At 29.4% G+C, this 72,089-nt stretch overlaps 1 protein-coding gene and 1 long non-coding RNA gene across 5 annotated transcripts; one reads left to right on the forward strand and one right to left on the reverse strand.

Moving 5' to 3' along the window:
- Positions 1-3,452: 3,452 nt before the first annotated feature.
- On the reverse strand, positions 3,453-8,680 carry LOC148228415 (uncharacterized). Of its 4 annotated transcripts, none has more exons than XR_015811588.1 (7): positions 8,575-8,680; positions 8,257-8,503; positions 7,110-7,390; positions 6,772-6,979; positions 5,774-6,699; positions 5,617-5,691; positions 3,453-3,827 (listed from the first exon to the last, which is right to left on the reverse strand). It is a non-coding gene; the product is annotated as an uncharacterized LOC148228415 (long non-coding RNA). The 4 variants fall into 4 exon arrangements; XR_015811587.1 differs by having other exon boundaries at positions 6,772-6,987; XR_015811586.1 differs by having other exon boundaries at positions 6,772-7,051.
- A 1,308-nt stretch (positions 8,681-9,988) lies between these two features.
- Positions 9,989-12,077, forward strand: Mulk (acylglycerol kinase-like protein Mulk). The gene is made up of 3 exons (XM_088199546.1): positions 9,989-10,149; positions 10,315-10,613; positions 10,766-12,077. Exons 1-3 carry the CDS (start codon positions 10,043-10,045, stop codon positions 11,614-11,616), a joined length of 1,257 nt encoding a protein of 418 aa, XP_088055672.1. The 5' UTR covers positions 9,989-10,042; the 3' UTR covers positions 11,617-12,077.
- Positions 12,078-72,089: the final 60,012 nt, after the last annotated feature.

Raw genomic sequence — 72,089 nt, forward strand, 5'->3', positions numbered from 1 at the left:
GTTTGTGCTGAATGACCCAAATATTCTTTTATCTGTGTCCTTCTAAAAATAGTAGTGCAACCAAGAATTCCTCGTATATATATTATATGTGCGTGTTTTTGTTCTATGAATAAATAATCACTATGTAAAAATAATGTACAGCTTTAAAAACGTACTACTTAGCTATTTTTAAAATAGTAAGGTCAATCTCCTTTAATTGATTAACTGACATTTACATAGCATATTTGCTTAAAGCTCACATGATAAGTTATTAAAAAGTACATAATATTAAATATCATTTTATTCATTAAAAATTGATAAATTAAATTGGCACAAAGACAAATTTAACCTGACCTTTGAACCCGTTTGAAGTTCATTAAGCCAGACTATTTTCAATAGGGACGCCGTAAAGCATAATATCGTCTTGAAGTTGTTTCGTATTGTGATTAATCCGAGATTAAGTATTTTGACACTTGCGTATCCAAATTTAATACAGTCATTTTGTCATCATTATTAATTCCATTCCGATGAGTGTCATATTTCAGAATAATTAATGAATTAAAACGAGAGTTTTGCTATTGTCCATTTATCGATCGTAAGTTGAGACGATGACGGGACAAAAGGTTGAAAAACATTCGGGCTGTGGAATTAAGGGGGCGAGCGTGACTAGGGTGAAACGTAAAAAAATTGTCGATTGTAATTCGTCTATGTGAAAAAATTGTCGCTAAAGAATAACGTGCAACACAATACATGTACACATACATGTGAAGATATAATATAATTACAGGAATACGGGGAATTTATAATCACATAATAACACTTCACAACAAGATTTTGTTACAAAGATCAAAAAAAATCTGATTAAAAATTTGCACAATAACAAAAAAAACCTTATCTTTACAAGAATTAATAATAGGAATAAACGACACTATATACAAAATATTTCAACTATATTGGGAACTAATAGTTTTCTGTCCTATTTAAAAATTTCAGTCTTGCTTATTTTTTAAATAACTAATGGGTATAATATTCCTATCTCCATGGCTTATATATTTTTATTATAAAAAATATTAGTTTCTCGTGAATTATAATTAGTTATTTGGCGTCATGGATTTAAAATTTCTGCGTAAAAGAATAGCTCTTGATAGTAAGAATTTTTGAAAAAAATATTCCGCACCATCAAAACTATGATTTTAATACTCCACCTTTCAAATTATTAAATACGATATCCCAGTGTCAAAATTCTTAAATCCCGTAAATTTTCGCTGCATATTTCTTCCACATCATATAGTTTGTTATTTTTTCCTTGCCTAATAAGTGTTTTCTCATGTTGCGCCTTATCATCTAATCTTTTATAATGGTACACGCAAGAACCAGAATTTCATTCTATCCTCTTTTTCAATGTCTTTCGTGCCAAGTATAACAACCCACTTTGTTACTTTGCAACTGGTATATTATTAAATTTAAAGTGCTACATTTCTTAAATAATGTTAAAAGTATTCATTTCACTGTAGAACCTAAATAACAACTATGCTATGTGAATCTATTAAACTGCGTAAGATGAAGATCACATGGATCTTAACGGATACTTTTAATTAAAATAATATACTTAAATGATGATGACAAACAAATAAGTCACATTGCATTAGTTGCATATACCATGGAATATTGCATAGCCATCGTTTATTAGTTCATAATGCTCGGGAGTTTCGACTTGTGTATTAGCAACTACGACCCTTCTTAAGTCGAGCTTTGCTTAAGTATACTGCGCAGGCTGAGGCGAAGTCCAACCTCCTACCTAGGCTGTCGCTAGTGACAGCCGCAATGGGGTAAGCTGGCGCGAGACTATTGTTGTTCTCCAGCATCGTTAATCAATTCAAATGAAACATCGGGGGAGAAGTATGATCAATCGCCTTTCGCGTACTCAATAATCACTGAAAGAGAGAACGAAAAACGCGCCTGTAAAATAAGATCGTCAAACATTGTATCAACACCTTTATTTGTGATGTATGCCAATACTGTAATAATTATCTCCGTAGGAGAAAATCATTTCATAACTCAAAAAAATCACCGAATAAAAACCAAATATCACTCCCTAAAAGGGACAAATATCGTACCGCCTCTTATATGTCACACAAGCACCTTAATATGCTGTGGGGGTTCCTCTCCGACAAATGCCAACGCCAAAAAGAGCTCTTCATGTTTAATGATCTACGGGCCTTTCCACAATACGTATTCAAAATCCTGTCTTTCATGCTCCCTGATAAAATCTCAATAAAACCATTTAAAAACTGTGTGGTCAGGAAATTATAACTGAACCAGCTTCTCCATTTCAAGAAAAGCTTGTTTTCATAGTCTTAACAAGTTTACAGGGGAACTCAATAATGCATCAAAGAGCACCTTTCACAGCATCAGCTTAAGAATCAACTATTGTGGAGTCTCCTAATGATCCTCCAGACCTGCATCCATGACAACCAGGTGGTTATACACAGTTGTAAATATAATTTTTGACAAATTAGTTTATAATTCAGCCACGTATTAATAATTTTTCAAACGCGGAATCGACTGTGGCTGTTGTTCTTCTCACCGATCCAGGGCCGTTCATTGCCATCTAAGCACAACAGTTGAGCTATGTCGAAGATATAGCTCAACTGCTGTGCTATATCTTTGACATGACAAGACAAGATATAGCTCAGCTGTTAAAGTTATCAAGTACTCAGAGGACTAGTAACTCTGAGGTTGCGGATTCGGGCTCCGACAGCGGCACTCGAATTTTTATTTATAAAAAATGCGCTATTATTAAAAAAACGGCCCCAGCTACAGAGACATCTATTGATTATAAATTGTATTACACATAATAATGTACAATTAGTAATATAGATGTCACCGTTATTCAGACTTTGTCTGGTGGTTAATATAAACTTGTATGAATTCATTATATCTGGTTGACTTACCCAGTTGGTACAGATTTACCCCATTATAACGCATTAGGCTTACGCTTGTCAGGTTATAATGAAAGATTTTTAAAAAAATTATCAAAGCTTTTCAAATTATAAAGTGTATTTTTTATAAAAATTTTAATTAGTAATAATAATATAAAAAAAAAACTACTTGCTTAACTACATGAAAAATGTCCTATGTTGGCAGAACTGTAAATTAGACAGCTGCCAATAATCACGCGTGTTCTAAGTGGCAAATGTTATTTTGCAACAACACTTTTGAAATTTACGAGAAGATCGGAGCCAACAATTTGCAACGTAGTAAAAAAAATTTGAAGAGACCGCGGCGACGCTTTGGTTACCCCTGATATATGTATATGTATATGATATATATGATAAATTACTTAATGTACTTATTTATTACATACCAAACTTTGAAGCATATGGTGGTTTTTTAATATCTGATGCATATATTATGGAACACTGCTATAATTGAATATTTAATTTTTCTAATTGGAGACTAAAAGTTAAAAATTAAAATTAGTATATTTTTATTACAGAAATATAGCACATAATACATAATTTATATTTCAATAATATTATAACTCACTCTTCTATTAATAAATTTTATTACAATATGCGCTGGTATTAGAAACTTGATTAATCTAAGTTTCATCAAATAATTTTGATTAAAAAGCCACTAAATGGCAAATTCTCAAAAATAAAAGTTTGAAGTTCACATTTAGTGTATTTCTTGTTTATAGCAGCATTGTTATAATCATGAGCTCTATGAACTGTATGAAGAACGTGACGTCATTAGGTTCATTAGTCCAACGTCTTAGATGGGCAGGATATTTTTCTCGCATGGATGACGTGGCTCCAATTAAATGGCTGACACTGATGAAAAAGCTGAAGAAGAAAAAAAATATTAAAAACAAAACAGCAATAAAACAGAAATAATGAATTGAGTCATTTTAATTGAATAAATGAATTGGTATCAAATTTCAATTGTATTTATTTAATTCATTTACTTTGTACGTGGCAATTAATTACTTCATTAATAATTGCTTGTTGCAAAAATGGCATCAACAAAATTGTTAATCGATTGTACCCGAAATCTGCAACAGGGTGTTATGTGTATTCTCCATCGGCAATGTCCTCAAGAAGACACATTCAGCATACATTCGGGATGCTGTTGCTTTATTGGTGGGCATTACAAGACGGAAACAGAGACCAGAACGACTCAGCATAAATATATTTTAACGATTATTGAGTCACTTTGCGGGGGGGGAGTCAGTGAAATGAAGACACTTGATTCTTCTCCCCCTCCAAATCATAATGAGTAATACACACTGTGTATGCTGTTTTTTATACTATGTAACCCATTAAATCATGACAGTCATAATTGGAAATTTAAAATAAATACGCTTTTTCCAATTCTTCTAAAACTACAAGCCAAATGCACCAAATGTGAAAACCACAAGGATTTCTTGCACAGTAAGGATTATACACAGCTCACCTACAAGAGGCAATAGAAACCTCTTTTCGCTGTACTGGCTGTACCTAAGCTGATCTCTAAAATTATCATATGCCCTGCCCTATGCCCACACAACGCCGCTCGCTACAAAAAACTCCAATCAATAAAATATTCTGGCATGGTCACAAAGCCATCAAAAACATAACCCAGAGGGTGTAACGTCTGATCTCTGAAATATGCCGGTTATGCTCTTATATGGCTGATCTCTGAAAGATACAAACATTGCTATCACTGTTTTTACAATGAAGGCGATCTTTTACGGAAATAACGATTGTTTTTAAAATTAAATTCCACTAGCGAGCTTTTAAAATATTTCATAATTTATCATATGTGGCAGTAGACCAACAATGAATTTTTCTAATTTTCGATATGCTCCAACTACAAAAGATGAGCCGGGGAATGTAATGTACAAGCATAAGTGGTCGCTCCAGGCGCCTCTAGTTCCCAATGTACAAAGGCTGACTCGCTTACATATCTGAGCTACAAAATTATACAAGCTCGGTTCTCAATGTATTTATACAAACATGCAGCGTGGCGAATCATGCAAAATTAAGAGATGGTCTTTTCGCATATTCACATCAAACAAAAGAAAGCTGTAATAAAAGGTGAACTTACAGGGAAAGGTTCCGAGATGATATCGGTGATCATCAGAAAATCAGCGAAGGGCATTATAATTAATTAATTTAAGAATTACTTATAATTAACTAGAAACATTTAAATGTGTGATTAACTCTTACACTGTGTTTGACGGCTCTAGCCGTCATGGGAAACGAGCCTTTTCAATTTTATATTACAGTTGTTTGATATATGTTAGGGTTGAAAATTAATTAAACGGAATATTAAAGCCTTTAACTAACGACATCTCTTGATGTTTGCTTAAAAACATTTCTAGATATATTAACACTATACCGATCGGAACCTTTAATTAGCGGACTTACATTAAAGGTATACACTTATTCCAAAAGTTTAAACAAAATTTACCAGTGGAGCTCAACATATTTTTATTATTTAAAATATAAAAATCCTTTCAATAGTAAATCATTTAATTATTAATTATTTTTAAATGTATCTACATTCATTCGAGACTATTGAATATATTTGGTGGTTTAAACAATAATTTTTAATTAAAAAAATTTGAAATATCAAGGCAATAATGCTTACCCAAGTAATTTTTTTATTTACTAGTTTATATATCATATTTAATTTAACACTGCTTAAAAACTCGCTGTCAACCCACTGCAAAGAGAAAAAAATATATTTTATTTGTATAACTTCATACTGAAAATTAACACATATTTTATCTAAAAGTTGTACTTACCGAGAAAAAAATCTTCATAATTCTGAATTACTGAACATGTTATTCCGTGTTCAGAATAAATTGTTTATTGTATCACACTTGTAAATCATAGTTTTATAGACTAAATGTAATTTTAAGAATTCATCGATGTGCAATGGAACTTTGCATTATTTGCACATATAAATCGTCTCTCATAAATTTTGTGTGCTGTACAAACTTTGCACACCTTCTCAAACGTTTCTTTGTTGGACATATCCATACAATCTGATGTTGCTTTATGCTTCCTAACAGCCTTTGCAAAGTTGTAGATGCATTAGTTCCAGATTTTGATGCAGCAGAAGAAGTAGAAGGTACACCGCTCGATGTATAAGGCGTCTGAATTTCCGTTTCATCTGGTTTTAATGGTTCTTTATTTTCAATCCAAAATTTTGCAACGATTAGCAAAAAATCACAAAATTTTATTTTTCCGCTTGGATTGGCCACTTATACACTTAGGCATCGAATAGCCCACAATTTAATAGACATAATACAGTCTTTTTCGTCCATTTTCTTGTTTTTCTAAATATTGGGTAGTGTGAAAGATATTGATCTGCATGATCCACTCCTTTCATATATTTATTATAATCAATAATACATTTCGGCTTTTTTTCAAGAAGTCCTGTTTTTCGATCAGTCCTCGTAGTATTCACTATATTTTAGTTATGAATTGTAGAGATCATTCGTGTCTCTTTTCTTCACTGTTTTCCATTACTGGAGCATAATCTCCCCTCTTCGTTTAAATTTTGCTTAAAAAATGCGCAGTTTCGTACATTTTTAGGGATTCTGGTAAACCCTGGGCTTTCTTAATAGTTCCGCAAAATCAATTTTTTTTAAATAGAGATTTTTCGCAATTTCGACACTATTATAAAAATTGTCTATGTAAAGATGTTGACATTTTCTTCGAGTTGCTGCAATAAGAGAAGATATTGTATTTTGTGGTGGAGTTGCAATACCTGAATATATTTTGAAACTGGATATACCTTGAAACGGAATTGCAAACCATTCTGACCAATAGTCCATATTTTGTTAGTTTACTGGGGTTGTAAACACTGAAGCCTTATCTTACACCCTGTTGAGCGGTATACAATTCTTTAAATTTATATTTATGGCAATTCTGCGTGTAGTACCTATTTGTTTCTTTACAAATTAAAATAAACAAATCGTCCCCAATATTTTTTTTTGCAAATCCTGCAACACTAAGATTAATAATAATAACCTGTCTTTATTTCCGATGTAGGAAAAGATGACTCTTTTCTTTACCTAAAAAATAGATATTATAGAATATAACTTTTTTCGCATATAGATAAAATATCCTTACCTGAAGGATTTTTAATCCAGTAGAAAGGCTAGACAATAAAGCTTGTTTGCCAGATTTAACGGTATTATCTACCCATTCTTTTTTTCAGAACTTTTAAAATTCGGCAAATCACTTTTATATATATTTAAAATAATATTTTCTTCAAAAAATATTTACATAATTTGTTTTAGTCCGTTTTGTGGAGGACTACAGGGTTAATTTTTGTTAATAAACAACCAATCGGAAGCTCTCTTTTAAGAACACGTGATTGTCACCCATTGAGCACTGTATACATGCGGTGACTGTTGGAAAAAAAAATAGAGTGTAGGTTAATTCATTTAGGTTAGGTTTGGGTTTTGTTTAATTTATTTTAAATCTAGCAGTATGTTGTCGAATGATTTGACATCATGATCTCCGATCATGTGGAAAGACGCGTACCGGATCATCCATTCATTAACGAATACAGTTTTATCGATACTGAGCAGTAAAATTGTAAATAAATTGTTTGATACATTACAACTGGCTGAATAATTGAAATTATATTTATAATAGTAAAAATATAAATTCACTGGTTATACATATTCATTCTCTAAACATACACATAAATTTTTTTGCTAATTTGAATACAGTATTAATCTCTTATTACCTGCATTTTTGGTTTCATACATTAGAGAAACAACGAAAAATATATAATAAAAAAAATAAGGAATTGAAATGTAAGAGCTATAGTTTATAAAGAACTTGAAAAAAAGAGACGGTAATCCAGTTTTCTTCGCTTGATTATTCTACCTACCAGGCGGGGGCGGTGAGATACTTTCTCTCTCGATCACTCGCGTCTTAAGTGACGAGAGTGAGTGAGAGATAAGGGCATGCGGTCAGTATACCCTCATCTTTGATTCACTCTAATCACTTAACATGCGAACGATCGAGAATGAAAGTATTTCACCACTCGCCCCTGCAACCTACTTCGTGTATGCATACTTAATTTAATTAATGTAAGTAGGTAAACTTTTTAACTATATGTTATTAATAAATTGTAAAGTAGTTAATGTATCAAATAATATAACTCATTACAGAACATTTATTGCAATGTATAGATAAAACTTGACAATTTTTATATGTAGAATTTTGAATACGCTAATAAGGAATTTATATATATTATACATACTTGGTTGAACTCCTTTAGATATTCGTTGCGAAATTATATAGGTCCATGTCCATAATGTTTTCGATTTGGTGAAATTCGTAAGCAAACTAAAGATGAAATTAATTAGGTTTTCGACCAAACCGGACAACAAAGTAAGTCGGTTCTTGAAACAGACTTCTTATATTAACGTTTATTTATCGAATCTCCGCTTTCAGTATGTTTAATCTTGGCAATCTTATGTCTAATATGCCCTAGAAGGGTTGCATATCTAAAAATATATCCAACTTTAAATAAATAAAAAAACTTACAACACATCACGTTTTGTCGATTTTTACTTACAAGTAGTCAAATTATGTGGTCGTTACTTATATTTCAGTGTAAAATCAGTTTAATCATGACCATATAACGGCCATAAAATAAAAGGCAGCTGTCACTTGGTGATAATAAGCGCATTTTCGGCCAGGTACATAACAGAATAGTATTCAACCAGCTTCTAAAATAAATAAAAATTAATACTTATCAAACTAATATATTTTTTAAACTATTTGCTTAAAGTCTAATAAACGATTATCTTGAAATGCAAAAATAAAAAAAAAATTATATGTCTGTCTATTAACTTGTAACCAGGGCTGTGGAGTCGTTAAAAAAAAACACGACTCCGACTTCGACTCCGATTCCGATATTTACCAACAACACGACTCCACTCCGACTCCGACTCCAACTTCGACTCCGACTCAAAAAAGTTTAATTTTATCAGGTATTTTTGGTGTTTCTCTACACGTTTAATATTCATACGCTATACACAGTCATTATTACGCAATTAAAAATTCATAAATTTCATAATTTAAAAAATGCTCGGAGTCGCTCATTTTTCACGACTCCGACTCCGACTCCAACTCCGGCCAAAACACCACGACTCCACGACTCCAACTCCGACTCCGACTCCGACTCCACAGCCCTGCTTGTAACCCTTCACAAGACTACACACATCGGTCACTGTCAGGTTCCTGAATGGTGGTGTTCGTTTTATTTTTAGTTTGCCGTTGATATTTAATAAGGCTTATTACATTTTTCCATGTAGCATAATAATTAGTTATTATTAAACACAAATTAACATGTTATGCAATTAATATTTTAACTAATTTGAACTGCCGTTCAGACTAAACTAAGTTTAAGTTCATTCTATTTCTTTCACTTTTCAAATGGAATCCTACAAAAAGGTTTTAATTGACAGTTTTATAGTTATTACAAATTTTTATTGTTGATTGTTTTTTGTGCTGTTTAAAAAATATTTTAGTTGTGCATCTTTTCTTCTGACGCCTATACTTAGTTTGCTTAGTGATTAATATGGTTCTAACAATTTTCCTGACTTTCTTTACAAAATATATCATAAAAAGTGCCCAAGAAAAAACATGTTTGTGTAAGTTTACCATTTTTATTGCTGTGTAATTCGAGAAATTGAGTACGGTAAAAAGGGGAGGAAATAATTTTACAAAAAAACATACTTAATGAAACGACATTGTAATAAATACTTTTTATAGATCTATATGACGGACGCCAACGAATGGCGTTGGTGTTGCCAGCGCTTGATCTGTGCCCGCTCCAAATATTTCAACCATAATGACTCTTAAAACGCACTACTTGTTTATTAATTATTGCTATTTTTAATTTAAAAAAGTGTATTTTTATTTTTTAAATATGTATTCTTAACTTTTAACGAAACTTTAATTTTCAATGGTCATTATTATGCTTAGGGCCAAATCTTCATTTGACAGCTGAGTTGCTTGGCGTTTAAGTTTGTTTCGTCATGGCGTTCGTAAAAATTATAAAAACGCTTAGAAACAATTGGAAAAAGTCTACATTTGGATTCGTAGTGTTGTCTTATTCTTTATCAGCAGCTAAAAATAAATATGAGTAAATATTTACAATGTTTTACTTTTTAGGTTATGATTTCGATTACATATTTTATAATATTATTTATGCATCTGATTTCAGTTAAAAATACTACTTAGACACACATGTGATGATTTGTCGGAATATTTTGATGCGATAGTAACATTATATATTGTTTTATTTCAGTACAAACGTTCTGATGCAAGTATGCTGTAAGGAAGCTATGAAATATGGTGAAGAAATCTTACCAGTATCGAAGCAACCGCGATCTGTCACGGTAATTTTGAATCCAGCGGCAAATAAACGTAAAGCAAAGACGGAATATGAAAATTTTTGTGATCCTTTATTACACTTGGCTGGTATAAGTGTAAATTTGCTACAAACAAATTCAGAAGGACACGCCAAAGAATTAGCGGAAAGCGTACCAGATTCTGAACCTGTTATTATTGCTGGGGGTGATGGAACATTTTGCGAGACAATAACTGGTGAGTAATTATTTTAAAAATTACTTAATTATTTTAATAAAGACAAAATCTAATAAATATGCATATGTTTTTAAGAACTTTGTATTATCGGCACTCATATTGTATTGTTATTATTCTAAATATTATATTATAATCATTATTTAATATTTTAGGTCTTTTACGAAAAAACGAAACTAACAACAATCGAGTAATTGGAATATTGCCGTTAGGTAGACGAAACTACATAGGAAATAAATTATTTCCACACGGTGATGATATTAATCGAGTCAAACAACTCACAAATGCAACAATGGCAGTTATAAAAAACGAGACTCAAACTCAGGACGTGTTGAGAATTGATGTTTTAGAAGAATCAGAAGAACCTGCAAAGCCTATATATTCTGTCGGTCCAATCGAATGGGGAGCTTTTCGCGATGCAAAAATCAAGCGAGATAAATATTGGATATACGGAGGTCTCCGAGACTATGCAACGTATATATTCAATGGGTATAAGAGTTCTTTGAGTTGGGAGTGTAAAGGTACATTAAAATATTCGCCTCCTTGTGGAGGATGCAACAGTTGCAAAGTTATACCGATTAAAAAATCAGAATTCAGTTGGGTGAGTTTTATATTGCCTAAGGAAAAACCCCAAGAATTAGAATATAGTAACGTAATGAATGAAAATTGTAACATGGTAGAAGAAATTTGTTTTAAATCCACAGAATTAGATATAATACCCGTAGAAAGTAAAGACAATTCGCCTGCGTATTTAGATGTGATTTTGAATAAAATGACACTGAGCTACATAGATTTTGTTAGGGAAGGTTGGAGAAGAGTCAACGATGATAGTTTAAATGTTAACAATAATAGTATAAAAGCTAGGACTGTTGAACTTTTGCCGTTAAATGTTTCAACCCCTGAAAAAGAAATTTGGTATAATATTGATAATGAAGAATTTGACGTTAAACCGATTAGAATAACTTTGTTGCCAAACAGTTTGAGAATTTATTGTTGTAAATCATAAAAGTTTTACTTAATGGATAATATTAAGTTAAGTAGGTAGATTTTAATTTAAAAAAATTGTAATGCAGGGTGCATGATAGAACTGGTATTTCCAAAAAGTAATAACTTATACATCTGGTTGATCAAGCAGTAACTTAGCTCATGTATAATGTTATATGATGAATTTGAAAAGTAATCAGAAATAATAATTAATTAAAGAGTAAAAAACAATAAATTTAAGCCTAAGATCACTGAATCTGCCCCATGAAGTTTGAGTTGTTGCGATCATTGAAATTTTGCCAGTATCTGATTATTAATTATTATTATTTTTAATGTAAGCTAAAGTGCATTTCTATATTGTATTTCAAAATGAATATTTTATTTCTTAATTACATTTATTAAGCATTAAGTTTTATATAATTACTGATTTTTTATTGTTGAATATAAATATATTATGTTGAAAACATTTTATTATCATGAAAATTTTATTACTTTTTTTCCATCCTCTACTTTCTTTTAAACCTTTGGTTATGGTGAGACGATGTACCGCTTCTAAGAATTTGTGCGAAAAACACGGATGATCGACTCGTTGCCGCTGACTAGATCATTTATTTGAGAGAATTGTGTCTAATTTACTGACAAAACCTTCATTTTATCGATATTAAGCTAGTACTTAACATATCGCAAAAAAATCATTGACAATTCTTTAAAAATATGAATTCTATGTCACTTTTACAAATGGTTTAATTATAAAATAATGGTTTAGGTATCCATAAAACTTTTGGAATTATATATAATAGGATATACAATATTAGACTATTCTTATTGCTCTAATGATTTATATGATTATAAAATTACTAAAGACATATTGCAACTAAATGATAAGCAGCTTGTAACTGTTTCGTCATTCTATAGATATGTTTATATAAAGGGGTAATTTAATTAAGACTATTTTCTTCATACTAATTCAAAAGTAGTGCACTACAAAACGATTTTTTCCATGATTACTATCGCATTCAATACAAATAATTTGGTAAAGAATTGGTTGCCTGTGCAGCTAATCATGCATCAACTGGAAATATAATATTTCTTCATTGCCTCTTTAAGAATGTCTGCTATTTAACGGGGAATTATTTTGAGAAACATGTGCATTAAAATAATTACTTTGTTACATAAAACGAATTGCTTGTACAATTATGTGGGGTAAATCTTCGTATTTTATCTTCGAAAAAGGATTCATTGCTGAGAGTTATTCATAAGGTGCCCGCTGGCTACCGCTCGCTCGCACCTAATCTATCTTTTAAATTTTTTAAGTTTTTAATTTTTTCCTTAAAATATAACCAACCACAAACGTTTTGTCTTATATTGTTATTTTTTATTAAATTAAGCTATAAATTAATTGTAAACATGAAAATGGTTATTAGTATGACTGTAAAATTATTTATATTATTGAAATAAACATATTTAAAAAAAACTGTCCAACAATAATGCACAAACAATTCGTTTTATGGAACAATTATTTTATATATTGCTCGTTTGACTTCTTTAATAATTCCCAAGATGTTTTTTTTTAATTTGCCTAAGATTAATATTTAATGCAAATATACCTGTGGTTAGTTTGAAAGTCATTCCTGTTAAATTTACATACTTCTTCAGAAAGATTAAATAAATACAACACTACTCAATATTAAAGCGAATTAGTTCCATAGGGTACTAGACAGGGGTAGTTGGGACAATTAAATTTTCCGTTTTCAAGTAATTGTCAGCAAAAAACTATATTCATGATATATTTAATATAGTTTTATTAAGAAAGGTTGGAATATTAATGAGACAAATTGTAATATTTGTTACTCAAGTATTGATATTTCCCACAGAGGAAAAGCTTTAATGAGACAGCATATTCTGACACAAAAACATAAACTCTCAGCTTTGATTATAGCCGGAACAGTAAAATATATTGAACATATTTTCATGAAAAAAAATTCTATTAAAGAAGAAAACAATCATTTTTGAATGGACAGTTGTATCATATTTTAAAACATTACCAAGCATTTCGATCTGCAGATTGCAATAAGAAATTATTTCAAAAAATATTTCCAGATTCCACAATTCCAAAAAGTATTTCTCTGGTAAGATGAAAACTTCAGCCATAATAAAAAAAATTATTGCTTCATTTCGTAAAAATCAAATATTGAAATTGAAAAACCTACTCTTTTTTGATGTATCAACAGATGTCAGTAATCATAATGTTGAAAAAACGTTTCGGTTATTAGTGCAGGGCCGGGACTAGATATTTTGTCACCTGAGGCAAAAGAACAAATTTGCGCCCTATTTTTTTACTTTCAATTAGTATTATATAATTTTAAGCAAAAATAAGATAAATTTAGAAAGAAAATAAATTTATTGATAATTATAATACACATAAAAAATCATAGAAATAGAACAATAGTTGTGGACATATTAAAAATAAAATGACATATTAAAAACTTATTTTATAGTTAAAATAATGTATAACATAGTTTACAAAGTATTTTATAGTTATTTTTTTCAACTTATTTTGTTTAACAGTCTACAACAAAAAAGTTATACAAATATGTTTTAAATTGTCACATAAAATCAATTAGAATTTAATTTACAATTTTTCGACAATTCAAACTCATTTGCTTAAAAAAATAACAAATATTACAATAGTAACAAAATAATATTGTTTATTCTTTACCGTTAAGGTTTTCTGTTTCGTGCTTTTGTTGAAGCAAATTCATAAATTATCTTATTAAAATCAATCCGTTTTGTAAAATCATTTTCACAAGGCTACAGCTCTGCTGAAAGAGGCTTCAGTAAATTTAAAATTATAACTGGTAATGTTAAAATTATCCTTAACCAATAACCAAATTCGGATAATACTTATATTGTATTCATGCATTATCTTATATATAATTGTTCTTCTTAATAATTGCCTTAGTTAGAGTAGTTTATATGCCCAGGGGCGAAAATCATATTTGGTGCCACCCCTCTTATTTTTTTTAACAGTTTTCGAATACGTCATTTATGTGAAAATATTTTAAATGTTGTTCACATACATTTTCACTGCAGAAAAAATCGAATATGTTATTAAAAATTTTCATCACTATTTACAATATTTATATTAAGGCAAAAAATACGCAAAAAATAACCTATCTAATTTTTAAAAATAAATGCTTTTTAAAGAAAAAAATAATATACATTGTATTGAAGATTATTTTTTCATGATTTTGATGATGCACACTGATCAATTACATAATCGAAATATTTTATTACTAATGTTTATTTTTCAAGTTAAATTACTAAGACGATCTTGTACCATTGAAGCTCGAAAATATGTCAAAATAATCTTTAACTTTTTGAACGATCGCCCACAACTTGCAGTCGATACTGCGACAGTTAAAAGAATCTCCAGTGAAGTGGAAAGATGTAAATATATCATTTACATATGCCACAATACAAGTAAGAACATCCAAATAAGTTTCGATAATACTTCATTACGAATAGTAAGCAGAATTTGTTGATATTTCTCGTTGCAATCAGTACGTTTTTCATAACATATATGATTTAATTCTCTATTCAAAACTCTACATCAAATAATACTTCTGTTTTAAGATGGAGTGTCAAGTGAAACACATTAGTGGGGTAATTTTTTTAGAGCAGAATCCTCTCATAATATATTCTCTATTTTGCTAGCGCCACTATTATCATGTCTCTTAATTTAAAATATCCTATTAATGATTTTATCAGTTTATAGTAAAATAATTAATTATTGATTAAAGTTTCTGATTTTTACTTTAATAGCTCCCGGGAAGAGTTTTGTGTAAAGAGAAGTCAGTGGAATCATAGACATTATGATGATTCAAAGGCAATCATACTGGATATGGTGGGTAAGTACTTTAGAATTTACTTCTTTAAAAGAATAATTCATCCTAAAGCGAAGCGTTTTCTTGCACATAATAACGTATCGAATAATAAGCCTATTATGGTCGCAAAATTTGGATTATTCAATAATCAGCCGTTTCAAAGCCCAAATTACAGACTACGCGTCCGTTTACATCCATTCATCTTCGAACACAATACCCTCAGAAGAAGGGTGAAATGTAAATAGTGAAACGCTCTCAATGCATCAGACTCTCCTCCCTCTTTGGCCCAACTTAAGAGATTCCAGTCTTTACTCCCTTATACTTTAAAGTCTATTTTGGCGTACGCTATGGATGCATCCTCGAGTACCTTCGAGGCGGGATGTTGAAAAACACAGAGCACCTCCGCCGGTGACAACACACAGGTATCGTGTTACCGTTCCCTCTCTCCGCGTTTTGATAATGAGGAATTGTGTGAATAAACGCGAATTGTGTAGCTGCCAGTTTCTCATTGTGCGTGCCCAAAGTTTAAAAAAAATGGCGGCCGTCTTCAAAGCGCCTTGTCTCCGGGAATTAAATGCCATCACGTCGCCGAGGTGTATGAAATAATTCCCAATAAAAGTGTGTTGCACAATGGACGCGAATGCAATTTGGGCCGATCTCGCCTTTTGTTGGTGACTGCTCCGTCTATAAAGAGTATATGTACTCTTGTGGACTCTTTGGAGCAGCTCGTTTGAATATTTGCTTTGGAGCGGAAGCAAGCGTTTATTTGTCTTCTTCGGCGCGAAGCAGTTTTTAAATGTTTGGTTGACGAATAAAGAAGTTCCCAAGCTTGCGCGCACATCAAACGAGAGGTCTGCGTCTTTCGACTGGTTGTTCCTAAAATATTCCGAAATGAACAGCGACATTATGATTGTATAAATATACATACGCACAAATATATAGTATAAACACACATACATACCTTGGGAGATCAGAATTAGTAATTATGACATAATTTTGATGGAGATCGATCATACTAAATTAAGTTTTCCTAGACCTTCCTAATCTCACAGATGAATCGCAAATCAATTGATTTAAAACTATAGTTCAGCGTACGCCACGGCTTCCAATTGTTTATACATACATTCGCGCGTATTAGGGCCGAGTCACAAGATGAAAGTCGTATATGTCGCACGAAAATACGATTGTGTGCGGTTTTTGTTTCTACCTGTACTGCAGTCAGTGGCGTAGCTATGGGGGGGCGGAGGGGGCGGGCCGCCCCGGGCGGCACTTGCTTGGAGGCGGCATATTCGCGATGGGATCGTCTAGTGTGGTTCTTAACCCTGAATGCACTAAAACATATATAAATCCACGAATAACAAGAGCTTAATAATAACCAATTTATTATTTTAAGAAATGCAGATTTTATGACCCTACAAAAAATGTATGGGGGGGGGCGGCAATTTTAAGGATCGCCCTGGGTGTCACATACCCTAGCTACGCCACTGACTGCAGTTTTAGAATATTTTGACAGCACAGGTAACAGTCTTATCGGTCTACACAACTTTCATAGAGTCGTTTTCCTGGTTTTGGTATCATTATTACATTTGCTACTTTCCAGGACGGGGAAAGTAATCCAGCCTTAATATAGCGTAAATATTGTTGTGATAATTTTCATTCATTTTTACGATAACTCCTTTAGTAATTTTCCTGATATTAAGTCTTTTTTTGGATCTGTGTCTGTTAATATTATTTATTTTATTTTTTTGTATTAAATTTCTCAATTGTCTCGCTTAAAGGGGTGATTTTAGATAATCTGCGATTTCCTTCGCATCTATTGTAGTTGCTGTGGCAGGATCGTATGGTGAAAATGCCTTCTCCAGGTGAGCTGCAAAGGTATCGGCCTATTCCTTATCACTTCTAGCTCATTTAATGTCGGAAACTTGTATATTGTGGCATTTTATTGATCTCGTTCACCATCAGATTATTTTTACGGTTTCGGTGGGAACGTTTTTGCTATATAAACTTTCACTAAAGATCTCGGAATCAAGTGGAGATTTTCTCTACACGTAAATGCGAAAAGTATTTTAAGACGCTCGACTTTATGAGAAACGCGTTTTATTTTGACAATCTGTCAGTTATTCGTGTCTACTATGACACTTTAGTTTGCAGCATTTTTGAATCGGGATCTCTTATTTGGAATAACCAAATACTCCCTCTTAATCGAAAAAGCTTAGAAAATATTTTTGAGATACCTTTATAAGAGGATATTTGATTATTATCCGTTCTTGTATCTCAGCGTTTAGATACGATTTTCTGAGTTTTCGCAGAAAGCTGTAGATCGTATAGAACATCGTATATACATCGTATAGATTATTATTTTTTAACGACTTTTATTCAGAAATGTATGTATAAAATTACATTTAACCCTTAATTATAATTTAAAAGTAAATATCTTAAAAAATAATCTTAAATATTTTAATGAGTACGTATCTTATTACCATTCTGAATGTATTGTTTGTGTATTGTCAATGTCGTGTCTTAAAATTTCGTTTCCATTCACGAGCGCTCCCTGTGAAATAATGGCGAGGCAAGTGAATAAGGGTACCTACCTACACCTGACTCTGTGATGTTTTTATTGCCGTATTGTTGGTGGTAAAGTGTGTAATGTCAAAATAGTGGTGGAAAGTCGAAGAACAATCGGTGGGTAATGGTGCAATTATCGTAAACCTCCCGTGAGCTCCTTGCGACCTTGGTCACAGACCCCAAGCGAGACATTGTTGGTGAAATCTACGAATGCTCTTTTTGTACAATACTGTTCAGTTGACGAATGTCAAAATAAATTACATACATATTCCCGAGAATTACACTACTCGAGGGCAACAATGAAACAATGCAAATGCTCTTTGCGTTTTGAATTTTTCTCGATAACCTATTGTACTACGTCTATCTGTTATGCTTATGCAATGTATACGTGAAAGCTTAAAATTTATGTTCTTCTCATTAATACATAACTGTTTTATTTTTATTTTAATTATTGCACACCAGTTAATTAACTGTTTTAAAGGGCGTTGGTATTTGAAATTAAACTGAAATTGTGCCTATCTGAGAGTAAGAACATAACTTTATTTACTTTGAAACACTATCTGAACAGTCACGTAAACAGCAAAAATTGCTATTTTATCATATGACTTTGAAAGTAGATTTTAAAATTTCAGAAAACAGCAATTGTATTTCAGTATATTTGCTACTCTATTATCAGTTGAGATCGACCTGCGAACTTTCCGATATAATGTATAGATCTTAAATCAGAAAATCTTAGAAATATTTATTCAAGTGTCTTTATTAGACATTGAATAAATTACATACGTTAATAACTGCATAATAAAACAAACTTTAAGAGTATGCCTTCTTTATGACGTCTCTTTTGGAGGGAAAGTCTATTTTACCCGTATGAAGCATACCAAAAATAAAATTAAAACATTAAAATAAAATCTTTAAGATACCCTTTGCATTGCTACTCAAATTATTAAACCAGATAGTGATGCACTGTTCTTTTGCACTTGTTGCATATGCCTAAAAAAAGGCAATAGAAAACTTGTATGTACTGTTTTCACTGTTATCATCGTAAACATTCCCACCGAGTTTTTTTTTTATTATTTTGGGTATATTTAACATGTAATTTCTGTATGCTTTTTTTCTGGTAGGGTTAAAAGTAACAAATATCACCAAAAGACACACATGCGTGATTGATGGCCTCGAACGCAACCTACAGCATTTATTGATACTCCAAACAATAATAATGTTTATTCAAATGTATTGCATAGTTGTCTTGTGTAGCAAACGAACCCAATTGTGCGCATCGTAACAATGCAACACATCCATCTTCATTATCGTGGGGGTCCTGGCTGCTTTTTCTCTCCGTGTCCACATCCGTGCAAATCGGCGTGTAATATTTTCAGTTTGTCCTCTTTCATTGTTTGGGCTTTAGAAACAAAGAAGACTCCCGTATGGTGTATGGGACAATGGTGTCCAAACCAAACAATATTCTAGAAGAAAAAAGCACGCGCCCTCCATTATCGAGCCGTGTGTTCTACACAACGGAAACATTTTCTACACTTCACGGAATCGCAGATGAATCTCGTGAAAGGAGGACTCCATGGTAGTCAATCACCGCGGGAATTTAATGCATTTTATTATTATTATTTATACTATTTAGCCACAGATCCAAATGTGATTAAATGGTAATAAAATCAAAGTGAAAAACTCGTATGATGATGATTCTGATAATACAGTTGTTTTATTGTATATTAAAATCCTATTTCATGTAATCCGGATTATCGGATATACAGGGACTTGTATTTACTCAAAAACTATGTGACAGTAAAATTCCATTCACTTAAATAAAATATGAAACAGTTACCTATATGGTCAGCTATAACAGCTCTTCTTCAATAGTTTATACTTGCCATAAATAAGTTTTATAATTTTATTATTATCTTAGTTTGATAAACAAAGTAAAAAAAATGTGAAAAATATTGGGAAAAGTTTTTTTTTATTAAAAAAACAATAACAAATTTAATTACCCTATAACATTTCACAAATAAATAGTACGATTAAATTAACTGATGTTGGTACGATTGAATAAATTGCAACTAATTACGTGAATTTGCAAAATAATTTATTTATATGCGAGGGAAATCCCTCTATTGCTTTTTTAAAGAAATTTATTAATTACTGTATCGAATAAATTTGTTCTATTTTGTATTTTTCAAGTAAAACTATTTTTTTCGACATTGGTGAAAGCGTGAAAAGCCTGGCTTTGCACTGAGTATTACGAACCGATGTTTTTCTGCGTTTCAAATATCAGATATACGTTTGACTGTTGAAGTACTGACTGGAATAGTGTAGCAACAAAGCTTATACATTTCTAAAAACGCTTCTTCCCCAGTTCTATTTCCTTTAAGAATTTCATAATCCTCATAACCGTTCTGGCAGAAAAATACAATATAATGTATATGGCCATCAATTCACATTTCAATTTTGATGAATCAAATAAACCTCCATTCGTCGATTTCAGGGGGGAAAATTTATAGGGAAATTAAGATAAACATTAAGATATTTTCTTAGAGTCACCTAATTTTGTAAGCTGTAGTTTCTTTACATCTTACCACCATTTATTTTACTAAAGTGTCAAATATCTCATTTAACAAGTGCAGATACTTTTGGTCGATATTAGTTAAATTATATATTTTTCGGTGGCTCGATAGTTTTTCTGTCTTTTATTAAAAATCCAAATCTTTCAACATTTAGCAACCATAACCGTATTTTTTTCTAGTTTCCTAATCATTGACAACATTATCAAAAAACTCGATTAGTTGGAGTAAATGCTCATATATGGTTGGAAATCGTTTCTTAACTTCAGATGTAATTAACGCGTTAGTGCGTCTCGAATCTATCCCGAAAATATTTCAGTGAAATCATATCGGAATACATTTTCTCCGGTAAATATATAATTTTACTAGTGAAAATATAATTTTTCTGGCAAAAGCTAGTCAAATTATATGATTTCAACTTTTCCATATGTAGTAATATATAAATTTACATACTGATCATTATTTATTTATATACGATGTGTAAATGTTACGGTGAATGTGTGAAGTCCACCAGTAGATATATATTTATATTGGCGAAAATATAATTTAACTGATATGCACTAGTGAATATCTATGAAATTCAATTTGACAGTTGAGAAACGTTCATTTGCTGTTCAAACCAAAACTTAACGCAATAAGAGTTCTAAGACTAATTATCGGTTTAGAACTTTCATTAGGTCAAGTCTAAAATGCAAATTATGCCAACTCTATAGAGTGTTTATCAAAGTATATTCAAATCACTTCTGATATAAGAGCGTTGGTGAAAGTATATTAAAACCGAATTTTGGTCAATAGGAGAGCGCGAAAACAATTATCACGTCGCAGTGTGACGGCGCCGATACGATTTTATTGCTTTTGTCGTGAATTTATCACTTCTGAGAAGGGATAATTGTTTTTTGCGCTCTCCTATTGGACAAAATTCGGTTTAGATGTGCTTCATTTGATTCTCACTTATAATATGAACGCTAGTTAACCGAGCTATCCCACTGCGACAGCGTGGGCACGATTTTATTGCTTTTGACGTGGATTTTTGACTTCTGAGAAGGGATCATTTTTTTGCGCTCTCCTATTGGGCAAAATTCAATTTATTTGATTCTTATTTATTTAAAAAAATATTAATAATAATATGAACGCTAGATAACTGACGATTTTATTGCTTTTAACGTGGAACAGGGATACTAAATTTTCGTAAAATAACTTCTACTTCTACAGAACGAGGATGTGAACTAAAAAACTTAACTTAAAGTGATAAGCGATATAATTCACGATATCATTTTGTAAAATATGAAGATATTAAAAAATGCTACCAGTTGTGAATTACAAGCTAACTCGAAAATGTCACGGAAAAAATGTACTCAATGACTGATGGACCAAAAATACACCTGAACACAAGATACAAATTTCGCATTAATACCTATTATAAAATTATTGATACACTACAAACTGAGATGAGAAAAAGAGAAGATATATTTAAAGTAATAGCAGGGACATTTTTGATAGTACTAAATTATGTACAACATACATAATGTCACCTTATCACTATTATTTGAAAGTAACAGGTATTTTCTAGGTTGTGAAAAGTTGAATAATGTTTACCCAAAGGACTAAAACAATAATATTGCAGATGAGCTTTCTATGTGTGGTATAAATTAGTGCAACAAAAACTAGAGATACAAACTTTATAAAATAATAGAAGACAATATTGATTGTATCGTTATAAATATTGATATTTAATTCCACGTATTCTTATAATATTTAAGATAGGATTTTTTAGTTATTGTTTTCCAAAAGTAATATCAAAATATTAAAAAAGCAGTAAGGGATGAATACAAAAATTTGCTTACATTTATACATAATATAAAAAAGTTTTAAATTAAAAAAAATGAATGACAAACAAAGGGTAATCATCCATTTTAGGGGTCGCATAAAATGATGAGGAAAGAATGTCGTGTATGTTTTTTTGTGTTTATAAACAATTCGATTGAAACAACGGATCAACAATGCGAGGTGACTATGATCGATGGGTGCTCGTCGCTAATGCCACCTGCTGTTGCCAAAAGGCATCGCTGTTCAGGTAATTTGTTACTTGCTCAGGATAGCAGCATTGTCGACACCTTGATGAGGATATTTTTACACCTGACGCCCGTTTTCTATTGTTGTTTCTATGTAAATGTATAGGTAAATGTGCACATATCAGGCGCTGATTGACACTCAGTGTATGTCAATGATTGTGATGTATTGCAAAAATAAGCGAAAATAACCATACGAATTGTGGTAATTCAATTACTGGATTGCTCCAATGAAAACAGGTATCACGAACATTTATATAGTCAGAAAAAGTGTTATAAAAACTCGTTTTTTCTCACTATTTTTGATGTATCATATACACCATGAATTGGTATCCACTTTTCTCTAAATATGTAGATGTATTTAATTAATCTAAAATATATGTAGGTATATAGAATTAAAAAATATTTGTGTAGTGTTTATTATTTAAATCCGTTTTTTATTGCAAATTTATATACATATATGAGCAGAATGTTCTTTCAAAAATATATTTTATAAATAAAAATAATATATGTTTTAGAATCTAGAGAGATTACAAAAAGCTGCACATTGAATAGGAAGTTAAAAGATTCCACAGGGAAGAGGTCGATCTGTCTCGTTTTTGTGGAAGTCAAGAAAACCCACAAGGTTCCCGTGTGTCCCTTCCTGGAAGTACCCTGGGAGTCGAAAAGCTCAGCTTCCACTGAGTGGTAACGACTGCCTACCGAGTGGTTTCCAAGCTCGACCTCCCGAGGTGGCGAGAGCACGGCGCTTTTGTTTATTTGAATCCACGACGTCATTTTACAACAGTTTACAGCAATAAAACTTTTAATGTTATTTACGAGCCTGTCAATGTGCCTCAAAACAACCAACGCCTTGTTTGTGGAGTCATTTCACAAATGTTTAATGACAATGACGCTCTCGCGTCCAAGGTGGTCGCGCTATTAACAATGCACACTAATTGACGTTTTTATTTCGCTAACAATATATTATATTTAAAAGGTATTATAATATATAATGAAATACAATAAGTCTATTTTGTATCTTATCTGTGTACGCGGAGAGATGCTTGGAACATAAAAACGATATGTTACAAATGGTGTTATTTGCTTTCATCTTACATGTTTTGATTCGAAAGGATAATCAATATGCTCTGTGATTACTACTATTACTATCACGAGTAACTTATTCTGTTGATTATTATAACCAAAACGGAACATGGATGGGTTCTTGAAGTAAGAGATTTTTTAAAAAGTATGGATTAATAAATTTCTGGGAAAAAATTAAAATGTGGAATAGCACAATTTTGATCAAAAGTAAAGCCAGTAACACTTGTTCGATTGTAGAGATAGATTCTTCCTAACGTGGATTGTGAAGAGACTGAGGCAAATGATTATCTGGAAAATGTAGATTAATGGAGAGATAAAAATGTTTTGAATATATCGATCAATAAAGGTATCCATTAGAGTATAATCTATCATTGAGTGCAAATCTTATTTTGTTAGCTTAATAACTGTAATAATTACGTATGTTAAAAACGATGCAGGCAATCGTTATGATTTTTCTCAACTAAATATTATTGATAAATCACTGATTTAATTCAAGTATTTTTTTATTTTTAGTAACTTCTACATTGAAAATATATTATTTAAAACATAGTTAGAAGATGAGAATAATTAGAGGAAAAAATGTAGTACCTACATATATGAACAAGTGGTGAAGTAGTGAATGAAATGTAATTAAAAATGATTATAGAATGCGATTAAAATAATGTAAGGAATATTATAAAAGTTTTAGCTGTCCATTCTATCTAGTAGATCCAGTATAATAAATCACTTAATATTTTAACAAGAAGTAGTCAAACTATTAGTTAAAAAGGATGACATATGTGTTATTTATACCTACTAAAAATATTGTATGGTACAATTTAAGATTTTAATACCGATTTGATTTGAATACATTCTGTATATTATTGTACCATAAATTTTAAACTAGAATTACGTAACTTCTTCTCGGTGGTCATCTCACATCTAAAAAGTCTGTACCTTACAGTGTATTGTAAAATGTAAATTCCTTCAAAAACAATATTGCATTATAAATTTTCGTGTCATGTACATACAGGATTGACAAAATTTTATAGGCCGCCATGCCTGATTAACAATCAGGGCAATAAATTATTCGATCATTAAAAAACGTACATATTCTACACTGTGAGATTGAAAAACACGATGACCACGTCATAACCATAAATTTCGACAGATGTTTCGATGAAAATATTTTTTATATACATACGTTCTAATGAGCATTTTAGTATTGTAGACAATTATAATTGTTTTAGAATTAGCATAATAGTGCGGTACAATATAATACTAATATTTTATTATAAAGATATTTTAGCTCATATTCTGTAATTATTTAAATGCAAGCATTTCTGCAAAAATTTTACAGATCAAACTTTAGGTGACAAAATTGCACTATTCGCAATTTGAGCTATTTAGTTTCGTCCAAAAATAACGACCACCAAACAACAAAAACGAAGAATGAAAGAATAGAGAGAAAGATTTTTTCTTTGGAAAAACGCATTGAACATTTTAGGGGGGGCAATAAAGCAATAAACCTCGGTGGGGAATGTATGGTGAGAAGCGTCAATGGCGGATTGGTCCGTGTCAGAGTATAAAAACGGATATATGACCGCAATAAAAGAGTGAAATCCGTGAAAGGCGAACCGTACAAACACGTTCAAATAAAGCGATTATATTTAATAAGTAAAAATGTAAACATGTTGTAAATTGTTATTTATGATGGTGGTGCCAAACACTGCGGTTGAACGGTTTTATAATGGTAGAATGGTACGTTTATATTGAGGATGCTGGAAGAAAGAAAACCATAAATATAACAAACACCATAGAACAAATTTGTAGGTTTTAATTAATGACGTAACATTTTAAAAAATTAAATCAAAGCCCTATTGATTATTATGATTAAAATATTAATATAATTAAACACAAGTTTGAAATATAATAATATAGGGACATTTGACATTTATAATTAAATAAACTGCAAGGAATGTGCGGTGAATGTCTTTTCTCAGAAGTAAAAAATCCACGCCAAAAGCAATAAAATCATACCGTCGCCGTCTTTGCGCTCTCCTATCGACCAAAATTTGCTTTGAATATACTTTGAGCAACTCTCTTATATTATAAGTCCATAGTAGTATCTGTATTCCTATCCTTGGAATTAATATAATTTGCATTAAACTCATCATGCAATCTTCGCAAGTAGTGAGACTTATTGAGAATTTATTGGATGACACAAGTCACTCTTAAGATTTTCAAATAGCTTATTAAATCTTCTCCACTTAAAAAGAAGCAATTTTCCTAAAAAACTTTTTGCATGTTTATTTTTTGTAAATTTGTTGTTTTTCTTTGATATAATAGGGGCTTAATGAATTTTAAAATTTCTTATTTCTTCCTTCTCATTTATCCCAAAAATAAAAAGTTATACCATAATACTAAAATACTACTAAAACCAAAACTGTAATTTGCTTTCTACGAATTTATTCCACATACTTTATATTATATATTGCTGATGATTTCTGTCAATGAAGCTCGTTTTATATTTGTGATTTAATACAATAATATTTTCACCATAATAATATTAAGATTATATTTTAATTATTTTCAGAGTAATTCATCATTTATTTAGATTATGATGTAATGAAAATAATGATAGCGTTGAATCGTATTTTGTGTATAATAAATACGTTATTATTACACGTTACAAAAATGTTTATGTTTTGGTATTACACGTGGGTAATTTTCGGAGCTATATGCATAGTTAGTTTCTAAATTAACATATTCCATTACAATAATTATAGTATTTAAACATTTCACTTAAAAATTAAACGAGTATTCGTGTAGTTAATAATTAAGATCTTCACGTATACGCGACACATACATTGATATGAATAGACAATACCCTAAATATTTAAATATAAAATTTATGGAAATATTTTTAACGTACCATATGGCAATATTACTATTTTTATCTTAAAAACGTTTTATCGCATCGTAATAAAAAAATACCAAATGGTCCGTCGCTTACTAATGTCTATCAAAAAAAGTAAAATTAACGCCGGGCTTAATGATAAAAATCCACAATTTTCCTAGACTTCTCCCATTTCTGTACAATTTATTGTCATAACACGTCCGAGGGAATGTATTAAATTAAGAGGGTGCATATTTATAATTAAGACCATCAAATATGTTAATATTTGTAAATATCGGGTCGATAGAGACATTTGCCTTAATTCTGGTCATGGTGGTTGTGGGCTGTTACCATACACTAATGGCTCTATTACGAATATATGGCCCATATGGAGGGAATTAAGGAATTTTCTTCTCTATATATTTAATAACGCTTCTTTTTTACACATACAAACATATGTATACTATGTGTGTACACAACATAGATAGCAACACATTGTTTGGTAGCTAGTAATTAGGGATGGCTATAATTCAAGCGAGCACCGTCTGTCAAAACGTTGGTAGTTAATCATTTGTGGTTTTATGTGTAAAAGTTAAATTAACAAAGAAGTAATACATAAAAATATACATAAAATAACATAAATTGTTAATTCAACGAATTCGTCGACTGTTATGTAATAATTTTTAATTAATATTTTCGTTCGTTGTTTCCGGTCGCGGTTGTGAGTTTTTTTTTATTTTTGGCAAATTTATATTAATTGCTATTATGAATTAAAATGTGTATAGTCCAATTCTGGCTAAGTAAATTGCGGGGCTCTAAACATAATCTATTTTTCGAAATCCATAATTAAAATTGGAGCAAAAATATTTTTTTTGACTGAGACTAAGTAACAAACAAATTTTACAAGTAGACCCTTCTTCCCTAAATTATTTTTTCTGTAATGAAATACACATATTTGGAGCAACAAAATCCTAAATTTTTAAAAAGTCGTAAAAAATATTTTACCACGCAATGAGAGATTTTACAATTAAGTAGTTTCGGAAAAAATAAAATAAATAATTAAACAACAAACATAAAATGAGTTTGCGGTAAATGAAGATGTTTGTTTTTTCTTCATTAGTTATGCAAGTCTTAAAAAACTATTTGACCGATTCATGTTTGCATTAAATCTGTTAAGAACAGTGACCAGTTATTTATTTTTTTATTTATGGATCTATAAGCAAACGTATAAGCAAATACGCTGTCATAAAAAAAATCAATATGTTTCTACTCACTAATGCATCTTTAAAATCCATAGTAAAGTAGCCGCTTTCACTTTGATCGTCAGATCAAGTCCAACCACGCAGTCATCTTGAATTATTGAATTGCCAAGAGTTTTTAGCTTGATCTTCAAGACGACTTGAAAATTTTACGACGCAGAAACATTAAGTTTTACTGCCGAATTATTAATTTATGTTGCAATTTAAACTAAAAATAAACGAATATGCTGAACATTAATACGCACAGGCTCTGAAAAATACGCGGTATTTCTAAAATACTTTAAATGGATACGTGCGCTATATAATGGGTTAGAAAAATTTTAATTGTCTTACATCAACAGTAAGAAAACTAAAATACTGCCTGGTCTAATAAATAAAAAAAATCAAGCTGTAAAAAATAAAAATACTTTAAATATATTTTTTGGCTTCACTTAAACTGGAAACAGAAATGATTTATTACTTAATTTTTTTGTACTATCCTTTTATAAATAAGTGTCCAGATCTACACTTTTAGTGGTAGTTTATGGTCTATATTTATACATTTAAAAAATATTTTTTCTTGTAACGGTTTACATCAAACTCAATTTTTATTAAATATGGTATTTAAATACATCAAAATTTTACTTAACTAAATACAATACAATATATTTAAAAAAACGTCTGACAATATGTAACATTGTAGACAAAAATAATTCCGCAAATTTCATCGTTGTTAGGGCAATATCTTCGATTATTACTCTTGTTATTTTAAGATCTCACCAACATATTAATTATATATAAAAACTATAAAAAAGATGACAACGGCTAAAATATGTAAAACTAGCAACTATAGAACTTGGTAATTGAACTTTTATATGAGGTTTAGTAAGTTGAATACCATAAATTTCTAAGCGCAACAGAAAAGTGTAAAAGCGCATCAGTGTTATTTGATAAAAAGAGATAGCTAAAGCTTTTGTTGGTCCTTTATTACTACGTTATTTTACTAGCACATTTAAAATACGCTATTCAACTAAATAAAGCCGCAACTTTAATATGTCCTGAAAGTGTACAAACATTATGATAATTTTCGATCCCAATCGCTCCTATCGTTTTGAAAATATACCCTAAAAAGCAATAGCATTTGCATATAAAACACGACTGTTTGTTTAACAGTCGAAACGACAATAGCGAGCGACGCTCGTCCGAAAAGATCCCGGACTGTCGATAAGGAAGCGCGTTAATGAAATAATTCCCCAGTCTCTTCTACCGCTGGTACTATTGTGCTTCCGCGCAGTTTAACATGGTTTTGTGGTTTTTACATAATTACTTGATGGCTTTATTGGGAGGGTCTCATGGCCCTCTCGGATGAATTATTGTCGGGGCCCGGGCACGTCGTAAAACACATATTATATATATCAATATCGTAAAGAAACGTTGGTGTGTAATTAAAACGAGCTGTTGGGGCCCCAAGTCTTTGGCCCAAGCCAAAACTTGATTATGTGCTCGCCAACAGAGCGGTTTTATGTTGTACTTAATCACGCGAGCTTTACCTTTGAAATCGTATCGTTTTTTAATTCTTCTCTTCTTGTAGTACACACACGTGTATATTTATATCGTTTCATCAAAGCAAAACGGAAATAAATTAAAACTACGCGATTTTCAGTATTGTCTGTTTTGTAAGGCAGCGTTCTCAAAAAAGTTGATTGTCAATCAAATTTTAGGCCCCCACAAAAGATCAAAATCATTATAAAAATAAACTAATTTTCAAATGCTTATATTTTATGCAAATTATATTATTAAAAAAATGTGACATTTCACATTTTTGATTTTTAAAATAACTTCAAAATAATACACACATGTTTGTGTATAAATATAATCAAAATATACCTGTTGAAGTTTCTCCTATAACTCTATTGGTATATGACCATTAATTAAGATTTATTTTATCGAGACAACTGGAGTTTTATTATAAATTAATTATATTAAAAAATATCATGCATTTTTCTTATGATTATTTTTAATATATTAATGAAATTTAACTTTGAATCGACACATAGTTTTACATTTAAATCTAGTTATCTTATCTTTAGAGAAAAATATTAAAATTATTTTTACAATGTAATTTAAGAATGTACAAGTTACTTTTACAGATTGTTTCCTTGCATTTTCTATTATTATTTAAGAAAATATGAACTAGGAAACGTAACAATTACGTCGATTATATTGCCCCCTATTTACGGGTTATATAAATTTATTTACACGCGTATACGTTTGCATGTAAATAGTTATGTAATTATAACAAACGTGGTTATTGTATAATGACGGTTATAATTTTTATTAATATATTGGGATATGTTACATTAAATGCTCAAGTAAAATATCATACAAATTTATTTCCGCTGTTATCTGTTATGCGTTGGTTATGCAGCGTTTGCAAGAATAGGGTTGTGAATATTTTTAATAATATAATATAGTGGGGCTTATGCTCTTAATAGGAAGTGAATATTTTTTTTTGTGAATATTAGATACACTACAGTATCCATAAGATACAATACATATTAAATACACTACACTATCCATAAGATACAATAATTCTCATTTCTTAATTGACTAATTTTTCGTAGAGTCTTTTTTGATAAAAAAATAATTTGTACGAATATGTTTTATAACCGTTTTTATAAGCATATTAGTATTGTATTTTATGGTAATATGGTGTTAGTAGTATACAATTTAGATTTACAGAAATAGATTGTCGCTATGAAATTAGGGCTAAATATACTATATTTTTACTATAACAGTCATTGAGTGTAAGAAATATTAAAATTTTAATTGAAAAATTTGAAGCTTTGATCTGTAACTCAGTAAAGCAATTACTTATCATTAACTATCAGAATGTTTTGTTTGTAATTAAAAATATTTATTAGATTATCTGCTTCTCCTTCTTCATGGCGCTACATCTCTAGATAGGACTTGAGCTTTTACACAAAAGCTTTATACTCAGGCCTGATTCTGACTAGCCGCCTTCAATTGCCAATCATCTCATTTTGGTCCAGTCCTATCCAAAATGATCTATCCATTATTATCTTGCCCTGTCTCTTGATTTCTTTCGTTACGGAATCAATTTTGTTATTAGTTTCTGATGACGGTTTTCGTGCATCCATTCTAGGTGACATGTATTTGATACCTGCAGAATATGGTGATGGTTCATCATTAATCCTATCCTCAAACTTTGTGGGTTCAAATAACTTCCTCTTGATTTAAATTCCTGGTTTCTGGTAGACCCTATGTCTCGCATTTATAAGTGATGACTGATTCTATTATGAATTTATAGGTGAAGTTTGGATATTTTTCCAGTATCAAAGACTAGCACGGTAGCTACTTTAATATTATTTTGGGGTTATAATTAATTCTATGTATTTGAATTTGTCCACTTCTTCAAATTTATGCTGGCCTATTTTACTTATTATTACCAATATATTTGGTTTTGGTTTCGCTATTTCTAAATCAAAAACTTCTGTTCCGTTTTTTTTGATTCGCATCGCATTCGACCATTCTCTGTTTAGAGCTAATTAAGATGACTATATCATCCGCATACGCACGTATTTGGTTGTATTAGAATTAGTGTTTCTTCTCGAGAATTTCTCAAAAAACTTATGAAACAATAATTCTCATTTCTTAATTAGTTAATTTTTGAAAATATTCGTGCAGCCTTTTTTATTAAAATTAAATTTGTACGAATATATTTAAATGCTTTACAACCGCTGCATAAGATAAGGCGGGTCTGTGCCAGATGCTTGAAAATAAGTATGCTTTCTTGGAAGCCTTTAATAGAGGTCAGAAGTATTTAAATGGTAAAATATTATATACGATTTTTTCAACTATTCCAATCGGCTTTATCTTTGATTTGATGATCTAAGAACTACATCAATAATCACATATGGAGAAACCGCTCTAATTGGGAATTAGCAGATTGAAAAAGTATATGGGGGCCATAAAATTTTTCTATCAGCGAACTTAAATATCGTTTTTTTAATAGTCCAAAGATATATAATGTGAAGTTGTTACTTCACTTATGTATATAAATATAAGATTCCGAAATTCCTTCATAACTCAACGCTTTGGTCTGTTCTGCTCCTTCGATTATTCGCGTTCATTATATCAAATAATCATCGTATTGAAGTTTGTTTTATTCAACAATCATCCAGTTATTTGTAATCATATTGAAGTTTATATTTTCTTTTCCTGTATTTTTAATTATATAACACTTAAATATGAATTATATATGAATTCCACAAATTAAAAGTCCAATTATTAATGGGTTTAAATTCAATATTATTTATAATTAAAATATAGTATTTTATATAGTATTCTAATCATATGTTCAACCCTGTCGAGCGGGCAGTCACTTCATCATCATTAGAGGTAGCAGCAAACATTAGCGACGGGGGTGTAAAACGGTGTTCAGTGTTGGTCAGGCGACCGTGAAAATTTAATTGCCGCCCAATTAATATGCTAATCCCCCCTACACGACCACTAGGCATGTCTAGTAGTACTGAAACAATCTGCTTGTCCATCTCGTCGTGACCATGTCTTGTGCCTATTACAGACCGATTCACCAAGCCAAACCGGAACGAACAATATTTATAAACGTCGACGAGGAAACAGAAAACACGGATACCATCATTACAGCATTCAAAAATTAATTGCTATATTTATATTGTGTGGATTATATCACGGTTATAACGAATGAAAAATATTCAGTAGTTTGTATAACCAGCAATACTTACTTCAAAGTCCGGGGTTCGAATCTTGTATGAATCCTTGCGTCTTTCAATCGGAAATAGCGATTAATATATCTAATTATTATTTTCTAGATTTTACTAATCCCACAATTTATTAATGCGAATCTAGATTTGCATTAAAGTTTCTTTATGAATTTTCAACTCATAAAGAAAATAATGTGTGTATATAAATATAGATATACGAAAACTGCAGGCACATATTCCGAACAGCAAAAATTCCAAACATACATAACAACTACATATGCTTATGTGTTGTATATTGCTATTTGTTGCGGAATTATCGTGTTCGCAATCATTTATGTCCGGAATTTTACTGTCCGGAACTTAATCGAATCCGCAGTTCTTGTGTCCGAAATTTTTGGTAAGAACCGTTAAAACATTAAACTATTAAATTTTATGACGCTCGTATTTCGTTTTATAAAAATTCTATTGCTCTTGCAAATAAACAGGAAGCTATAATAGTATCCGTTGCTTTATGATTTGTCATTTTGTTTGTATAAATTTAATTACAAACTAAGTGCAATCTAAAAGTGTAATATGACTTAAAATCGTGTACTACAATTATCGTTTTAATGGAAGTGATATTTTTAACAAAATTACTGGAGAATAGAAAGTAATCATTAAAAGTGTTTAGAGAAAAATTTAAAGCTTCTTTACCAAAGACAACAATAAAGAATGTCAGAAAATTGTATATATTTATATTCTGTTCTAAAATCACTAGTGAGTTAATTTTACGTATATTTCCATAATTATTTTTGTTGTTATTTATTTATTATTATTTAATATTGAATTTATATTAAATAATAATAAAAAATCAGTGATTCTATTTGTTTTATTGCTTTGATTTATTTTACTACATTTTTGTATTAGTATGTTATAATTTATTTTAACAGTTTTCTTTTATTAAATTTTGTTAATTAATTTAGCACATTTATTATATAATATTCGGCTTTTATGGATTTTTTATTATCTTTTATTAAATTAATATTTAATATTTTTTGTTATGGTAATTTATTTTCGCTTTTAATTTATTATTTTGTATAGAAATCATTTACTAAAATTTAAATTAAAAAAATGAATATTTAATTTAAATGTTTTTTATTTGTTCAGTTATATATGTAAATATATAACTTTGTGGGGTACATTAAATCAGGGAAAAATCTACCGCCGTACATGTACGGCGATACTCCTGAAAGGATTAAACAAACACATTTCATTAATCTGGTTTTTCACTGTCCTACACTTTTTAATTATTTTAATGTTACTTCTGAAATTTATTTATTTTGCAACAGTATACTAGACTTTACAAATAATATCATAAAAAAGTTATTCAGATGTAAAAATAACTGCAACAAAAGTAAATTTCATTATAGTATGTATAGCTATTCGAACTATATATCATATCTATAAATTTGTAAGAGTAAATTGCTATTTTAAATGATTATATTCAGCGTCTATATATGTACATATTTGTTAAAAATAGAATATATCTAATATAAAAATGGTTGGTAACGTCTGTCGCAATCTCCAATGCGATCAATCCATTTAGAGGGCACGTACCGCAAAATCGTCCTACGCATCCATTATGCAATTACCGCAAATAGAGGATCGATTAAATACGTATTTTATTATACACTTTCACAAAAAGATCATCACTTTTTGGCAAGATACTTGCCACTGTCTCAATCGCTGCAACATCCATGGCGGCAGGTCTGCAACCATTCTTTACAATTAAAGAGTTTGCAGCTGTCGCTTTGTTTACATCCTCCAATCAAACAATTGAGGCAAAATTGTTTGCTCCGGCACATGTGTTAGCCGACAGTCTTATCTAATTCAGGGGAAGCCAATTTTTATTGATACAAATATATATCATATAAAGCACAGTAATCTACATTTTTTTAGTTATTATGTTCATTATGGTATTAACTACTATCGTCTATCTCAGTATCTCAAAATGTAAATATTTCGAAAATGATTTTTTTCTAGCTATCATAAATAAAGTAAGCCTAGCTATAATATATTTGCACACATTTTATTTTATATTATATTAAACTTATGATGTTATTGATACGACCCTCGCGATATGCGTGCTCGCCAAGATTACCGTAGATAATATAGAAGTGTTGTTATTGCAGTTATCTTTATTGTATAATGGGATGCAGCAGAATGCAATTGTCGCTACGACTGAAGGATGACTCTAATTTTATCTACAATATTTATAGTTTAAAAAATAATTAATTTTTATTAATACATGCGATTGTTGTATACAGTTCAGAGGTGACAATAATGTTATTAAAATGACCACTTACTATTTAAGACATTTTTTTAATTAATTCTTAGAAATACTTATGTCATTAATGAGTCAATTCTTAATTGATGATAATTCAATATAATCGCCACCACGCAAACATTATATAAATTATAGTGGCGAGCGGCTTATGAATTAGAGGGGACAATCTATGAGTGCGTCTCATGAATCAAACAGTTGTGATGGGTCAGCTATGACTATTAAAGAGTGACCATCTGACCCATCATCCGGCCGCCTCGGAAAGGGTTAATTCACGCTTTAAAATCACTTTGCTCGGTTTAAACGATATGTAAACATGCGAGTCTTGTTAAAGACTGACCGATTGTATCGCGATGATTTTGTTTTGTTTGGTTAGAATGCATTAGGGGCATTTAACGTCACTAGATAATTCAATAGTCATGTATTATATTATATGTATATACATACTATATGGAGACCACAATGAATTAACTGAAAAAATAATACAATATTTTATTCTTAATATTTGGAGATAAAACTGTGATTTATTCCAAAACTAGAGCTGAATCATTCTGTAATATCTTATGTTTTGTGGCAGATAAAGGCATTTGAATAATTCCATGAATTAAAAAAACATTTTCCAGATCTAACAATATTTTGTAAAAGTCATGTTTGTTATAATCTAAAGCGTGCTTATCACATTGTTTCGGTAAAAAATAATTGAATAGAAAGAGATTCTTGTTCTTCATAATTCTTTCAATTTTAAATAGTCAAAAAACACGCGTGAGTAAATAAAACACATGTTGCATTCATATAAAAGTGCAGTTGCTGGTTCTATATCTACAAGCTATTTTTGAGTAATGCAGAATTAATTTAATAGTGCACTTGAGAAAATCGAATTTTAACCTTTTTTTACATTAGGTTCAGATTGTAGCAAAAAATAACATGATATATTAAAAAATATTTTTATTAGACAGCATCATTGTAACTTGTTTATTAACGGTCACAAACTATTTGACAATAAGTATAAATTCGTCATATTAATAATAACAAAACTAATTTAGAGTTTTGTAGCGATCGTTGCTACGCCAAGTGAGATTAGTTTCTAGGAGCCAAATTTAAAACTACTTTCTAAAAAATATAAAAAACAAGGCCTTTTTGAAAAAAATTTAAGTCATACAATTTCAAGAAATTTTTACTTCCGCAAAAAACCTTTTCTCTACCAGGCGCCAGGGATGTCGACAGTTTTGAGCCACGTTCCGGAACAGTGGATCTTGAACCGTTTTTTGATGAACGTTTATCCTATCGAGTTCGGCGCTAAAAGCTTCGCCTTTGTCTCAAAGCAGGCCATTCGCAATATACATACTTATAATTTGTATAAAAATATATTTATTCAATTTTCACATTTTCTGTCTTGTCTAGCAACGCATATTATCATTTTCTGTTAAAATACCAACATTTGGTCAAAGATTAATTAATCATTTAAATGAAACTATTACAATTTATTTTAAGATGCAGAGAGTTTATTATAATTTACGATATTTTATAAACTAACATTATACTTAAACTACTAATCAAAAACAATTTACTGAACTAATAAAAATAGGCATTTTAATGAGTAATGTGTATACTCCTTCATTTAGTTTTATGCACTCAATTACAAAATAATACGGGTATTTTATAAATAATCATACTTTCTATAGAATAATCTTGAGCGTGAAAGAAAAAAAGCATAACATTACCTATTTACTTTTACTTGTTTAGCTTCTAAAAGTCTAAATTACGATTTCTGATCAGTGGCGTAGCTATGGAGGGGGCGGAGGGGGTGGGCCGCCCCGGGCGGCACTTGCTTGGGGGCGGCATATTCGCGATGGAATCGTCTAGTGTGGTTCTTAACCCTGAATAAACTAAAATTTATGTGAATCTATGAATACCAACAGCTTAACAATAATCAATTTATTATTTTAATAAATGCTGATTTTATGACTCTGCAAAAAATTGTATGGGGGGGGGGCGGTGGCAATTTTAAGGATTGCCCCGGACGGCCCTACGTCACTGCTTCTGTTCGGTTCATCTATAATTTTTAACCTAATCCGCCATCTTGTTTCAAAATATCAGTTATATAATAACTTGCACTTTATTAAACAATGTTCTAGAGAAATTAAAATATTTTTGAAGACGTGATTTATACATAAATATTAGTTATATTTTAATATAAATTTGGTTGCACAACCTAAAAATTGGTTAGGTATATTTTGTGCAAACGAAAAACTCATATATTTCAATAAGTTTAAATATATAATTAGCAACTTTTTATGGTTAAACCCATATTATTGTTTAAATTAAGTTCTTTATTTAACTAAACTGAATTGTATAATACCCTTTATATTGCTAAATAGTGTAAACTCATGCATTTTTAGAGCCACGCATACAAGTATTTGGCACATTTTTGGCATTATACTGTACAGAGCGCCTTTTAAGCCTTCTACAATTATAAAAAAATTGTCATATATATGTACTCAGCAAGTATCTGAACTACAGCTTAACTATTAAAATCTCTAACTGGCGTTTCAGTTGTACGATTCATATTTACCATTGCCAATTAGTGTTGACTATAAAAAATATTTTTGTGTATTTAACAAATGTTAAAGTACATAATTTTTTTTTGATAAAAACATTATTGAAAATTAAACCTTGAATAATAATGATCTAGTTTAAAAACTATAAATAATACATATAACTTGGCTTACAAGAAACAATATTATTACAAATTATGTATTATAACTTATACACTTTAACGAATTGGAAGGCTTGGAAGACTCTTATCTAACGCCCCATCAAGTGAGACATGTGCTAGTGAGCAATTTATTGTTTGTTGCTGTTGCGTATGAGTTTTAAATTGTTACTATTCATCATTTAAGATATTTAAACACATGGGTAACTCAAGTTTTCTAAATAAATATGTTCTAAATTATGCATCTCTCTATATTTATAAATTAAATTAAATAAAAATTGTTTTTTCATATTTTGGCAACGAAAGGGTTAACGCCGTATGATTTCGAAGGAACTAAGCAATAAACGGTCATCAATGAGCAACAGCACGCTCCACGATGAATTAACTCGGTGTCTAATGAATGAATCTAAACTACTACTTCATCGCACTCGTATCCTGTAAAACTTTATTCAACATTACCACTTGAACTTCGGGTCAATTACAAGAACTCGATTTGTAATAATTACAAAGTGAATCATTTTCATTATAACTTTGTTTTAGAACACCAAGTTTTCAGTTTTAATCTGGACAATGTAATATAAATAGAATGAAGTATTTATTATTCCAATGCAACGATCCAAAACACTGCTAAATATCGCATAATTGAATACACAAACTGTAAGCAAGTGTGATGATTTATGGAACGATTTTCGAATAATAGTTTGTGCTTATTGTATGCGTAACTGTGTTATTGATAATAAACTTAGATTTGATTGAAAATATGAAGATTTCTCTAATAGGATCTGAATCATTGTGCTTAATAACAAAATATAATATGCAATTTGCATGTAAATATTATATACGTGATTATTTTGAAATTTAATTAAAATTTAATAATTGGAAAGTTTATTGTATGTGTGAGATTAATTGAGATTAACAAGCCTAATTTGATGATGATTAGACGATATTTAATAGAAAGTTAATTATGTAATTATTGATAAATAAAGTATTGCATATTATTTTTGTAATGACAGATCATGGCTCATTTCGCAAAATATTATTTGCGCGATATATTATTGTATTATAATACGTATTTATTCAATCTGTAGATATCAAACTCGCTTGAATATTTAATTCGAGGTCAGCTAGTCAATTTTGACAATAACCTATATTTATATCTTATTTTAACAAAGTAAATCTAATTAAGTAAAGATTGAAAACAAAAATAGCAGCAAACATTTAATTTTAAATTTATTTGTACAGCTGGAAAGAATCGAGTATATTTTTAACACTTATGGTAAAGTTACATAAAATCTTTTCCTCGTGTATTATAGATGCTAACTTAAATGTATAAATATATTACTTTTCTCAATGAAATAAATATGTGTAATAGTTTATTGTATTCTACACTGGATTTAGTAATAGGTTACGTGGAATATATATATTTAATTTATATTCAGAAAATGTATGTATAAATATATCGTAAGCACGATTCATGATTATCTTATGACATACATGTAGGTACGTGCGAAATATGTTGAATTTATGGAGTTAGCGCCAACACTCCAGTTGTGAAGTGTATTATTAACATAACAATACAATCATTAATTCAACAAGCCGGCGGACATGGCGTTAACAAAGCTAATTTGTTATGATAACAGACAACCAAAATCTTGTTGTGTATCATATTTTTGCATTATTGAAACACACCTTTGCTTACCTGTTATCATTCAATTTTGAAATTGCCTTATCGTAAATTGAGTAGCGGTAGAGCAGTTTCGAGTGCATATTAACTTTAAGTGACTTGAGCTTTATTTTGTATTATATTATAATGGAATTGCTTCTTTTTTTTATCGTTTTACACAATTGCTCTCATTGTTGTTATGTCGAGAACTGCATACATATTTTCTTTACTCTATTAGAGCTTTCCACTCGGTACTGTTCTTATCTAGCCGCTTTCACTCGCCAACTCGTCCCATCTAGTCCTCTGCTACATGGTCTGTCCACTTCGAAAAAATCCTTGCCAATGACAATTTTTTTTAATTTTTCATCCACTAAATTGTTGGTAAGTCTGTTACAACAACGTAGTGAATTAAAACTAATATTTGTAATAAAAATTGTTGACATTGAAAACTATTTAAAAATATTTTATTAAATTTCATATAAAAAAATAATTTTGTGAGAATTCTCAATAATCTTTTTAATTTCTCGGGAGATCAAAATAATTAAAATTGATAAAATTCTCTGAAAAAACACTAAGTGACTCAAGACTTTTATTAGCAATGTACGTGAAAATTGTAAGCAGCACAGGCAAATTAGTTCCTGATCATAAACGATTTGTATACCTAATAAGTAAAATATCCAAAAATTTCGCACTGTTCGTTAACCCTTTGAGTAGCGAGTTCATTTAATTTGTATTTTACGTATTTTTCCATAATTATTTCTGTGTGTTTTATTGCTTTGATTTCTTTTACTACTTTTTTGTATAAGTATGTTTTAATTATTCGGCTTTTGTGGATTTTTTATGTCAATTTAGAGACTCTAAATATTTTTTATAAAATATTTTTTGATATTTATTTTGTGCTCTTCAATTTATTGATATTATTTTTAAAAAAATCATTTATATTAAATCAAATTTAAAAAATATTACTTTAGTAAAATATTTTTTGTTTATTATTTGTTCAGTTATATAGATATATAAATATATAACTATCTGGGGTACCGCAAAACACTGAAAGATTGATCGCCGTACATGTACGGCGATATCGCTCTATGGGTTAAATAATATAGAATTTTGTTGAATAAGATAGCATTTTTATTGAGAATATCTAAAAAATCACTCTAAGCGTTTAAATGAGCTCTCTACTTGCTTAAGTCATTGATTTATACGTATGTATAACATCAAAAATAATAACTTGACGCCCAAACACACATTGAAATCTTCCCTAAAAAGTTATTTTTAGTATTATATATTATCAAAAAATTGCTCATATTATATAAATTGAAATTGAATTTACGTACTTATTATAAGCTAAACTTGCATAGGCCTCCAGTAACAATATATCCAATAGTAACGATAGTTTTGACGCGATTTGTTGGCGTGTGATAAATTTGTTTTTTAGTACACTTGCCATGGGGGTGTCGGGTGTGAGGAATCGCTCGTTGACCGGAAGGACAGAAAGGCAGGTCGGCGGTGAGGCCTGGCCAAAGCCCGCTAACAAATGAGGTGTTTTGTTGTTGGCCAGCATGAGGTCTCCTCAGCATGAGGCCTCGCCGCGCTGATTAGCACCAAATAAAACGTGAATTCAAATGGTGGAAAGGCCGCGCGTGACGTCACACGCACACAAACTGAGCACGACGGGAACCCCGTGGGCATTATGGCCCCCATGCACCATTGCACTATAGACTTAAAATATTTGGAAAATAATATATTAGATGCTTCTTAGCTGGTCAGTCGCGTGATGATGCTGTATTTATGGAGTTCAAATTGGAGTTTGAAATAATTAGCAGTGAAAAAAAATCAATAGGATTTTAATTTATAACCAATTGAGTGCAACGAGATTTAATATATATATATATATATATATATATATATATATATATATATATATATATATATATATATATATATATATATATATATATATACCTATATATATATATATATATATATATATATATATATATATATATATATATATATATATATATATATATATATATATATATATATATATATATATTTATATGTATAAATAATGAATTTCCTGATTCTATGTTGAATTAAAATAAAGTATTGTATATATATATTGTTTTTAAATTAGCATACGATTATGATTTTTTTTCATTTTATATCATTCAAGCTGCTGGTTTGTTGTCATTGTATTTATTTTGTAAAAAATATGTTGAAATATGGACATTATATCAATATATGACATACGTATTTTTATCTGCACATGTGTGGTTATTAGAATATTAAAATAGCAATTCAATATTGAAATAATATTTATAAATATAATTTAAGAAGTTGAGATTTATGGCTCAAATACTATATTCTTTCATAAATAATTAAATTGTCCTTATTCATTGAATAGATGCTGTAGAATGAAATATTTCATATAAATTATATACACACACGTCAATGCCGTTTGTCGAGTGGAACCGAATTGACACATTGACAATTGAGCAAATATGTCAAAAACAAGACAAAGCCGTCTTGATTTCAGAAAATCGCACAGACATTAGTCAAATTCGCTGAACATATTGTCTCGATTATGATTTTTGTGCAAGCTCATTTTTCTACGCAAAACTTTGACGAATCACACGTACCAACATGTTCATGCCTAATCAACCGATTGTGCTTCACCGAGACCATTTTTTACACAAACATTTCTTTAATAATCATTTGTAGCGTATATGGGCGCCTCGCTGCTTATAAAGACGTTATAAAACGCGTTGCCTTTGACAACAGACTTATGAGGTCTTATGAGGAATTTAAAAAGGCACCGTGGCCGCATTGTGGCCCGATGTTGTTGTTGTCATGTGTGAATAAAGATGAAAAAAATGATGTATCGCTAATATGTAAATACAAGCATTAGGCATTGATGGACGTAAACACAAGGACCCACCGTGGGTCCTGGCAACTCTCATACAAAAACTAGAACGGAATCTATATCGGTATTATCTACTTATACATTAAGTGTTATAGAGAAGATGCCAAATCATCCGTCAAACACAGGAAGCGCCGTTTAATTATTGTACAATCATCTTTGTTTTTCATACGATGCGGGACGAAACGCTATGTCATCGTGGAAAGACGTGTCAAGACATCTTGCAAGCGAGTGTCATGCATAAAGATATTTGCTTGAAAATTTCACTGTAGAAAGTTTCTTATTATAGTTTTTGACAGAAAATGTTCAAGAACATGTACTTAAAATGTAATAAATTCTACATTTTAATAAAAAGCTTGAAATTTTCGCCAAGTACTTATTAACTAGCATACAGTATTAACTGCACAAAACCAGTGATTTTATAAGAAAAAGTTTCATTCTAGATTTCAATTATTATAAAGAGACAAATAAAATAAAATGATTCTAATGTTATTTAAATAGCAAAAACTATAAAGTTTAATTTTATAAAGTAAGTGTTCAACTAATGAAGCAGTTTTAATGTTAAAATTTGCCGTATGTATTATTATTATATATTAAAGTTATTCTCCAGATAATTACAAAGCAAGATACGCTTTTTCAATAATAATATTTAATATGTATATTATTATATTTATAAAAATAAGATTAGATTATTTGATTATATTAATAGTGCTTAAGAAATTGGATATGTGTAGTAGATCAATTTAAATTAAATTACAATTACAATTGCTTAAATAAGGATAATTTATTAATAGATATTTAGTTTTATAGATAACAAATTTGATATTAAGGAACATTGTTTAATTATAAAATTGTCAGGAATACTAAATATGCTTCTGTTTATTCTAAGTATAATTTACAATATAATTAACTTTTTTCAGTATTTTAATAGCATTAGGGAATATCAATATTTATACTAAATGATCAGTATTTATATTAATTTGTGGCGACCTTTCAGAAAACAAGATATGTGACGTTTCTTGGAAACTAAATTTTGCACATTTGAACCAATGTTTCTTGAATTTATTTGAAAACTGTTTTTTTGAGAAGGATAGGTTAACGTGATTAAAGCCATTCTTAAAAAAATATAAAAAGCATAGACTTATCAATTTAAATTTCGTTTATTCACACGCTTGTGTGCTTCCGAGAAGGTGCCAAAGATGTAAATAGTTTTGAGCTACGCCAGACATTGATCTTGGGGTCGTCGACAAGAGCAGAGAAAACAGTGCAGTTTTATTTTTCTTGACCTGACTTCGGGGTATTTTTCAACGCTTGGCTTTCGTCCTTAGCTGTTCTCCTCCATTGAAGACTTAATATCATCGAGGCGCCACAAGACTACAGCCTCCACGCTGCATCCAAAACACGAGTTTACGCCTATATTTATGCCATCCTCCAGCGAGGACCCTTAGCAGCGCCCTATGTCGAGGTTGCAGCTTACAGAGTTGCCTTCACGGAGTGAGGGTCAGCCAGGAGTTAGCGCCCCGACGACCATCAGAAGATCTGTGCTTCCGGATAATGTGCTCCGTAACTAGTGCCTCCAGTGACGTTTTTTTATCATTATAAAATAATGCTTTATTGTTTTCGTGTTTTATGTATATTTTAATGTTATTTTAAAATCTCTATTATTAAAGGGTTTTGCTCAAATATAAAATGGTTATATTTGATCTTGAATAATAAAAAAACAATGTTTATGTTGAATAATCAATATTTATATTAAATGATCCGTTTTATTTTTCTTGTAAATTGTTATTATTATAATGGTTTAAAACTCGTTTATTAAGCAAAATTGGCATTCTCGATTGTCAACCAGCCGAAAGGCAAAAAATACATTAAAATAGATGAAAGTTGGCATGTATGGCACTCATTATTGATTTTTATATATTTTATAAGAATTAATTTTTATTATTATTGTAAATATTTTTTTTCTTGCCCCCCAATTAAATTACCAAAATACTCGCAATACATGTAATTACATATGTATGTCACAATCAGAATTAATATATAATAAAATTTTAATTAAGGCTAAATAAAATAATAAGTTTGTATAGAAAATAACAATTAAAAACAGTTGTAAAATAATGATTATTACACAAGCTTAAAAATGATACTTACCGTCTAATATTTATATTGATCAAAATTATATTTATACTGACCAAAAATAATATTATTAATAACCATTCAATATTTATGCTGAGCAATTTTATTTTATTCTGACCGATTTTCTAAAAATAATGGGAAAATTGTTGATAATTAATTAATATCAATACTAATATTAAATTCTAAAAAATACAATAATATTAAAAATAACGCACATTTTTATTCATGATTAAATTGTGCGATTGCAAAAAAATAGGTTCAAGTTTTGCAGAATAATGTAAAAAAATGATATCACAAGAATTACAACGGAAAAGTGTGGTAGTTTATTGTTTATATGAAATTATAAATAAAACAAATATTAAATTCAGGAAGACGAAAAAGTGACTACCAGATGAAGAAGTATATACAGAAATGTTAATATTTATAACCAATTGCCAAAAAAAGTCAGCTAATCCAAACCCAATTTTTTCGGTTACAACAACCCCTTTGTTCAAATCATTTCTCAAATCGAGAATACACATAAAAATTAATATAAATATCTAGTTTGTTTCGTTGGATAAAGTTTAGTGAATAAAGTTTATTCTTTAGGCTATTTATTATTTAAATAGTAAGTAACCTAAAGATAAAACCAAAAAAAATTAAACAATATTGCCTTTGAAAACTTTGTACAAAACAAAACTTTGTAAAACTAATTGAGCAATTGAAAGGTTCGTACCATTTACTTCTTTTCCTAATAATTAACTACTCAAATTAACGATGTCTTAGGTTGAATATGATCCCATGAAAAAACAGAACTTAAAAAAAGTAACACTAAAAAGTAGTACATAAAGAAACTGAAATGTAACAAAATAGAACAGGAGAAAAATAAAACACAGATTTTCAGTTAGTAAACATCAACGTTTTTATTTGTCTTCATTATGACGTATTAAACGAATACAACTGTAAACATGAACATGGTTATAAACTAGTACATGTATTTTAAAATTATGTTTGTATAATTAATCATTAGTGGTTTTGGGTTGCAATTTCTCAATAGTTGCAGCGAATAACAATAATTTATAAAGTTATATACTTTTAACAGTTTTAACCATATACTTATATGTTTTATTTTTATGATTTCTTTTAATATTTTTATTTAGAAGTTTTCGCTGGTTATATCGAATGATTCGCCCTTAAATAGTGATAGAAAAGCTTAAACTATAGCACCCCATGTCGAATCATCCCGGGTCATTAATTTCTCCTCTTCCACCTGATCCTTGACATCCACGTGCCGGTGTCCCTTTTTTACGTTGTTTTGTCGGTCAAGTTAACTCAATACTTCACCAATTAACGTTTCACCGCAGTTAATTATGGTATGTCAAGCTACCACGACCCTAATAAAGTCATTTGTATCGCAAGGTATAAAGGTGAAATAATCCATTAATTATAATGTCATTTGATCTAAGCCGACGATGGCGGCTCTGCGTGTCTTCACCACCCGTCATAATCGTTGGCCTATCATAATATTTCTTCTATGGACAAAAAATATCATGTCGAAAAAATCGTAATAAACGCGAATAAATTATTAATTTAATATAATTTTTAATATGTTTTTTTTATTTGATTGTGCGCTGAGTTATGCGATGTTTTTGCGCACGACTCGCACGATGTAAAAACGCCGTTTGATTAAAATGTTTGTATTTTTATATTTTAATGAATAACCATAAATATTTATTTTCGTTTTAATCATCGTTATAAATAATGTGTTTATTATATTTATCGTTCATACCCACAAATATGAACGAATTTTTTCAATTTATACGTTAAATCGATTACAAATAGCATTTTACGACGAATTATTTACTAAGAAAATTTACAATTTTAATTTAAAATAGTGGTTGAAATGTGTTTTCCAGGTGGTTTGCATGAAGTTTTTCTCTCTCTTGGTTACCACAAATAAAAATTACCACCGTGTAAATGTCAACAGCTAGCTAGATACTATGTTAAAAAAGAATGTTTAATTTTTACATCGGAAATTGATCGTAATAATAATTAAGGCAATCTATTAAAGTATTTATCTTAGATTAAATATTTTAATTTATTTTCATTTAAAATTGCATTTTATAAAACATTTTCATTTCGACGCAGTGGCGTATCTAGGGTATGTTCCACCCAGGGCGATCTTTAAAATTGCCCCCCCCCCCTATACATTTTTTGCAGGGTCATAAAATCAGCATTTCTTAAAATAATAAATTGGTTATTATTAAGCTCTTGTTATTCGTGGATTTATATATGTTTTAGTGCATTCAGGATTAAAAACCACACAGATCCCATCGCGAATATGCCGCCCCCAGGCAAGTGCCGCCCGGGGCGGCCCGCCCCCCCGTAGCTACGCCACTGTTTCGACGTCAATGGTACATTAATTAATTTTATATTTAAAGTGTACGTCTGTGCTACTTAAAAAGGCAATAAAAAATTACCGTTTTTGCAAGCAATTCACCCTTGATATAAAATAGCAGTTTATCTTAAAAAACACTACTTTTTTACATTTAAGAAATCTGCTCTAAATGGTTTTATGCCATTGGACCGCAATGGCAAAAATAAATAAAAATTATAATAGCGTAAGCTAATTAATATAATATATATGCACCTAATAAGAAAATATATTTTTTTAATTACACTCTGTGTTTTATTTTATTAGTAACATGTTTATATAATATTATATAATAGTAACTATCCATCTTAAAAATTGAAATTATTTTCAATATATGCGTAAAATCACATGAGCATATTGCGTATTTTTTAAATTTTTATTTTTAGTATTTCTTGACTTTTTTATTTATATTTTTTTCCTAATATGTTGTATTGTTTCATTAGTATGTATTTATGAAAATATAATACATGCATATGCGACAGACTAAACCGTAAAAATAATGAAAAACGCATTTAAAAAGTACCTTAAATGTCTTTTTAATAAAAATATTTTTGTTACTCAATCACATTAGTTCTCCGTATACAGAGAGAATGTAGTAATGTTATTTAGACATTTAGAGTCTCTGGTTGCATTTGCATTCATTTCTTCTTTGCCTTCGAAAATCCTTTCGCGTTGAAATAGCGAAAGAAATCGCACACCCCCTCATCAGAATGCGTTTTTTTTATAAATATATTTATTATAAAAAATATTATATCTGTTGAATAGTCTTATAATGTGAACAGTAGAAGAGTTTGAGAAGAGGGTCGTGCGATGGTTATGCGATATGCAGGCACGAAGTGTGAGCCGCAAGTGTATCCCAACAAAGGAACCGATCCGTCAATCGCACTGACAGCTTTGATATTCACCGATGGACCAACAATTAAACACCGTAAAAAAGCCCACGATCACTACACGATCGTATACTTCGTTCGATTGATAATTAATAAATTATATAAACAAAATAAATCACACTTAAAAATAAACCAGATTTCATCTCATTTGATTTGTGTAATATATTTGAATAGAAGAGTTAATGAATTTTAATTGCCGTAATATAAGTGAGATAATTATTATCTCAAAACAATTTTTACTGATATTTCGGGCATAAAACACGTACCAACCAAATTTATTACAATTTTTTTAACAAAAACATATTTGTAGAAAAAAATTGAGCAATTGTTGAAATAAGAAATTGCTCCAAATCTGTTTTTTAACAAGAGATATAAAATCATGGGTGAAACAAAAGTCTAATCGACTCAACTGAAGCGCCCTGAAAGGCTAAAACAAAAAAAAGGACGGCAAGTTCAATTGAATTTCAAGGTTCTCCTTCATGTTTTATTAGATTATTATTATTTAAGGTAATAGCTAATCGTATTATACAAAAAATTTATCAACCAAATACAGAAAAAAATGCTATTATATTTCAGTCCTTAATGCACTAAGGTGTTTCTTATTTCCGATAATAAAATCCACTATTTTTATATTTGTGGATTGATTGCCATTGTCTTTCCTAAATTTTCTAGTATAAAATCTATGTACTGGTTATATTTGTAGTTTAAAATTATAAACCAGAAATTACTAAACCGTGTCTGGACAATTGGCACCGTATTTATGCTGACAATTTTTAAAATAGTCGCAAAATATTTATTTTTATGGAAAACAGAACTTTGTGGAACAATCCGGAAAAATAGGGGTCTGCCAGAATCTCAAAAATATAAAATTATAACAGTAAAATAAAATTCTAAGATTTTCTTTTGAGTAAGTAAGCTAAAGCTTGCAGTGGGTGTTGCAGAATTCAGTGTAGTCTATCGATTCTAAAAAATTTAACCAGTTTCTATCACATCTTGCCGTGCCCGTGCTGTCGATCCACCAGAAAGGCTTTCGGATAAGCTAAAATCTATCGACCAATAAAAGTGAAAAATGAGGAGAAAAATGTGAAAATAAAATGTCGTGTTTGCTACGTATCAAAAAATGTGAATAGTGTAAATAAAAAAAGTGCATATAATAAAAATAAATATAAAAAGTGATATAGTGCGGCTTAATGTGTAATGGTGAAAATAAATTTGTGTGTGACAGTTGTAAGCAGGGAAAGGACGCCGAAAAATTTGGTGAGTGCAAATTATATTATATTATTAACGGATATTTTAAGCGTTTAAACATATATATTATACAATTATAAATAACTGGTTTGTAACCATGACCACCATTTTTAATTTACACAAAATATTAGGAATGAAAAATACATGCGAGTATTTATTCATTTATGATTTTATTCCCCCGATTATGTTAAGTGCAATAATATTTTTTTCCAATTATTTTATAATAAGCTAATACGGCGATAATTTATCCGTATTGTAGCTTTTTTCCCCTGGTTTCTAAATCTGTGAATCATTGCGGTTTTATATAAATAGTGAGGAAATTTAAAATTTATTTAAAATCCCGGTAAAAATGTTCCTAAGTTGATGAATGAATTTTTTTGGAAGTTCTTAGGTTACTGTGTTATCTAATTTATCTACATATACCGTAACGATTTTACTTTTTAATTTTGCAACAACATACAGAATTTTAGGTTGAAAAACTTTGTTAATTGATGTACTATCAATCGGGATGTTTCGATTTCTTTTGATTGGATTGGTTTTATGTTTACCTAGCCAGACAGTTTGACCCTAAAAATTTATTTCTGTTCAAGAAGTATAGCATAAAATGTTTTTTTATTATAAGAAATAAATAATTATTGCTTATATATTTCATAAAAAAATTCACGTGCCCCAAAAAGGCGATGTTTCATTGCATTGCGTCGCAATGGGATAAGACGACTCTTTTTACAAAAATATTATATTCTTAAGAATATAATATTTATTTTTAACTACAGAATATTTATTATTCTTAATGTTAACACTGTGGTTATTTTTACGTTATACATAAGTGCAATAATATCTGATTTTAATAAGGAAAATGGCGATGCTCATCTAAAATTTTCGTTTTAATTTTACTTGTTATATGCTTCATACGAAATCATATAAAATCATAAGCAGCATTGAATTTTTTTGCGGCCATTTTTGTCGAACGATGTGGCTTAGAAGATCTAAAAGGTTGAATCTTCTAGGCCCTTGGTTTAGGCCCATTCCAAATCTTTCTAAATAGTTAATTAAATTATTCGCTTTTAATTAAATTATAATTAATTATAAAATAAATTTTATTGAGAATGTAACATTTTCATAATATTACAAAACAAATCAAAAATCTTCTCAGAATAAAATATTATATTTCGATATTCAATTGAACGAACTATAATTTCGAAGTCGGCTGCACAGTTACAACATTAGCCAAAGAAGTAAGTAGGATTGTCAGTGACTCTTTGATTGAGTTGTAATACTCGTACCTGGAACGCTACTCACCTGTATAGGTGAACCGCTTGTGTTTTTATTTCGAGACCAGTCGCTACAGAGTGGCACAAAAATTTCAACCACAAAATAAAATAATAATAATTAAAAAAATCAACGCTTACAACCGTTCCGCTACTTATTAACATGTAAAAAATGAGATCAAGTTCAAATTATATTTTGAACACACTGTGCGAAAAATATTTTACTTTAAGCTTACTAATCGATAAATTTCGTCACGACTTACCGATCATTTTTTTTTCTCTCGCTAAAAAAACGTTCATATATACTTAACGTTTCGTTACACTTTAATATTCACAAATGAGCGGTTCGGGACGCTCTTTTTAGTGTGCCAAGAATTATCGACCCATTGTTGAGCAGTTTGGTGTAATAAATCCTAAAGGTGATTAAGTGCATTCGGTGGCTTAATAGAGGCACAATTAAGAGAATTAGGGCAGGTGCTACCAATGCGATTACAATCATTGGATGGGTATACATAAATGTGTATCTGTATTCATTATTATTATAATACACGCCTTATTATATGATTATACGGATTTAATTGCGGCTTCCATGATTAATGTTTTGAATAATGAAATTTAGGATGGTGGATATGTTATAATGCATATTGTAATATCGTGTATTTTATTGTTTAAAAGCATGTTAAAGTTAACAATGTATTTTTAACCTCTGCTCAAAGATATGAAAAACATTAATTGAACTTAAAATTCCATAAACATTTATTAAATTTTTTTATTTTGTTGTCGGAAAATAAAAAGCATATTTTTAAAGAAAAAGCTCTTTTTCTAATTTAACACTCTTAATGAAATAATTTTATTTCTCTTCAACTTTGTTTGACAAATTCTTCATTATGTTTTATTTAACTTGACTCTCTATTATTATTTTGGTTTATAATAATGCTGAAATTTGTCTTTTATTGCTACTTTAGCAAGTAGCGATTTATCTGATCTAATAATTTGACCAAAATCAACTTACACTTCATTTTTACTAGCCAATTAATTTATCAGCTTGACAATTTGTTTCGTAATTTTGTTTTTACTCCATAGATATAGTCAAAATATTTTTTTTTTACAATTGAGTATATCACAGTGAAACTAAAAAGTATACTAACGAATAATTTATTGTAATATTCAATGATGGGACGAGTAATTTGTTAAGGATAATTTTTTACCAGTTGGTGATAGGTTGGTTATTTGTTTAAAAGCTAAACTTGACCTGTGATTCTTATCCTTAATCCACAGATCCAAACGTTGGTATCTTAGAGAATCACGCGAATTTTTCGGTAACAAAAAAGCGACCGATCTTGTCTGCTGTAAATACCGTTATATAGCATCGTAGTTTCATAATAAAAAATGTTATTTTTTAATTTAATGACATACCTGTAATTTGGTAATTAAATTAATCCGTATTTTACGGTAATATCCGTTTATCCAAAACCAGTAATGTATCGTTCCTTCATATGGTAGATAAGCACAAGCTTGTAATTTTTTTTAGAATATCCGTTTTGTATATAATCCCTTCACATCGAAGCTACTTGGGGCGTTAGTTTCAATATAGATAACGTAAAACAGAATTAGAAAATTAGTTTGAGCAATTAAATTTGAGCTTCCTATATCTAAAACATTGGTTAATCCCAAAATGAATGTCATTTTTTCAGTCAGTCGTGATTTAGCCATTGAAACCTGAGTAGTAATACATATTTTATTATATCTGCTGGTGCACGTCTGGATTCCATATACTGTTATTTAAAAGAATTGGATTGAAAAATGTGAACAATTAATACTAAATTGTATGAAGATGTAAAAAAGTGGTTATCGGAATATTTTGGATATAAGCCTCCAACATTTTATGCTAATGGAATTTTAAAAATTACCGAGAGATGGGAGAGGGTTGTATTTTAAGAAATAAATTATATTTTGCATATTTAATATTAAAATAAACATGTAGATTTTACTATTTATAATAATATAATACATAGCCGAGGGTAACATTTTTTCAAGTCAGTTCAGAATAACCATATCTCTAAAAACTTCACCAGAAAATTGCAAACCTGATTGTAAAGGAAACATAGTACATAATTTCAAGTATTTTAATGTTTATTTGTTCGTGACACTGAGTATGATTATATTTATGTAATCTTTCTGAAAACTGTATGTTTCTAAATTTAACAAAAAAGTTTTCTTTAACATTGGTCACGGACAAAATCATGAATGTAAGATAAATATGTATTAACATTAAATTTATATTTTTACTAGTATAAATAAATATAATTTCACTAACTATCAAATAATTGATTTACAATTTCACCTCTCAGTATCAGTCAAACTATGTTGGTTCAAAAACGGATGATCTGGTATATACGTGTAATTCCACATGAGCAAATTTTTACGGAATTGCGACTTCATATAATATAATTTAACAAAATACTACAATATTTAAAACAAACTATACAAACCTAACTGTAACCTAAAACAATTCATTTAATGAAAGTGCCAAAACTCTAGATCGAGTTAGGTTTAATTAATTCATTTAGGTTAGGTTTGTGTTTGAACAGCAAAAGTTGGTTTCGTAACTTTTAAATTAAGTTTCATAGACATTTTAGAACAGCATATAATTTTTTTTAAGTTAGATTCTATCAGCGAAAATCCACTTTCTCACAGTAAGTGGTATACAAATTTGATAAGAGCCTTTCTGAATAAATTCTGATAGGTATTATTATTTTACGTCTCACAAATTTTTTATTTTTCATTACTTCACTAAATTTATTAAGCTGCTTAAAGTCAGCGCGATGAGATCTTCTGATTTCTTATTAATATTGAAATAATTGAAAACCTAATAGTTATTCCCATTGTTATATTTTAGTCCAGAAAACACTTTATTTATAGACACCGTTATTCTGTTTAGTTGATAGATTAGGTTGTTTTTTAATCCTCAATAACTTGGCAGTTTATGTAACTGCTATTAATATTGGAGTAATCGCTAAATAAAATGATATATTCTCCCTAAATTATTAAAAAATACATTTAAATTTAATTTCTTCACTTGTACTAGTTTTTCATTTTTTAACGTATGTATGTAATGACATATCTTAAGTAATATTAAACGAAAACCAGTACAATTTAAAGAGTGCCAATGTTCGCTGTCTCATAAAACTATAAGTAATATTCAGGACTCAAAGTCTCATAAAGTGCAATACGGTGTTGTTAGCATTTTTGGTATTTATTTATATTTTGTAAATCCTTAGATGCAACATGATAGGTGATGTAATTCAGTGACTTATATTTTATTAATTATAAAATATTATTAGCAGATTACTAACAATATATGTATGTCACAATGAACGATCTAAAAATATTTTATTTAAATTATTCATCTATGAGATTAAAAACATCTTTGAAAATCTAATCTGTAATGACCGATATAAATTATATTTATTTAACAATCACTATTTCTGGTCTTCAGAAAATCACTAGGGTCCATCGACTCAGTCACAGTACTAGTCACTGACATACTTCTGGTCAAATATGTAATAAATGTAAAATACGCAGATATGAAAGAAAATTAAATTTATAAATTTATATGTATTTTAATAATTCATAAAAACTATAATGTTTTATAATGGGGATGTTGAATGAAATATAAAAAAATAAAAAAATATGTTATTTTATGAATTTTAATGTTTACTATACATTTTTTTTCTTTAAACTGTAGTTTTTTCAAAGACTATAATATATTTTTGCTAAAGAATATTAAGCTATAATCTCGTGTTAGAATCTTATGATACATAAGTTTTAAGGCTTGTTTACTTAGTGTTTTGCTGTGCAAATGATAACATGTCAGACGGTTCAAGACCCGTGATTAAATTTATTTATACAAATGTCTTTGTTCATAAGAATATACTGTTTTTTCTTCTCTTCTAAGCATGTTGATATTGATAATTTTGTCGCAGTTGCTTATTATAAAGTCAAATCAGTGCGGCGCGTTTGGGAATACATTAAATTTGCTTTGGATTATATAAACATGTCTTTTTCTACACGTTCATTTTCACGGAAATAATCGACAGTTATACAAATCGTATTTTTCAACGGCCGAAATAATTATACACGCATAAAATTATAATAAATATAGAAAATAAATATTACTGTTAATAACACCACATGTTGCTGTAACTAACCTAACATAATTTTATATGTATGCCTATGTATGTATATATATAATTATTTGCCTGTCTTCGGCGATGATCTATGTTTATTGTGAATAAATACACATTGTATGTATGTAAGTACATACCGGAGGTTGTGGATAAAAAAAAGTATATACAATAATCGAACCAATTGTTTATACAGTTGAATATTATTGCGTTCGTTAGTGCGATTGAAAATAAATTTTAGTCTAGTCACAATAATTTATATACAGTATTTTTGTTTGATATGTCACACATGTGTGTTGTTGCATGTTGAATTTGTGACAGTTATTTTTCACTAAACGTATTTTATATTATTGTAATAATCGTGTTCTTGCAAACAAGCTACTCAGTTTGTGTGTATATGCATGATTTATTTATTAAACAAAAAATAGAACATTCTTTTTAATGCTTTAAAATCCCTAAGACTAAGAATCCCGTTTAATTTATTTATTTAAATATAACAGACCTACTATAACGGATTATTTATTTTTCTATGATCTCTTTAAAAGTATGTGATATAATTATTATTTTTAATTTGTATTTATTAAAAATCGAACGTGTTAACTACCACATTTTTTGAGATATTTTGCAAATTAAAATGTATGACGTTGTTTCATATGAAGTAGAAGTTTTTATGAAATAACTAATGAGATATATATAGGTATATATTTTTCAAGTACAATGATAATAATAATAAAATGCTAAAAAAAATGAGTCAACGATTGAACAATGAATAAATTACTAATTTATAAAAATCTTCATTAAAGTTTGCGAAGTTGTCAAAGGCTTATGTATAATCAATCTGATTATTAAATTTCTTATTTAGAATAAATAAGTTTCAATTTTTTTAAATGTATGTTTTAATAAGTTTCAATTTTTTTAAATGTATTTATGTAATAATCTGCAAAGGAAAGGTCAAGGAAATATGGAGGGTGAGGCAAAATTTACAATGGCAGTTCGAATATTTTTTTATAGTAATTAGTGTAGTATAAGGTCTCATCAGGCCTGCCGAAAGGAAAGGGATAGTTTTCTGTCTATCCATTGTTATTGTGTAGAATTCTTTTTTATCAATGGTAATATTTTTTAAAGAATAGCCTTTATAAAAACTTATGCAAAAGTTTTTTTACCTTTCGGTCAGTTCATGGGGTACTCATTTGTCTATCTTTTTCACTTTTTAAGCATTCAGATGTCGTAAAACTGTTGCACTAGAAACTATTAGGTTTACTCCGAGTGTATAAACAGTTGTTTGCATAAAAATATTATGCCGCACTCCAGGCTTATAAATAAAAAAGAATAAAAAAGCTAGTAAGCAAATATATATGTTCATATGTAATTTCATACGTAGCAATAAATATTATATAATAGATATCAATTAGCAGCCATCGTATTGTGCAAATTCAATTTCTAAATCTATTAAAAAATATAACTTTTTTTTTCATACTTATAGCCAGTCCCTAAATTATTTTAATAAACATGTATTGTATGAAGTTTCCGATTGGTTGAAATATACATATTTATACAAGTGATTTTTAACAATTTATTTCATTAACGTATATGCTAAACAAATATTATCAAAATTTTTTTTTGTTGATTATGGTTAATTAAGTAACATTTTAAATTATTGTATGTTATAGTTACCATATAAGACAAATTGACAATCTGTTAAATCTAAAATCCATTTTTGTTTTGTATTTAGAAAGATCATCTTTCAAACTTTGCTTTAAAATACACTAATACACATGAATATAAATTGATTTAGTGGATTCTTATGAAACAGCTAAAATTCAATAATATTTTAAGCTAAAATAAAATTCCTTAAATATTTATTTAGAATCATTAAATTTACATTTAGTCACAGTTGACATGCGGCAAACAATAATCTAGATCTGCAATTCTACGACAATACCGATTAGCATACAGGTGCTATTTAAGATATATCTTCTAATTACACACGTCGATCATAATTATAAACAATGAACGAAAAAATCTGATCAAGTAGAAGTTCAAGAGACTAGAAGAAGAGTTTTATTATATTTTATTTCGCGCGTTTCAACGTATGCTCAACTGGTTTTGTGCTATGTTTAATTATTAATATCGAAAAAAAACACATACACAAGAACGCTAATGACGAAATTGAAAAATAACAAATCACAATAGATTATACGCTCCTTCGGTCGTGAAAAAAAAATAAACGTACATAAAGAGTCGAGCATTTACTAATATCTCGTATTTCGATATCATCGATCATTTAAGAAACAGATGTGATCGCAGATATGTATGAGCAGTAATAAAGACGTTCAGAAATTTTTGTTGCGCAAAACGTCTTATGTATCTTTGAAAGATGTTGAAAAATCGACCGTATTATTAGTGTAAATAAATATGATATTTGTTTTAATATGTAGACGATAAGTAGCTGTAGTCGGCGCTCATGAAAGAATCTGTCCCTTTGTACTTGCCGCTTTTGGACGCTTCACAGGAAGCGTAACTCTTTGAGATTTGACAATCCCAGATACGACCCTTGTCAAAGGGATGATGCAAATAAAACAGTTTTCTTAGGTCTTGATAATGAAAAAATTAACGACTCAACAATATTGACATTGTGTTGTTTCATATAATGAGATTGTGGTCATTTATATAAATAGGAGTCGACTAACTTTTACTGATATTTTATGTCAACATTGTATCAGTTTTAACTACAATATAATAGGTTAGTTTTACATCTATATTTACATGATTAACATTAGGTACTTAAAATATTTTTTTATTTAGGCTTAGAAACAAACATATTTGTACTAGCAAAATCATTATTTAGGTATATTTTATTGATATTAAGATTATGTCTTTTGGCTCGCGGATCGTTGTATTTCGTGCCCTGTTCTACTATAACAAAATGTATCTGAATTTTTAGAGTACCAATTCCTAATTCAGGTCGACAGTGCTTGTCCGTGTGTGATTATGCGGAATGATTTGACTTGACTCGGTACACCGCTTGGCTTTTACTTTTACGATATTTATTATTACTATCACTCTCTAGAATAGGGAATATCGTTTTAGTGAAGAGAATCGATCCATGATCGATAGTCGCGTGGGAGTGACGTGTCGGTATTTATGAACTACTTAAATATTGCTTCACATTTTATTTGGATAAATATATAAACAAAAAAAAGCTGCTATCTGAATATACAATATATACATATATAATATTTATATTTTTATATGTAAAATAAAAATAAAATATTTTTTATTACTAAAATAACTGAGGAACACAAATTACTTTTGAAATTTTTATTATTTATTAGTAAATATAAATTATAGAGATTTTAGAGCATATTTTTATCTTACATTTATTAAATATTACATCACTCAAATGACAATTCTCATGCTGAAAAATATTGGCTCTTTTTGGATATTTTTTCATTTCTGAATGTATTGTAAATCAAAAGTGCCCAGTTTCATATTTTTGCAATATATTATACATTATATTTTCAGATGTAAAATGTGCCTTACCTGTATGTTTTATGTTTAATTTATAGCACTAAAATGGGCAAGATATTCTTCTGTATTTAAAAGTAATCTGTATCTTGCTATAAATGTTATCAGATTAGCTACTTTATAAAGATTGTAACTTACTGTATGATGTTAATTTAATTACATTATTACAAACTTTTGAATACTCACGATATTTTTAGTTTAAATTACTTTCATTTGCCAGTATATACATACATATATGTTCTTAGGATGCTCTGCGTTGCTCGGATTATGGCATAAAATTTACCACGAGGAAAGCATGTATCTCTATAATCAATTAATGTTACTTTAAGATATAGCAATCGTTCGTCAAATAATATAATGTTTCTTGAAACCACTTTGACACGACGCTAGAATTAGTTGTATTATTAAACGATTTGTTAGGAGCCAGGGGTAGTAATACTTGTAAAGCACGCCGGACAATGATGAGAGGACAGCGCACTTTCATTTTTTTTGGTCTGACTCCTTTCGACAAACTCTCGTCCTTGCCCGGCGTCCCCCATTGAAAACTCCTCTTTATTTAAGGCACATTTCGAGTAATGCCCTTCTTAGATAAAGGAAATAAAGAGGTTAAGAATAGAAAATAAAATAGAATAAAAAGTGTTTTTTATTTTATTTTTGGTAGTTTATGTGGGTTTTTGAGAACACCATAACGGTCTTTAATGATATTGTAATAAAACTTACTAGATATTAAAATAAGTGACTAGATATTAAAAAATAGTGTCCAATTTTTGGTATATTCATCTTTAAAACGTGTCTTTAATGATATTGTAATAAAACTTACTAGATATTAAAAATAGTGTCCAATTTTTGGTATATTCATCTTTAAAACGACACTTCCTCATTGGCATATTCTATTACATGTATACAAATAGGGTAACCTATTTGTATACAGCGATTATTTATTAATTAATTATTTATTTAGTTTACGCGAGCAATTATTTATTTAATATAAGTTATTAATATTATACATACTTTTTTAGATTTCCTATAGAACCAGAATTTATTCTATCTCAACGGTAGTGCGTAAATAGATAAAATATGCTTGTAATGATATAATAATAATTTTGATAAAAGGAAATTAATAATGAAAAATATAAATTAATAAATTACAAAGGTGACATCTATTTTATTTTGTTAAACGTCACAAGGGCATTTTTGGTCGCCGGCGATCCAAAATACGCTACGTTTTTTTAATATGCTTTTTCACCTCTATATATTTCTTTACTCTATCGTTGAGAGTCTCAACCATAGAGTAAAGAAATATCTCTGTCAGTCTCAACTTGAGACTGACAGAGATCCGTGGCGCCGTCGTGTGCAAGCTGTCTCACGCAGAATTTATGGAAAAAACGGGATAAATAGTAATACGGGGCTGAGTAGTGAAATACGGCGAAAGTCCCGTATATACGGGACGTATTGCAACCCTAAATATAGCAGAAACAGAGGACACAATTCTTGTAGTTTGACTTATATCGAAATAAAACTTGTTCTAAAAATATATTTTTATATGTGATACATTATTATTTTATAATATTAAGTATCTAACCTAAGTTATTACCTTAATCTACAACATTTTTAGTTTCTTAAAATTATTATCTTAGTATAGATTATTTAGCTGATTATTTTTAAAGGAAAAGTTAGCACAAATCCCTTTACGGATCTGTAATTTTTAATTTAAAGATTTTTAGAAATAGTTAACAATTTTTACATTAATTCCAAGTCATCGAAAAATATTTTAAATACAATTTTAGTGTTGCTGATTTTGAAATTTGAAACAGAACCTTATGTAAAAATATCATTCCGCTAGGGTTTTTTTTTACTAAGACACAAACAGAAGGAAAAACTTTGAGAATTATTGTACAGATTCATTTCCAAATCTGTTTAGACAGTCTCCGAGAGTAGAGCGCTACGGTTCGTGAGATGCGTCGAATATTTGGCGCGACGGTCAGGAATCCTGTCCGTCCGAGATTCGTTCCTACAATGTTTTTGTGAATGGCGAAGGCATTGTCACGATGCATATCGGTCAGATGACCGGCGGATAAGATGACCGCTCTGCTTTCGGCTTGATGCCGCCGATGCTATCGCATCTCATCGTTGTGACAAGTGCGCTCCGGACGAAGATCGTGGAAGCGCAGGACTTTTAAAGACATGTCGGCGATTTGATCTGATGGACATAGGAAGAGTCAATTTAGGATTAAGGGGATTACTATTTTGACGGGTTGATCTTTATTTATGTCCAAAAATAACGGATTTATGGGAGTTTCAATATAGGCAACACTACCATGATTGTTTTGATCAGTTAACATAGGTACGTCAATCATTTATGTGGGACTAAAAAACTATAACAATAAGTAAAGCAACAAATCGATGAACAGTGTTTTCGGGTTTACACATTTATTCACTCTACTAAAAATAAAAAATACTGTTCTTTTTTGGAATTCATTTAATATTTTATATAGTTATTCTATATTTATTAGAATATTTTTTATCTACTGCTCCTTTTAATCAGTTCATACACGTTATTATTTTTTCCTAATGGTGAAGTCATTTTTCAAACATTTTTGGTAATGATTTATTTGATAGAGGTGTCTAATTTTCTTTAGACTCTTTATGTAACATTGTATAACTAGTAAATTATTTACATAACTAAAAACGTTAGGGAATATTTAAAGAAAAAACTTCTATTTACCCAACCATATTGATATCAGGATCTATTTAATTATCCGACATACCAAAATTTCGCATTTTTTTAGTACACTTCAAATTATATTATTTTATATGCATATGTGCATTTTTTTAGTACACTTCAAACTATATTATTTTATAAGTATTGTTGCATCATCATAGCATAATTTCAGTCATAAGTATTTAATAAAATATATGTATATTTATATATATTAAGATATTATTAAAGTAGATAAACGTAGTAATAATTTTAAATGGTATTCGCATTAAGCAAACATTAAAATGCAAAGCAAAACGAGAATGCGTTCTAATTCGATAAATAACAGCTGTAAAATCTAAATGATATGCAAAAAGAATGTATATTATATTCAAAACAAGCCTAGATATATATTAGTATATGTTATTTAAATACCACTGCAATTGGATTAATTAAATAAACTTATAATCCTTTTGTTGCGATCGCACAGGGCATCGATAGTTGAAATAATTAAGATGGTCCATTAGATGGCCGCATCCCTCATGCTCCTGCAGTCTTATCCCGCTCAAGAGATGACACAGCCGATTAACCTGTGGGAAAATAAATAATAGTCCGCTCGGTCATATTATATTTTGATTACCAGGTATACGATAAATGCTAACACGTCTCAATACTAATGCCTGCTTCGTACAGCCAACGTATGACGAGTTTGTGCTTAAAGCGTATTGGAATATTTTCCATCAAGTAGATTTTGTATTTATTAGAACGAATAATTGATTAGCATATTAAAATTCATCGAAATACAAATATTATAAAAAAAGACCCAGACCCGTTAAGAAAGCTCTGAAGTTAGTCGCAAGTAAAATAATATATATTGTTCAAAAAATATAATATAATTTATTTAAGAAATATTGTGTATATTTTTTTATTTTCATTAGTGAGATGAATATTTACTTACAATAAATCTTACAGTGGTATAAATCCGTGGCTAGTACTCAAAAGGGTTCAAATTCTATATGGTCTAATGCTCTTCAATTTTTTTCGTGTCTGGGAGATCAAAATTAATGATTTATATATAATTATAATTCCAATCGATCAATACATATTAGGTTTTCCTAGATTTCTCTGATCTATCGGATGAATGGATACGATTTTCTCAGATTTTCCTAATCTCACATCAGTATGGTGTCTCACTACTTACTTAGTAATTGTTGATTGGTTTACATGATTGTAACGCATTAGACTAATACTAGCTAACAAAAGTTTCTGCTGCAACGAAAGATTTACAATAAATAAATATGATAATGACATGTTATGCTATGTCATGCATTTCCTTAAAAATAAACATTGTCATTTTAAAAGAAATGCTGTTGTTAACTCGATAAATTGTTTAATTCAAACTTTAAAATTACATAATGATTCAGCTGTATTTTGGAAAGACCTAAAGTTTTATCGGCAAATAAAAATATAAAATATTATATCTATCCTCTTTTTTTATATTTTTAATACCAAATTTTGAGTTATTGTGACTAATATTTTAGTTATGAATTACTTATATTTTTATGTTTTGTATATTCAATTTTTTAATGGATGTGATACTATTAGAATATACAGTGGGGAAGCTGCATTCTAAATACACTTTGGTTCAGGAATATATTTTTTGTATGCAGTGAACAGAATGTAAGCATTTTCATTATTAAATTGCGTTCTTTAAAAATTATGCTCATGTTTAAAAAAAATATATATATGAACTTTATCATATGGTAAAAAAAAATTGAATTAATATTAGTTATAGATAAAATATTTTTCTTATCGCATTCGCATTTAACAAGATATGGAAATTGTTATAAAGATAAAATATTAAATATTGTAGTACGCAGAAAAAATAGTTTTCACTTCTTTTCCACAACGTTACGATTAACAAGGTAAAAATCACCTAAGAAGAAAATAGCGGATTAAGGTGGAAAGCTATCAATCGTCTTCAATATAGCTTTAAAGTAGTTTCATCAGATAATTATTTGTTGCAGTATTACTTAGAATTAATATTTTTTTAAATACTGTTAGTCAAATAAAAATAGTTTTAACATTTTGCGTTAAGTCCAAAAAAAATTATTAATGATATATCTAAACTTACCTGAACGATAAAAAAGTTTGCGTTTTTCGAAGATAAATATATTGTAGAATGATTTAAAAAAAAGGATTTAAATTTATCAAAAGAAACATTTTTTCTAAAAATATATCTTATTATAGTCCAACATAAACTTTTCTCGTTGCACTTTTATAAACGTTAACCTTGTATGCTAGTTGCCCCCTTTATCTAAAAGTTAGTTTTTATCTTTATGATTGTTGTTAATACATTTGTTCTTTTGAATGCTTACCTGTCGAAGATTCAAGTATTTAATGCTGGAATTTGGATAATAAAATAAGTAGCATTTCGGGTACCTAGATTATATTTTTAGTGCTAAGCTGAAGGGTGTAATTATAAGCCGCGTATAAGATTTTGCTTAACTTGATAAATTATCTTTCAATCTTACCTATAACGGCTAAAACAAACCTTTGAAACACTTGTATGATTTTTTTATAAAGTCTGTTTTGAAAAATAAATTCCATAATTATTTATTACACGTCTCTTCAAACAAGTAATCTTTGTAAATATTGTACGTACACACATGTCACTTAGAATGCACCAGTTTGTTATATGTCAATAGTTTTTCTCCTAGAGCTTGCCACATAATGCAGATTCACCTTTTGCAGACCTGAATGACAACGAACTTGCAATGGTTCAAGGTTGATTGCCAATGTCACAAGAGAAACGTGTTAATGGAAAATTTGCTCTATATATATTATAATCTAGTGATTTCTCAATGAATTGATTTTACGTGGCACATTTGTATTATAATACATATATTTTAATTAATATATATGTATATATAATAGCGATAATAATTATTATTTCGATGACCCAACATCGCAAAGATTGGCAACCAAACGATTTTTTAAATCAAACCTAGCAAATTGTCATAAAATCAAAGATAACGCGCTCATCAATCGAAGTAATGGAAGTATTCTTCTTTTATTAATAATTCATGTAGAAGTTCCGCTATAATAATATTGTATTATACACAGTACATATTTTTTTATAACTCTTTCCCTTAAAAATACATACCACGTTGCTTGAGCGCTATCAATTTAATAAAACCTTACCCTTAAAATGCATAAGTTTATTAATGTGTATTAAAAGATTATTTTTTACGTACTAAAAATATTCACACGTAAAATTTATTTTGTGATTGCCTTTTTTGCCTTTTAATATTTTATTAACTAGTTGAAAAATGTATACATAAAATTATAATAATCCATTTGATGAGTTTATGAACTTATTTCTTGATCTCAACATAATATTTATATGTCAATGTCGTCAACGTTTTGCCTCTTTTTTCTGAAATCAACGTACGCAGTTTTCGATAACAATATTCACAATAACACTTGTGAATATCTCTTGACACAATAAATATAGCACTTTTTTTGTGTAAATCTCAATTTTCACGATATCATTTTGTCTGTTCATTGGATGAAACAAAAACAAACAATGAATTTTAGCAGCAATTTATTTTTTCGCAAAGAATAAATAAATAACTGTATGAAGCTTGCACTTCCCGCTTTTATTTATTTCCTAATATCTCTCGTATGTTTATTACCCGTCTTAAGCAGAATGTATTTAATAAAAATAGAGTATCTTCTCGTCACTATTTGATATTTTACCTAAATGAAATATTATTTTCCTAAGAGGCCATGACGCATCAAGTCCGAAGAAGCGGCCGCCGCCGGCAACATGATACTCGATACTAATTAGTGGATGGCAAATTGATTTCCCCTGTAAATCGGTTGTACAAGGGTTGACGATAACCTTTTAAGAGCGATACTGAAAAAGCAATAACGCATTAAATTTTCCTCCGGAACAACCATTAAATACGCCAGCCCGGTTTAATTAAGTAACCGAATCGGTTAATTCTCGGGCAAGGAAACGTCTGTGCGTTAATAATAATTGTTGTTAAACAAATTATTACAATAATTTTCGTCGGTGGAATTGTATGAATAATCATAAAATACAAAGTTAAGCGCCTTCTTATGTCACATTAAAAATAAACATTAAGAGCCAAAGCAGTCCGAGGGCGGCTACTATCCAAAGGATGTGGAAACTGTGGATATGATTTGTGGTGGGATAATGTCGACGCTCACCTGTGGAAGGTGAATAATAAAAAAATAAATAGACTAAGCCGATCAACTAAATGAGATGTCAATGGGGTATTAGCGTCAACAAATTAACGATATTATTTCATTATGGATACCAGTGAAACGTTATATCCACCATGCGAGGCGGCAAACCACAAAGGCGTAGATGGTGAGTGATGAACGCGATATTTCTATGTAAAAAATATTATTTATTTATTATACGTTTAATGATTCGATGCGGAAAATTTTATTTCGTCGGAGAGGTTTCGTTATTGGCAACTGTCACAATAAGGTATTATTTTTTGGCAATTTCCCGGACGTGAAAATTGCTATTAAATCATTATTGAACACCAAGTTAAAAACAGGAAATTTACATTTATTATATTAATTTATTTTATTATTTCATTGACTTTAAATACTTCTAAGTATTCATTTTCTCAAATATATATCTTACAATAACGCAGATTAGATAGTCGAGGGACAAATAAAATGCAATGATTTATGAATACAAATCTCCTACCATTAGTTTAACTCTTCCATTGCATTGCAATTGATAAAGTTGCAGCAGTTACATCTGGTTAAGATTGCAAATTGTTTTAATATTTATACAAATAGTAACCAGTTAAACTTGCTATTTATTTCGATTCTATTGAAAAATAAATATACAATAAAAAATCAAAAACACAAAATTGTTTCTGAATTGAATCACATAAGTGTTTCAGAATATATGGATTTTTTCTATCATAATATTTTTACTTAACTACTTTAATAAAAAGCGCTCGGAATTGCTATTTTATCAGCTCCATTGATACTAAAATGGTAGCAAATACAGATCATTTAAAAACATAAAGTTCCTTAAGCATACCAAAGGGCTACTTATTTTTTTCACAACTATACAAATTTAATATTTAAAGTTATAAAAATAACAATAACTATAATTATATTCTATAAAAAAATCAAGAAACGACACTGTTTACTTTTGTTATATTATATATTTATTTTGAACATTTATGCATAAATAAATGCAATCTGCCATGAGAGTTTTTTTCTTAATTTTTGCGCTCATCAGTTGACATATTATATTTATATTTCAATGCAAAAAATCAGCCGCTCCCGTTTTTTATCTAGACCGTTTTTTCCACTCAAACATAAGCACAACAAACAAACTGCAGCACAGCAATAAATTATTGTTTAACAAATAACGCAATGCTGATTATTTGTTAAATAATGATGAACATAGCATGTGGACTATGATAGATTTACAGAATAATTAATTTGCGACACAAAAACTGTATGAATCACAATTTAAAGAAAAAACTTTTGTTGTCACTCAAACAAGATAACAAGATATTCGGCTTAAAAAGTCACAGAATATAAAGATCCATATTGAATGTTTAGATTGTTATCTGAAAGCTCGAATGTGTATGAATATCGAGCGATTCCAAAAAGTTCATATCCATCCATCTCATGACAAAGCGTTTATATAAATAAAAGCACATCATAGTTCACACGATATAGCATATCAATGCTTCTCAATCTATTAGTTTATGATTATTAATTAAATATATATTATATTCCCGAGTATATAGATAAGTTGATATGCGCTATTTTGTGGTAAATAAAAAATATAGGTACGAAAAGAATTGTCCTTAATCGCTGTTGATGGTTTCCCAAAAAAATCAACTGTCAACCTTCAAACGTTCAGTAGTGAGACATCAAAAGTGAGCTTAGTTCACATTGAAAAGCTTTTCGTGCGCCCGACGTGTTGAGCTTTATTTTTACGTCCGCTACTTTTATGGCTTATTTATGAAAATAATCCCAGTGTAACTGCGTTTTTTTAACACGAAAGTTTATCCACAAACGTAGGGTTAGTAGCGTGATCTAGGTTTTATGATTGTGCCTTTATTGAGATCGTAACCTAGCATTATTGCCCTTGAATATTTACGTTAACATTCACGCATCGGGTGAAAATAAATTATAATATTTATACACACAAGATAAATAAATTCCGATACAGATTTAACTTTATGTTGTTAAAATGATAATATATGCTTAATTTAACACGATTAAAATTATGTTTTGAATTTTTAATATGATACGTAATAAAATATATAACTGCCATATATTAAACTTACTAAATATATGTGTATAATTTTGTACGTATATTAAGTTTATCCCATTAATACCATATTTAATGTAGTATCATCTTAAATTTAAACCATCTAACTTGATCTATAATAAAACATATGTATGTACATACATATATGTAAAAGTAATAAAACTTAACAATCAAACCTAACTGACAATATAGTAGTAAAACTAATTTTATGCATCTCGTAAAGATACACAAAATAAATTTGAATGATACACGAGATATATTAAGATCATTTATATATTTCTCTAAGTATTTAATCCAGTTATACGATTGCTAAAGTATGGAAAATCAAATAATTTGTCCCCCGACGAAGCCGTGTGATACAATCAGCTTATAATATTTAGAACTTTGTTAAATGTATGTAGAAATATGTAGAATTTTTTAGAAATAGTTCAACCTTATTAAACGCAAAAAACATTGGTAAATAGCAAAGATATTTTGTTTTAATTAGGAAAAAAAGAAACATTTAATCGCTTACTATTTTAATTTGTTTTTCGTAAACAATTTGCCCCTGGTAGGAAAATTTTCCAAATGTACCCAAAATGAAACTAAGGTTATTTAGAACGAATGGTATTCAATACATTTATATCGAGGGAGAAGGTGAAATGGCGAAGGCAATGTTTCCATTTCCAGTTTTGTGTTCCGGAACATCGCGTTTTCTATTGATTAAAGCCAGGATGTCCGCACTCGCCGATTCGTTTATGGCTGTCGTCATCCAGCTCTTTAATACGCCAATATTACACATTGCTATTTAATGTCAGCTACAAGGAACTGGTCCAGTGCAAATCATTTACTTTTTTTTATATTTTATGATTATTTTCTTTCTTACTGTTTTTTGTGGATTATTTATAATCTTACTACGGATATATTTTTGATGTATTGTTTTTTAATTATCGTGACGCATTGGAGTACCCTATTTCGTGAAAATGGTCCTAATTTAATTTTTATAATTAAATAAATCATATACGTATAACAAAAAAGTACTATTCCCATAATAGGCACCACAAAAATTATTTAGGTATTTTACTCACAATTATTTTAATTTTAATGAGTTACGCAGTAAAATATATTGTGAATTTTACTAATAAGAAAAAAATATTACAGTGAATGGTAAATGTTTAATGTGAAATGCCTAAAATGTTTCTTAAATGAGATAAATAAAAATACAGGAATTAAGCACTAAATCATTAAAATTAATTATTTCCAACTCTGAATTTATTTATGGTCATTAAATACCTATTACAAACTGTGAGCTAAGCGCCGGTTCTCCCGGTTCTCATGAACTGCTTGTTAAAAAATGGAATGTTCCTAAAACCGGTTGTCAAAATTTTTCAGTTTTTTTTAGATTTTTTAGATTTGTTGCCAATTCAACTTGTACTAACTAATATCAGTTTACTAACAACAAATATTATAAATTTATTCGCAGGCAAGTAATTATCTCATAATCATAACCAGCAAGATTTAAATTTGGTTTTACAACCTCAACATTTCTACTTAAGTAATCGTTTTTATAGATTAAACGTTTTTGTTGTGTGTCGTATAAATTAAAAATCTATTTAATTTCTAAAGTAAAAAAAATATTATTAATTTCGGATCTTTCAAAATTAAAAAGTCATTTTGTTTCAAATAACATCTTACACGACTTAAACATCTTTTTTTTTGCTGCTTGATTTTTGCTGCTGAAACCGGATAGCAAAACTTATGTACATGCCATAGAATGTGCTAGGTATAAAATGATTGATATAACAGCATTTAATTTATTGCTTAGATACATTATTTTTAAGACCACTGTATAAATAAATATTATTTTATTTATATATAATACATACACACATATAAGTAGCATATATAAAAGGGTAACATTATATGAACTAATTTGTATCGCATACAACGTTGAAAAGGTCTTTAACAGATTATATCATATTTAATATAATGTTTGATAAAAATCGGTAGCTCTAACTTTTATATTTACCAAACAAAGCGAAAAGGATTATGTTTCGTTATGATGCGATAAAAAATCTTTTTGTTGGCTTCCATACCGCGAAAATCTTATGTTACAAGCCTCTTACATCAATATTTTCGCAACTCTGCTGATAAAAGATTTTTTCCATCATCATAAAATATAATCACGCTTGGATAGTCATACTGAAGGGTTGTTTCAACCCCAACCAAACCACCCGCGCATCTGGCGAGATCGCCGATCGGACAGGCGAGAAACCCAACAATGAAACGATTAAATGCCTTAAGTAGTTCCTTATTGAGATCTTGACAGTTCCGTGGGTAAATAAATTGAATGGGTCCATTAGCCATTGTGCACCATCTCGCCGACACATCTCTGCGTATCATCTTCGGTCGATGATAAGCTCAGATATGGACTTTTATTACACACAAAGGTCACCATACCCACTTCGAAAATTGCTCAGTCGTAGAACCGTGTGTTAAATAGTAAATTCGCACCTACTGATTTTTTTATTTCTTTTATTTTTATTCTATGGTCCCTATCAAATTCCGTTCTCCGCCTCTATCCTTTCGGAACGGCCCGATTGTTGATTCAACAAAGCTCAAAGTGCCGCTCAAATCATTGAAAGAATGCCGATGTATTTTTTACATAGTTTTTTTATTATATTATATTTCGCAATTATGAATAAAATATGATAAATTTATTTTTATGATATAATAAATCTAATAACAGATATGCTATAATAAATTTGTAGAATGCACTATTTGTCATAGACTATGGTTGCATAACGTTGTCCTTCCAATGTTATTTTTATCTGCAGGAACAGAAAAAAGTAACAGTTTTTAAAAAGTGTGAGACGTGGTACAAGATTCATGAGTTGTTTGTTCACAATTTTGTTGGTGTATTTAATTGATTCGCGCAAATTGCAAAATAATACTTCTTGTTGATATGAAGAATTAGTGTTAAAACATCATTATAATCGAAGAAAACCTTACTTTTCGATCGAATTTGGCGTACTTTTTTGCCATTAACTCCCTGTTAAATGTCTTTTTTATTACTGTATTTATTTACATAAATTTCTTTTTCTTTTTTATGATTGCTGTAAATTACGAACTGGTAGCTGACAGTGTATTTAAAAATGTGCTTAATGAATAATTCTGTAAGAATACATAATATTAATGTATCCGAGTTTTCTCACATAAAATGTTATTCTCAAGCTATAAATATAATCTGTATCTCTTGTCCTCTTATTTTATAATACATTATTTTTGCCGGTTCAGGTCGTGCACTGATCGTATTGATCGGTGGATAGAATGTAAGTGGCATGGTAGAGGAGCATAATAGCAGGCAGGTATTGGTGCTGTGTGCCGAGGCGGATCTTTTGATTGATATAGATATCAGCTTACCTAAAGAGTTTTTGATTCTATTGTGCCGGAGGAAGAAAGACTTGTCTTCTGCCCATCACACTAATCGGTCACGGCTATTGCACACCAAACAAACGGGTTGCTCTTTATAGAACCTGCGCCAGCCACTTTTACAACACTATTCATAGAGATACACGATTGCGACCGAGGAATTAATTTTGGATATAATTAATGCAATAAAACTAAACAATGTAGATTTTTCTACACAGGTACATATTACTTTTTTAGTCATGTACAATACAATACATACACAAGTATTATATATAAATAACACCATTAGTTCACAAGTATATTCAAAAATTATAAAAACTTTTTCCGCGTACGGCGAAATTTTTAGAAATTTTCTTTTGCTAGTAAACTTCTATTTTCCTTGCATATAGTACCTAGATTGAATTAACAGCATTTTACTTATAAACCATGTTCATCATATACTATTTTATTAATAGTTTTTACAATAATACACAGGTATATAAAAATTAATAAATAATTTTAATACTCAGCTTTTGCGCTGCTATTATATTATATTATATATTCTGATGATATACCATTATTTTTTTATATATTGGTTCGAAATCATCACTATCATCAACTTCTTATCCAGCAGCAATATATACTCGATTTATCTTTATTCAATAATCAGTTACTAGTTCTTTTTGTTTTATTCTTATAGCAAATCCTGGTATTTTTTTGATACTGCGCGCAATTGTTTTTAAGTCATACTGAAATTTATATTTATATTTATGAATTTGTGGGCAATTGTAAAATTTAATAAGTAAATTGACAACAAGTTCTGTATTTTTGTGTTTATTAAAAATCGTATGTTCATTATAAATATTGTTTTGAAGCACATATATTTAATGTCAACAGACTTATTACACATCTGCAGTTTGAAATAGTTCTGCAAAATAACTAGATAAGATCTGAAATGGGTTAAAAAATGTTATGTATATAGCATAACAGGTACCTTATATAAAACAATGGTATATACATAATTTAAGTATTTTTCTCTCTTCAGAAGAATTAATGTGAGCCCTTAAAACCTAATATATTTTAGTTCAGATCTTCTGTTGAAGATTTCTTTCTCTGATTCTTTACTAGATAATTAAATGCAAATTATAAATATGTGCCTATTTTTTTTTCTATTGATATGTATACACTGGGGCTTATTTGCCTTTGCTAGAATTCCACGAATTTATAGGTAAAAATTACCACCCGAACTTGTCCTCTACAAATATTGTCACAAATCTAAACAGTAAAAAATGTGATCTTTTAAATATATTTAAATACCAGTAATTAGTAATACATTTACGGGTAATTCAGTAATAAATTTTTTTCATGTTTACCGGTAATACCGATATACCAAGAAAGCTATATTTATTTGTGTTTAAAGAGTAATCAAAATACAACTAGGCAAAATATTTTTTTCCTTGACCTTAACTCCTATTTGCTCTAATCTCTAGTATTTTTTATTGATTATATTTTTTTGAAATCATTTCTGGCTATTTCAGTCGTTTCAAAATTAATATTTTTTCGACAAATTTATTTGCATGTTGTGAATCAAATAGTATCTGTTGATATGATTAGGTTTCCTCACTCAGGATACATGGATGGAGGAGACGCTTCGTTTTATAGTTAAAATAATATATTTTTAAAATTATAAAGAGTGTTAAT

This window comes from Plectrocnemia conspersa, unplaced genomic scaffold (genome assembly GCF_051122295.1).
Source record: "Plectrocnemia conspersa isolate PC_06_02 unplaced genomic scaffold, ASM5112229v1 ptg000012l, whole genome shotgun sequence".
NCBI classification, from domain to species: domain Eukaryota; kingdom Metazoa; phylum Arthropoda; class Insecta; order Trichoptera; family Polycentropodidae; genus Plectrocnemia; species Plectrocnemia conspersa.

Excerpts from the sequence above, each read along its gene's own strand:
- Mulk (XM_088199546.1), top strand. The coding sequence starts at position 10,043 with ATGGCGTTCGTAAAAATTATAAAAACGCTTAGAAACAATTGGAAAAAG. Across the intron at positions 10,150-10,314 it reads GCAGCTAAAAATAAATATGA|TACAAACGTTCTGATGCAAG; the intron begins GTAAATATTTAC and ends GTTTTATTTCAG. Across the intron at positions 10,614-10,765 it reads ATTTTGCGAGACAATAACTG|GTCTTTTACGAAAAAACGAA; the intron begins GTGAGTAATTAT and ends TTAATATTTTAG.